Source organism: Eumetopias jubatus, unplaced genomic scaffold (assembly GCF_037043125.1).
Source record: "Eumetopias jubatus isolate StellerSeaLion01/CBP00866 unplaced genomic scaffold, mEumJub1_p1.0 scaffold_9, whole genome shotgun sequence".
NCBI lineage: Eukaryota > Metazoa > Chordata > Mammalia > Carnivora > Otariidae > Eumetopias > Eumetopias jubatus.
The window spans coordinates 40070849-40132592 of record NW_028274815.1 but is presented as its reverse complement, the minus strand read 5'-3'; the positions used below and the strand labels follow the sequence as shown (position 1 = coordinate 40132592).

Below are 61744 nucleotides of genomic sequence, written 5' to 3'. Positions count from 1 at the left end.
ACTCACCTCCATTGGCTCTTCCCCAGCCTCCCCAGTGCCTGATTTACATCCCTGCTCCTTCCTCCTAGGCTTCTGAGAAGCTCCAGGAGAAGGGATTCCGGGAGCCCTGCTTGGAACAAGTGGCCAGTGAAGCTTGTGGCTGGATCCCTTCTTCGTTAGAGGAGGAGGGAATGTTTGTGGGGTGAGGGCAGCAGTTTGGGTGACTGGACCAGCTGTGAGGTCTGGGGACTGAGCTGGACGAGAGGGATTACCCAGGACCAGAGGTGAAAGTGGATACTTCAGATTCAGGCAGAAAAGAGTTGGGTCCTGGGGAAGTCAGTAGGGCAGGCAGCCAAAGAAGCTAAACTGTTCTCCCAAGACCAGGGAATAGGGTCGGAGTCCACAGGCAAAGAGCCCTTAAGAGCAAGTGACACACAGATGAGATCTGTCTTTGGACAGAGCTATGGGACCTTGTTAAGCACATCCCTTGTGTGGAAAGTTCTGGTGGGCTAAGGCTTGGAGTCTGAGATGGGACTCTGAGATGGAATTTGAATTCCAGTTTATCTGTCAACTCACCATATGACTTTGGAAGAGACTCTTGACTTCTCTGAGCCACAGTATCCTTATCTGTGAGATGGGAGAAGGCCCACTCTCTCCACTTCTGAAGTGTGTTGGGAAGACAGGGGGTTGGAGGCCTGGGGGTTCTTTGTGAGCAGTGATGAACACAGGGGCCTGTGGGGGGGGGGAGCAGGAAACTGGGGAGTTACAAACCAGGATCAGGGATCCCAGTAGCAGGGGGGAGGGAAATCTGGGACTGGAGTCTTCCCAGATTTCTGCATCTGTATGGGACGGAAGCACCCCACCTTGACCTTGGGCTATTTCTAGAGCTGGCCAGGCCACTCTCCATGATGGCAGCTGCTGGCTGCCTCCTCATGGGGCTGGCTGCCCGCTTGTCGGCCCTTGCTGGACCCGCTCCATGCTGGGCTGTCACTAGGTTAGCTGTCAGAGCTGAAAGGGAGCGCAGGGCCCCAGCTGGGTCCTCTGGAGAAGCCCTGGTATCTCAGAGGCACTTCAGCTCCTGAGGAGAATAGACCTTGAGAGGAGTTTGAGCCCCTGCCACCTGTGAGAAGCCAGCCGGCAGGGCAAGTCTGAATTGGTCAGTGATATTTACCTTTGCGAAATACGTTACCCTTTGCAATGGCCTTCTTGTTCAGTCATTCCTCCACTCCACAAATAGTTACTGAGGGCTGAGGGCTGAGGGCCCCTAGAGCGAATAAACAAATAAATAAAGGTGAAAAGCGAATACAATTCCCACTTGTGGTAAGAGCTTATCGGGAAAGGAGCAGCTGTAGTGGCAGGGGGCCTCCCAGAGGAGGTGTCGTTCAAGCCGAGGCTTGAAGGAGGAGAGTAGCCAGCTCTGTGACTGGTGCAGGAAAGCGGTCCAGGCAGAGGGAAGAGCATCCATGAAAGTTCTGAGGCAGGAAAGGCTCAGCGCCTTACAGATGGCAAGGAGTCCGGGGGGACTGGACTTAATGAGGAAGGGAGTGTAGGAGATCAGCTCAGACGGATAGGCAGGGCTCAGATCTTATGGCCAGAGGAAGGAGTTTGGATTTTATTCCAGGTACAATGGGAAGCTGCCAGAAGGTTTCAAGGAGGGAGTAATGGGGTCTGGTTTACATTGAAATAAGGTTACTGTGACCGTGTCGAGGAAGGGAAGTGTAGAAGCAGGGGGCTACCTACCGTAGGGCTTTGGTGGGATGATGGGACGACATTAGTGTGTCAGTCAGGATGGGCTAGGCTCTGCCGCAGTAACAAACAGCCCCTAACCTAGATGTTTAATATAGTAAATATTTTGTTCTCCTTCATGCTCAGTTTTTTTGTGGGTCAGCAGAGGGGTTCTGCTTGTCTTAATCATTCGGGGACTCAGGCTGACAGGGTCCCCATTCCAACATGATTTCTATAATCTCCATGGCAGGAGGAAGGGAACTGTATTGGCTTTTAAAATTCCCCACCAGAAGCCACAGATGTCTCTTCCTCTCACCTGTTATTGGCCAAGGAAGTCACATGGGCATGCCTAACCTCAGACGGGGCAGGGAAAGCGCCATCCTACCATGTTCCCAGGAGGAGAAAACCTGGGCCACCAACCAGGCTGAGCCAGTGAAGACGGAGAGTACGTGGGTTTAAGATATGTTTTGGAAGTGAAAGTGACAGGTCTTACCGATGCGTTCTAGATGATTCCCAGGTTTGCGATTTAAGCACCCAGGTGGTTGGCGGTCCCGTTTGCCAAGTGGGAGTGTGAAACAAGTTTTGAGTGGAGGACAGGACGAAATGTTGGGAGTTGACACACTCGGGTGTAGCAATTGAATGACGCAAATTTTCAGGAGCTCAGGAAAGAGGCTTGGGCTGGAGACAAATTTGGGTGTCATCCAGGATAGGTAGTGACTAAGCCCTTGGGACTGGAGGGCGAGGGCGCACCTCAGGAAAAGGTGTGGAGAGATAACAAGGTGCAGGAATTAGCCCTGGGAACTCCAACACCCTGAGGCTGGGGAGAGGATGAGAGAGTGGGGGAGGGAAAGGGAGAAGCTGGAGTGGGGAAGCTGGAGGGGAGAAGCTGGAGAGACCAGAGGGAAGCAGGGGACTGTGCCTCACACACAGCAAGGGAGTGCGGGGTTTCTAACAGAAGGAGAGGTGGCTGAGATGTGCTTTCTGATGAGGCAGAAAAATGCCCCCCACCCCCAGCTTGGACATGAGCAGGTTTGTGGGTTGAGAAATGCATGCAGGGAGGCCGGGAAGTGGACAGGGTATATGTGGACACTCGAGGGAAGTGCAACTTGCTCTAGGCCCAAATGATGTCCCTGGAGCTAGTTTTCTTCCCCATTCCTTGGCTTTCAGCAGATAGGCCTCCCCCAGGAGGCAAGAGGGCAACCTCAGCTTCAGCCCCATTTCCCTCGTGCGAGCTAGGAAGAGAGATTCCTTGGACTTTCAGTGCATTACCATTGCTTGCATTGGGTCATGTTTCTTTCTTTGCCTGAACTAATTCCAGAGCCAGGGACTCGGGGGCTCTGATTGTCCCAGCCTGGTTTGTGCTGTCCGTGGCTCCTAAGAGCAAAGGGTGGGGTCGGTGACCCCAGACATTTCATGAGGAGGTTGATCCCAGAGGAAAATTAAGGCCCACATTCCAGAAGAATGAGCTGATACTGGGTGGTGAAAGTAAGAGATGCTCCCTAAATCAAGTTAAATCTGAATTTCCCGTGTCGAAGTTGGTATTTGCTGTACCACTTACATAGAAACCAAGAGCTGCCAGGGGAAGGAATTGCCAAAACCATGTTGCTTCAGGGCACCCTGCACTTCTGTGCAGAATCATTGCCTGTGCGGAGGGGCTGTGGCCCTTCCAGAGCCTGGGGTACCTGTGAGTCCTGGCACATCCCAGAGAGCAGGCGTCCTGACCCCAGAAGTTGCCAACTCAGTGGACAGTGAAGTACCTCCTGACCCCTGTTCCCAGAGGCAGGGACCCAGGGAATGGACACACTGCCTAAGTCACAGAGTTAACACCTCACAGAATTTAGTTTAAAAAAAAAAATTCCGAAAGGTATGGAAGGATACATGGGGAAATGTCATCTTAGCCCCACCCCAACTCCTATGTGTCATGTCACCTTCCCAGAGTCAGACCTTGTCACCTGTCTCTTATGTGTCATTTCAGAAATTGTCAGTGCGAATGTGGGCATATATGTGTATATTCCCTGCCTCTCTCTCTGTGTCCTTGGTACAGAAATGATTGCATCTTATAGGTACTTTTCGGCAGTACTTGTTTGTTCCTTCTTTTTTTTTTTTAAGGATTTTATTTATTTATTTGAGAGAAAGAGCAAGCGAGCGAGAGAGAGAATGAGCTGGGAGAGAGGCAGAAGGAGAGGAAGAGGCAGACTCCCTGCTGAGCAGGGAGCCCAATGCAGGACTCGATCCCAGGACCTTGGGATCGTGATCTGAGCCAAAGGCAGGCGCTTAATTGATGGAGCCACCCAGGCACCCCTAGTTTGTTCCTTCTTAATATCACTTGGCAATTGGTCATCTCAATATAAATCTAGTCGCCGTATTCTATTTAATGACTGCAGAGTACTTTATTGTATGAATGTACCATAATTTATTTTAGTCTGTTCCCTGTTACATCGGTTGCTTCCAATCTTGTGCTGGTAAAACAATGCTGTAATGATTACTTTAGACCCATGTGCCTTTGTGCACATGTGTGAATATATATGTAGGATAAATTATTTTTAAAAAAGTCAGAGTATGTGCATTTACGATTTTCATATGGTTGTCAATATTCCCCTCAAAACTTTTTTTTTTTTACCAGTTGACATTGTCATCAGTGATATTTAAGACTCCCGCTTCTCTATCCCTCACCGATACTGAAAGTATCTGAATCCTTGTGGCTACTTTAGAGTTTCAGTGCAGCAGTGGAAAAGGCAGAGCAAAGGGGTTCATAGGGCATGTGATTGAAGGGGTTCACAGCAACGGGTGCGTGGAACTTTCCGTGTAGAGCAGGAGAGTTCAAACTCTCTGTGGTTGAAGGATCAGGTTTTTAAAAATTCCAGACATCATATTCCAGTGTTTTTGAAAATGCAATAGAAGCAAATTACTAGAAAAATGAAATTAAAAAAAGACATTCATAGTACAAATGCAGTTTTTAATTATTGGGCCAGCCTTGGTGAATGCACTTTTCTGATGAAAAGTGCATTCACTTTTCATCAGAATTTGGTTTTGCAGATGTTGAGGCCACCATGGGCATCATAATTATTTCCTTGGGTGCAGCTTCTTTGCCAGTACTGGGAGGTGGTGGCGGGCAGGGGATGGGGGAGACAGACTACTGGAGAGAGGGTCTCACGGAGAAAGCGGCTGGCAGAGAGAGGAGGAAGAGTGAGGTGGAGGGTCACCAAGGTTCTGCTCTAATAGCAACTATTACTTCTTTGGGTCTTTACTATGTGCCAGGCACTGTGCTAAGAGATTTTCATGTATTATCTCTTGTAATCGGCACAAAACCCATAGGAGGTAGGATCCATATTATTATCCCCAACTTACAGATAAGGAAACTGAGGCTTAGGTAGGTGAAGGCCCCTGAAGATTAGACCGTAAGTGAAACTGCCAAGCTCTCAGTTGAAAAACATCCATGACCCTGTTCTCCACTGTTCCTGGTGTTATGTTACAAAGTGGCATTCCCCAGACAGCTCCAAAGTGTGGCTCCAATGGGGGGAAAAAGGACCCTCTTCATTCAGGTTGGAGGGGACGGGGCATACAGAAGTTTCCCAGAGGGCAGAAGGTCCTTAGGGACGCTGCTCAGCCGGTGCCCAGGAGGCCACCAGGTGGCAGCAGAGGCCCGCGCTGGAGGGGGTGCCCTGTCCCCAGCTGACTGCTGCCTCCCAGCAGCTGTTCCCAGTCAAAACCTGAACCACTAGGGGCCAAGAATAGCAAGGGGCTGTAATTCACATGGGTCCTCCTTCCCAGGGTTTCGAAAGTCCCTCGCGTCATCCCTCCCATTTCACAATCCTGCTCACAGAGCACTTTTTCCATCTTCCTCAAACAGGTCCAACTGGGCCTGTGAGGAGAAGGGCTTCAGGGGCACACATTTCCTGCAGATGGCATGTTTGATGCTGGGCTGTGTGCTTTGGTTGAGAAAACCCCCCCAAACACCAAAACAGGTCTTGCCCCCAAGGCAGACTGTCATGTAAATAAATAACCAGGGTACACTGTGTACAGAGCAGTAATAGGTATGCATGTGAAATCTGGTGGCAGCACAAAGTCGGGGAGAGAGGGGTGGGATTATAATGTAGCCATTTAGCTAGGAGGGAGCCCAAGGGAGCGTGCCTACCTGCAGGAGTCATCTTCCCCGTGAGCTGAAGTGGAGAAAGAGGCTGAAGGCTCTGGTCTAGAAGGATGTTGGGTCTCTTAGATGCTAAGGGAATATCAAATGTTCCACCAATCATAAACTTCGCATCTCTTAAGTCCTTTGTTCAGGGTGCAGGCTGGGATAGTTGAAGCAGAAACTAACCTGGGCTCAGGAAGATGGTAAGAGAGGGTAGAGGAGTGTGGTTAGGAGGTTATTATGCAGTCCGTTGACAAGGTCCGTGGGCTCCAAGACCCAGCAAAGCCAGTGGGGAAGAGACCCAGCCTTGCGCCCACCTCTTGCTTCCCACAGCAACCACGGTCCTCCATCCCCAAGGATGACAGGAAAGCTGGGACCAGCCCAGATGCCCCCTACCCTAAGCTAATGGCATAGGCTCTCAGGCTTATGGGGGGGTTGGTTTCCAGGTCTCCATCCAGCCCAATCCCTTCCCCCAAAAGAGTCTGAAATGGGCCTTGGCTGGATCTTTGACAATCTGGACTTGTTCTCGGTTGATAAGCTGTGTGTGGTCGCTGAAGCTCTACTCCCCCAAGATTGTCCCAGAAGGGAGTGGGGGTGCGAGGGGAGATGGGCACGCTGGAGGCACTGCCCCCTGCTTGGTTTGCCCCCTGCAGCCCAGCAGCCCTCAGGCGTGCCCTGCCCGCTCCATGGACACAGGTGTGCTGTCCCACGGCCACGAGAATGCCGCATCACATGGGACACCCCTGCTTTGCTAATCTTTAATTTTATTCCCAGGCAACTTCCTTCTTGGCAGGCTGATCCCAGATGGTGGTTTTGGGCAGCCATCCTGGGCACAGCCAAGGGCCAGGGAGAGGGAAGAGCCCCGGGGCTTCTGGGGGCTCGGCATGCAGCGGTCCCACCACAAGCAAAACATTTTGTTGACCTCTCATGCTTTTTTTTTAAAGTTCACATGCCTTTTGCCTTCTACTTTTTAGTGTATTTTGGCAAGTTTTAACATAAAAACAATGTTTTAAACGACTTAGAGTTCAACACAAAGTGAGCTGAATGGCTGGTTTATTTTTTCAGTTCGAAGATGCTGTCAATTGCAAGAGGCACTACGAACTTAAGAACATTAAAAAAATTTTTTTAGAAGTAAGGAACATAGCTGCATTAACAGACATATCAATGCATTCATATTTTTAGAAATGTTTATATGAAAAAAATGCACAACTGAGAATTAGGGAAATTCTCGGTAATTTTCAGCCTCAGAAAAAAAGCTCCAGAGTGCACATTGACTCTCCTGGCAGATGTGTGATGTTTGTCCGGCTTCATGTCCCCCTCATGCGGCAGTGAGGGGCACAGGGTGAGCTCATGCTTGTTCTGAGTTGGCCCCTGGGTTTTCCCAGAGAGAAGTTTTTTTAGTCCCCCGGAATGTTCAGGGGCTAGAGTTGAGTTAAAGCTTTCCTGTTCAATAAGGGCCACTCTCCCTGTAAATAGTCACACATTTAGGAATTTTGACTTCTGAAGTTAGAAATAGTTCTAAAATATCATCTCATCAATGAGCATTTGATGAACACCTAATATGGATCTAGCTCTCTATTTTTACCTTGTCCTCTCCACACCATTAATGGGTTCTCACTCCAATGGCTGATGACAGGGCCTCCGTCCCTGACACCAGTTTTCTAGAACTAGAAATTAAAGAAGTGGGAGAGGGGGAAGAATGAGGGGGAAGAATGAGAATCTATGCCATTGGTGTGTCATGGTTTTTGGCCAACACTTTGTCACGTGTCATCTTGTGTGGTTCTTACAACAACACCGGGAGTATTATTACCATAAATATGCTCACGGGACCAGGGAAGAAACCGAGTCTCTGACTGAAGAAGCTCCTTGCCTGGCACCAGGTGGCTAGTGAGTGGCAGACAGGCCTCCCACCAGGCTCTCTGGTGTTGGGTCCCCGGGTCTCCCTCTTCCTCACATGGCTTCTGTGGTGTGGGAAACACCTGGGCTGCTTTTGTTTCATTTGTTTGTTCCAAGAGAACCAGAATGCTTTTTGAAGGATCTTTTCCCCCCACACTGAGGGCCAAGCCCCAAGTAACTCTAAGACATTGAGGAGAGAGAGGGAGAAAAAGAAAAGAGAGAGTGCTAGAAGGCCCTGGAATGTACGTGGGTATATGACAAAGACCTATTTAAATGCATTTAATTGGCAACTGTTTGGGTCCCAACTGTGTGCCCACCATGGGACAAACAAGTCACCAAAGTGGGCTCCCTATTGCCCTCAGCCACCTCAGTGAGTCCTGAGGGGCAGACCCTGGTGACCACATGTCTGTCAGAGGACCGAGTCACGCCTGAGCTCTGCCAGGATTCAGCCGGCCCTGGAGGCACCCCTTGTCCCTTGCCAGTGGGGGAGATGGGCAGGCAGGCTGGGGAGCCATCTGCTAAGTGGTTAAGGTGCTGCCCGAGCTCCGAGGAGGGCTCTCATGAATCTATCAGTGGAGAAGGGGCAGAGGACGGGGTCAGTGTTGGGGGGGGGCGTTGTGTCCCTGAGGAGGTGACATTTGAGCTGCCCTGAGAAGGATAAAAGAGAGTCACCAGGTGGGTGGAGGGCATTCCTGGCAAGGGAACAGCGTGAGCCAAGCTCAGAGGCTTGGGAATCCATAGCACAGAGAGGATGGTATGGGTATGAAAGTGTGTGTGTGGTGTGTGTGTGTGTGTGTGTGTGTGTGTGAGAGAGAGAGAGAGAGAGAGAGACAGAGACAGAGACAGAGACAGAGACAGGGACAGAGAGAGGCAGGCTTCTGTTTGTGTCCACGGGTCTTTCCTTGGCCTCTGGCTCCAGGGCCACCCTCCCCAGAGCTGTTGGCCCAGCCCTGAACCCTTTGGGCCTCTCCCCCCTCCCTTCTGGGCTCAGAGCGCCTGCACTTCAGCCCCACAAGTACATCCCTGTTCCCGCAGCAGCTCCCCGCCTGGCCTTTGTTCTTCCGAAGCCTGCCCTAAGTCTGGCCTCCAGAAGGACACTTGAGCCCATCCCAGGGCTGGCGGTGGCACGCAGCCCTTGGAGCAGCTGCAAGGATGGCGTTGACTCCAGATGGAAAGTGTTTCGAGAATTCTGACGTGACACCACACCATCACGACGCTGCGCGGACAGTAACTGATCTGGGAGGGGCCAGGTGAAGCTGCTCTGGCCGTGCCCCTTGTCAAGGGCTGGCTCAGATCAAGGAGCTCAGTGTGGAGAGGAGGGTCATCTAGAACCAAAGGGTGGCACAGGGAGAGGCCTTGGATGTGCAGGCCACTGCTGAGAGCAGCCTGGAGGCACACAGACGCCCTGCATCCATCCCCTGTGACTTGAGACCACTGGAGGCCATGCACTCCTGCCACTGGTTGTGGGCAAGGCCTAGCTGGGCATCTCTGGGCTCCCCTACCCCACCGTGGGGCCCAGACCATCTCTCCTCCCACAGGCCAGGCCTCCCCTCCCAGAGGACCGCCAGAAGGCTGCCTGTGGAGTCTTCTCCACTAAGCCCTGCTTAGCCAGGTGAAGAGCTGGGGCTGCCCCAGCCACACGCGGGAGGAGGCTAGGAGAGCACCCTGCCACAGCTGATGTCCGCACCCTGGGCCCAGACCCAGGACTTGTCTTCAAGGCACCATCTGGTGCCTGCCAGGGCTGAGCAGGGACAGAAGGCTGGCACTGAGGCTCAGGGGACAGAGCTGGGAGGGGAAGTCACAGGGGCCCGCACGGCAGGTTTTGAGGGCCCCCTGCTGAGAGAGCACCTCGTTGCCCCTTCTGCCACCATCACCCACTTGTTCGAAGTTAGAAGCTGGGGCTGGGGGATAAAGGAGCTGGAAGTGGTCAGCCCCCATCTCGGGCCGGCTTCCGCGTCCCTGACATCTAAGAGCATTCCCTTCTGGGGAAGCCAGAGGGCACAGCCAGATGGTCTCCAGCCCAGGCAGGCATCCAGTTCCAGGCATCACAGTGGCCACCATGGAATGATGGGACAGAAGCTGGCACTGGGCATGAGGCCGTGGATGGGCTGCCTGGGGTTGGCGCCCTAACTGGCTCTCTGCGCCTCCCAGGGGGCAGGCCATCCTCAGAGCAGAGAGCCGGACAGAGCGGGAGGCTCCCCGGGTGGGAACAAGCCCCACGCCCCTCCGGCTGGGCAGGGCCCTCGGGACAGGGACAGGTCACAGGGACTGGGGAGAGGAGGGCCGCCTGTGCCGGCCGCTTTGGAAGGGGCCAGTGGGTTGGAGAGAAGACAGAAGGGGAAAGGGAGGGGATTTGAAGATCGGGAAGGAAAGCGAGAGAGAAAAATGTGAGAGGGGAGAGGAGGAAGAAGGAGAGGAGAGGTGAAAGGAAGGGTTGGTTGGGCTCCAGGTATCAGAGACCTCAGAATAACAGTGGCTCAAACAAGATGGCGGTCTCTCCCATGTAAAGCTGTAGGCGATGGTCCCGGACGAGGGCTGGAACCCAGGCTCCTTCTCCTTCTACCATTTCCCAAAATACAAGCTGCGGTGTGGAGGGAAGTGGTGGGCGAAGGGCACAGCCCTCACTTTTGGACCCGAGTGGGAGTTGCACACATGGCTTCCTCCACCGTGTCACTGATCAGAATGGAGTCACAGGACTGCCTCTAGCTGCAAGAGAGGCTGAGGAAGGTAGACTTCATTCTGAGCATCCTACGCATCCAGAGCAAAAAGCTCCATGAGAAAGAAGACAATGGGTAATGGGGCAGAGGGAAATAAAGAGGAAGAGAGGCTCTCAGAGGGAGGAGGGAGGGAACAAGAATGAAGGAAAGACTCTTGGGAGCAACTTGTACCTATGGCCAGACCCGACCTCCTAGCACACCTGGACCCACCCCCAGGGCTTTGTCATAGGCAGGCTCCGTGAGGCTGGGAGCTCTTCCCCAGAGATGGATTAACCTGCCAACTGGACCCAGACCTGACGTGGGTTGAGGATACCTCGGCCACAAGGTATCCTCTGGAGAGGGGTCTGCATCTAACAAAAGGAAACAAGATGAAGTGCAGGGTTTTACTTTCCTATTTAGCCAAGAAAAGGTTCCAGAGTGCACTTTGGTCATGAAGAAGGATGTGATGTCATACCGAGGAATATTCTTTCAGGATGTTAAGGAACTTGACCAGTTTTCTTCAAGATACATGAAAGTGCATAAACCTGGGATCATTTCACATATCAATCAGACCCCTCTGCGCCACAAGTAACAGAAAACCCAATCAAAATATTTGATAAGAACGTTTATTATCTCTCAAAACAAGAGGTCCAGAGGAGGGCTTTTCTGGGATTAAGTCAACAGCTCCATGGTGTCTGGGCTCTGGTTCCATTTCCTGGAAATTCTCACAGTTCTTCCTTTTGGTTGTAACATGGTAGCTAGACCCCCAAGCATATTCTTCTAAATCTGCTTTCAGAGGAAGGAAGTATTTTCCTCACCAGGGCCATCTTATCTATGAGGGAATTCTTTCCCAGAACCTCTTCATCAGAATTGTTTGGAATCAGAGTCTTTTCTTGGCTAGACTAGGTTACATCTCTATCCTTTGACCAACCATTGGCAAGGGTGAATATGGTCACCCCTTCCCATGGGATGGCTGGTTTGGGCCAATCATGAGTCCTTGTCGGGGGCCCACCTTCTCTGAGCACGTTGCAGCTGGATGCTAAACAAAGACAAGTTCTGTTATCAGAGAAATAGGGAGCCATGGCTGCTGGTTAGGCTCAGGGCAGATGTTAATAATCAATTAGCGCTCTTTTACTTAGATGGTCATTACCAATCAAACAAAGTTGGCACAGGAGATAAAACCTATGTGTCATCTCGGCCTTAGGTAATGGAAAGTAAGGAAGCCATAATTCAGGGCATCTTTAGTGACCCAGTCATCTTGTCATTGCTTCCTGTGAGGTCTTTAAATACATCTAAAAATACTTTTACGTCCACCCTTCAAAGGGGGCAGGTAACTCCTTCCCTTTGAGTGTGGTCTTGATCTAGTAATTCATTTCCTGTGAACAGAAAATGGCGGAAGTGATGGTGTGTGGATTTTGAATGGTGTTATAAAAGGCAGCGTAGCTATTGCCTCACTCTCTCTCGGATCACTTGTTCTGGGGAAGGCCAGCCACCATCCCATGAGGATGCTCCTGCAGCCCTACGGAGAAGTCCCTGTGGGAAGGGAACTGAGAGCTTCTGCCAACAGCCATGTGAGGAAGTCATTTCGGATGTGGATCTTCCGGCCCCACTCAAGTCTTCATATGACTGAAGTCCCTGTCACCATCTTGACTGCAATCTGAGGAACCGCCCCCCAAGCCAGAACCCCCCAGCTAAGCCACTTTCAAATTCCTGACTCACAGAAGCCATGAGATAATAAATGTTGATTGTTTGAAGCCACCAAGTTTTGGGGTGATTTGTTATGCGGTTAGGGCTAGGACTAGGGTGAAGTAAGTGAGGAACCCGGGGCACAAAATTTGAGGCCCAACCCTGAGAATGAGCCCCTCCTTAAATTTTGTGCCCCACCTTCCTCACTTGCTTCCCACTCGTCCCGACCTTGTGTCTAGCACTACATAAACTTCCATGCCTCTTCCCATTTCCCAACATTCTCCAGCTTGCCCTTGGGGGATCCTTGGGTTTCTGAAGAAGCTGGCTCCATCTCTGGTTCCAAGGGTGGAGTGTGTGACTAAGCCTGTCGGCACATTCCAGTGCCCTTAGGTCTCAGTGACTAGATCAGCTGTGGCCTGTGACCCAGTCCTGTCTAATCAGAGGCGATATCAAGCCTTTTGCGAGGGATGCTGGGACAGATATGATTCCACTCTTGTCATGGAACAAGGTAAGTGTAACTGTGCCGGAGGGCCTCCGGCAGCTTCTTTGGGACCTCTGAGGAGAGCCAGTCTGGGGATAAAGCTCCTAGCAGGATCCAAAAAGACTGGGTCCCTGGTGACATTGTTCAGCTGCTAGGTTAGTGCTTATCTGAAGCCAGCCTCATCTCTGGACTTTCCAGCCCAGTGAGCTAATAAATTCCTTTTAAAAAAATTTAAACCAGTTTGAGTCTGGTTTTCTGTTACAGGCAAAGGAAAGCACAAATGTGATGTTAAACACACAGAGGAGACCCCACATCAGTTACTCATACAGATGCTGCCAAGGATCCAGCTGTTCCGCACTGTGCCGAGTGAGTATCCAGATGTCCTGCGAAAGTGTTCTGGTTTCAGCCAGATGTTGAGTATCTTGTAGATGGAAGGTTAACATGATTTAATGCTAAAAAGCAAACTTCCTTCCCTGCCCCTCCTCCATCCCCCTGGTCTGGTGCCTGCCCACTCAGAGCCCCTTCCAGGTGGCCATGTCCCACCCGAGTCCTCAGGCAGGTGTCCCATTTTGTAGCCTGTGGTACAGCCCCCAGTCCACTTGTCTCCTTCTTCCACAGCTACTTGGGCTGGGGATTGGTATCTAGCCCAGAGAGCCAGTCTAGAGGCTGGACAACCACCCACGTGTGGCCTGACACAAAGGGATGAGCTGGGGCAATTGGTCTTCCTCTGTCTCTCGGCACTAAGACAGTCCTGAAGAAGGAAGGCATTATAGGCAGAACTGTGAAGGAGAGACAGGGCGGCGGGGGGGGGGGGGGGGGGCGGGGGAGAATAATCAGCAAGCAAAAGTTACGTGGGAGCTGAAGAGAGGAGCAGGTGAGGCTACAAGGAAAGAGCTATGCCGGAGTCCAGGGCAAGAATCAGCTGGTTGGGAGTGAGAAGAGGCAGGATGGATTCACAGACAGAACAGACTCTCTGAGCGAGGGAGAGCGTCACTGAGAAGGAGACAGAGCAATTAGTCAGGCTAGGCTAGACTCGGCTGTGGCAACGAACAGTCCCAGATGCCAGCAGCTGACCCAGCAAGAGTTTAATCTTGACCGCACACCACCTGTCCATCGAGGGTCCTCAAGGACGACGCTGCACGCCGGGGGGCCATGAGAACTCAGACCTACAGAAGCTCCACCTCGGCAGTGCTTCCATGGTTGCAGAGGCATGGGAAGGAAATTCAGCCAACTGCTCATCAGCTATTAAGGCTCTGCCCAGAGGTGACACATGACCCTTCCGCTTAAAATTTATGACCGTGCTTAATTTTAAAGGTGGGAGAGTCGTGCCATGCTACCGTGTGCGTGAAAAGACAAGGAACAGGAATGTTCTTGGCCAGCCTTGGTGAGGTCCAAAGAAAGGGCAGCTAGAGAGCTGCTTCCAACTCCAGAGGTCCGGATCTCACGAGGCCCTGCCATACCGTGGTCCAGATTTGTACTCACACAAGATCTTCATCACCCTTATTGCCCCTTGCATGCCTTGCAACGCCCACCGCTCTCCACACACACATTTGCTTATTTCTTGTAACTTAAGACCTCACTCCAGGGACTTCATATTTCCTTTGAATGCTCCTTTCTCAACTGGGGATTCTGTCTCTCAAAAGCCTAAAGCCAGCACAAAACACCATTGTGTCTCTGTTTTATAACAAGGTGGAGATCTCCAGGCCTGCCTGCCTCAGGAATGTTAGAGAAGACTGCTGGAAACTCTATTTGCACACCAACACTTAGTAGGTTCCCCTGGCAGGTAGTAATACAAATCCATAAAGTTTTCTAGCGCTAACTATTAGCTAAGCACTGTGCTAAGAGCTTCATCTGAATTCCTTCATTTAAAATACTTTCAACCTTACTTTGCCGGTGAAGAAACTATGGCATAGAGAGGTGAGCAGCTCCCTTGAGGTCTGATTTTTGTATTTGAGCTCCTCACATTCTAGGACACACCCAAGAGAGATGGTGGGGAGGGTTTTGGGGCTGATGGGCCAGGCCTGGGGAACTGAGATTGATCTTTTTTTTTTTTTAATAAATAAGATTTTATTTATTTATTTGACAGAGAGAGAGACGGCGAGAGAGGGAACACAAGCAGGGGGAGTGGGAGAGGGAGAAGCAGGCTTCCCGCGGAGCATGGAACCCAATGCGGGCTTGATCCCAGGACCCTGGGATCATAACCTGAGCCGAAGGCAGCCGCTTAATGACTGATTCACGCAGGCGCCCGGGACTGAGATTGATCTTTGGGGAAGGAAGAAGGGTAGATGCTTCTCCAGGTGGGTAGAGAGCTTACCTCCAAGGAGGAGAGACAATCTGGGATCTGGGAGAAACACACTTAATGGGGCAGGGTGTGGTATCCTTCAGATGCCCTTTGGCCCAGACTCAAGTCCTTGGAGAAGATTAAGAAACTAACTAACTAAATAAATAAAAAATAAGCCATCTTTGAGCATATAGAGTGATCAGATTGTGGTCTCTAAACATCTTTCCTTACTCAAAGGAACCAAGGCCTCTTGGAGAATTAACTGGCTGTTTCCAGGTCTGGAGCAGGAAATATATAAGAGAAGTCCAGAACGTCTTGTACCAGAAGCCAAGAAAGCTATCAAACACTATTGGGGTTGTGTCAAAAGGACACAGGTGCCAACTTGAAGGAGAACCTACTAGACAGAAGGGGATCATTTGTGCATCAAAATCAAAACTAAACAAATAAACAAAAACCTTGCAATGGATTGCAACACATCAAATACTTTAAAAATCCATAAATTCAAAATGATAATAATAAAAAAAGACATTTGGTGGATGCTTATTGTTTAAAAGCTAACTTTGGGGCCTCCCCAAAATAAAGTGAATTTGAGGCCTTGTTGGAAGGCTTCTCATGTACTTCCAAGACTCTCCCTCTGGCTTTCTCCTGGCCTGAATTTCCACCATTAGAGATTCATTTCTTTGGGTGAAGAACACCCTGAGCTGGCTCTCCAAAGTTCTCTCCAAAGTTGAGCTTCTCGGTAGCCCCATCAGATGGTATCTGTTCCAGCAGGTGGAAAGAAGGGCAGAAATGTATATTTTATTGTACGTCCCAGGTGATTTGGACCCAGGTGATTCCGTCCCCATTTTCTGGGAGACACTGGGCCAGAGCTCCTGAATCTTTCCTAGTAGCCTGTGTGACTTGCTGCTCCAGCAGTGCTGGACTGTCACAGCTGAGTGCTCCCAGCTTCTGCAGACTCTCACAAGCCCCTCTCCCTGGGACCTCTTTACCACTGCCAGGCCCTTCTTTGTGTGGGGAGCTGGCACCATGGAGGAGAGACCCAGCCACATGGTCCCAGTAGGAGCTCTGAGCTGCTTGCTTCTCCCCTCTCCCGCGGCTTCCTGAGCTGTCCTAACATGCCCAGCAACTCATGTGACAACCCACTCACTCCTGGCCCCTGGCACTTGACACCACTTCTTGGGCTCTCCTGGGCCTGGGACTGTGCATCTCAGCGGAGGGATTCCTCTCTCCTCCCTGGTGCCCTCACAGGACACTTGTCCCTGGGCAGGAAGTTCTTTGTAGGCCAGCCGATCAGCTCTGCGTCTCACCTGGATTTAGGGTTGATCTGTTCTCACTCTGGCGTCGGCTAACCACCTCTCGCTGTCCTCTTTCCTACCCAATCACCTCACCAGCCTCTTCCTATCCCCTGGACCTCTCCCAATCCCTCCCTCCCGCTTCACGGCCCTCCCGTGAGCATCTGCATTCCAGGCCTGAGCCCATCCTTCTGCTGGTGCCCCTCAGCCCACCTCTTCTCCAGGGACTGAGCACCTGATTGGGGTTGACCTCCCGAGTGCCATCCCCACACGCTCGGCCCTTGACTAAAGGCCCCGGGTTCGGAGCTCTTAGCTCTCCTCTTCAGACACCTGGCCTTCGCCTGACCCCACGGGCAGGCCTGGGCACCAGCCCTGGCCCACCCTGGCCGGCCTTGTCCCCCTGCCACCCAAGCCTGGGTTATGACATCTTTCCACTGAGCGGCTCTGATTTGAGAAGGCAAACACGGCGGCATCCACAGGCATGTGCACACACCAGCGCGCGCACGCACGCACCCCCTCCTCGTCCCGACACCTCACCCGCTGGCCGTGTTTATTTTCCTTCCTCTAATTTCCCCTTTAGAACAAACACCAGTCCTGTTACACGGACACCCCCCCCCCCCCCCCCCCCCCCGCCGCAGATCTCTAGCCTCCCCACCCGCGCCCTGTCCTCCCTCGCAGCTGTGAATGAGAACAGAGTGAGTCTTTTAGCAGGAGGCAGGGGCCTGAATGAATTGATCACAGCCTCCCAGCCAGCAGGGGAGGGGTTGTGAGCCTGGGCCTTTGCTTCTTAGAAACTCTTTGCACATCCGAAGCTCATATATTTCCATGTGCCTCAGAGCAAATGCCTCCCCACCTCACCCTCCTCCTTTCGAATTTTATTTTAATTCATTTTTGGTCCCATGTATTTTGTTTTCTGTTTTCTACAAGGGAGCCTGAATCAGGGCCTCAGAAAAACAAGACTGAGCTGCCAACTGGAAATGTTTGCTCTGGGGGCGAGTTCGGAGGCTGGCGTCAGGCGGGGCAAGATCCGTGCCAGTGGAATGTGATTTGGGGGGGAAGCTGCAGGTCACTCAATCGCTGGCAACCCGCCCAGGAGCAACTGGATGCTTTCTGGGCTGTGTGTGTGTGTGTATGTGTGTGTGTGTGTGTGTGTGCATGCATGCGTGCGTACGTGTGTGTGTGTGTGTGTGTGTGTGTGTGTGTGTGTAGACTTTTTTCCCTCATGCAAACAGAGCCCTGGAGATGTGGAGACAGAAGCATTAGGAAGAAACTAGACAGGGGGTTGGAAAATCAGGGAACAGGGGAGATTAGGTGGGTGGGGGTGGGAGGCTGGTGCAGGATCTGCACAGCTACTTTATCTAGCACCCACTGTGTTCCCGGCCCGGAGCTGGGGGCCCTCAGGAGCGAGGGGAGATACAGACCACCCCTGCTCCCAGTGACTCATAGGCTCCTCAGGGGGAAACAAGTCTCCCAGTTCAGAACACAGCCAGGCCCATCTGGAAGTTCCCCAGAGCAGGCTGCATGATTGACTGAAGGTATTCAGGGAAGGCTTCCTGGAGGAGGTTTGGTAGGGTCCAAGCCCTGAAGCATGAAGCAGTGCTTTGAAAGGAAAGGAGAGGCGTTCAAGATATTGTTCATGCCAAGCCCTTTGCCTTGACAATCCCCTTCAGTCCTCCCAGCAACCCTATGAGGGTCACTGATCTTTCCAACTGACTTTGCAAGCAAGGAAACTGAGGCCCAGAATAATGAGGGAACTTGGCCAAGCTCCCAGCTCATAAGTGGGGAGCCAGCGTTCAGCTAACGGCTGCCCCACAGTGAAGTCCCACTTCTCCCCGCCGCACTGGGGGTCCTTTTCCATTTGGCCAAGTTCTCCAGGTAAGGGCCAATCAAGTGGGGATCTCAGATACCAAGGTAGATTTCCCAGAGGCAGTGTGACAAGTCCTTGGAGATCAGAGAGGACCCTGCCTGGCTTCACCATTCCCGGGAGGTGGCAGCTGGGCCCCTGGACGGTCCTTCCAGGTTCCATCCCAAGCCAGGCCTTTCCTGCAGCCCGACTCACCTTACGGATGACCCACATCCCCTCCCACACTCCCCAGCATGCTCCCTTCACATGCCAAGTTCTTTCCCACCCCGGGTGTTCACTCTGGGACTGCCCGCCTTGGAGGTCCTTGGAAGCTATGTATGGTACTCTGAGTGGTACATGAAACTCAGGTGAACCAGACAGGATGGATTTCTCCAGGGCAACCAGCATGACCCTAGAGAGTCGGGAGTCAGGAGACTAAGGGCTGCCATGACTTCCCAGAGATATCTAGCAAGTCCTTTCCCTGCTCAGGTCTCCGCTTTCTCAGTTCTACAGTGAGGAGTGGCCTGGATGGACTCTGAGCTGCCACACACTGAAGGAGAGAATCTAAAAATGCAGAGTTGATATGCAGGTGTGGGGTGGGAGGTGAGAGGAGCTTGTCTAAGGTGGCCAGCCCACTGCAGAGAGATTCTCTGGCAGAGGAAGCAGGGTCCAACACGGTCTCAGGAGGGAAGAAGGAAATAAGCCAGGCTCGGTAGGACAGAAGACAGAGCGAGGGAGGTGGAGTCATGCTCATGATGGTTCGACCCAAGCTTGTCGGGTAGAGATCAGATGGACAGTAATCTATCTGATTAGGTTGACTCCAATGGCCACTTGGGGACTTTATTGGCCTGAGATCAAATAGTTGGTTAGTCTCCCCCATTGGTTCTTTTTTACCTAACTGACCACTAGTATTAGTAAGCACTGGCTTGGGGTCACCTGGGCCTGCCAGATCACCTACGTTGGTTGAACTGACTCATCAATTCCACAAGACAACTGATTTTACCAATTGTTTCCAGGAAACAGGTAATTGACTGAATTTCACCAAATCCAATGATTGTTCTGGCTTTTCAGAGACAGTCTTTAGATCCTATATCTTTGATCCTCAGCTACATTTAGGCTACCTGCTACTTAGCAACAACAGCCAGACCCCTGAGAAGGCTGGAGGGGGGAGTTATGAACAATAAGCTTTGGGACTCAGTCTCTCCAACAATAAAATGGGAAGGTTGGACTAGATCAGGAGTGGCAAACACATGGCATGAATACTACCACTCTTCCTCTTTCATCCATGGCAGACATTGCTAATCAATTACAGCACTCATTCCCATGAGACCCAGATGCAGCCTCAGACTCCTTTTCAACACAGGGCTTCGGGCAGCCCCTACCAATCAATCAGATTTGGCATGGATGATAAAAAGCATTTGTCCTCTGGGCACTAGATGATCTCCAAGCTTCCCTCCAGCTGTGCTGATCTAGGATTGCAACTGATTAGGTATCTGAGGGCTCAGCCTGGAGACCACCAGATCGACAGCTGTCCCTGGGGCTTCCCAGGTCTGTGGAGCTGCCCTTGAGCTGCGCCATGGCTGAGCTGGTGCCTTATTAATTTTCCTCACTGCTAATAAATGTGCATTGCGTCAGCTCCTCTCTGCCCCCTCATGTTCTCCGGCTGCCGCCAGCCACGGGAACTTTTTCAGAGAGCTGTAAAAATAGTTTTTTTTTAAGGAGCTTGCACAGAAGCAGCCAAACCTTTTTTGTTTCCTTTCTTTTTTGAGGGAATGGGGGAGATGGGTAGAGAATACTTCACGATGAAGGAATGTGCTCCTTGGGGAATTTTAAGTTGTTTTCCTTTTTTTTTTTTTTAAAAAAAGGAGTTATCCCACTCTGGTTTCACATCTAGCCACAGAGCATGTCTGTGAGGATTGGTAACCGCTCCCAGGAGATCACTGGCTTAAGCCGGGTCTTGTTAGGCTGTTGACAACTTGGTGCTGATGAGCGGAGCCCTAATGAACCGCTTGCTTGCTCCCCGCCTGCCCCTGCCGGCTGATCCAGCTTCGGTGTTCCAGAGGGCTTGATGGCTCATGAGACAGCTTTTCTTGCCTGCAATGGAGGCTAGGCATGCAAGAGAACCCTCTTTCCAACAAGTGAATGTTTTCCTTTTCCCCACTGGTGCTCTGGGTTTTGAAGAGGCTTATGTCCAATGCTAAGATGCTAGGGATGGGAAGTTCTCAGGAGAGGTAGGATTCCAGCTCCTTCTCACTCTTCCCATTTCATAGATGAAGAGACTGAAGCTTGCAGTGGGGAGGAAGGCAGGGGAGGCAGGAGCCAGAGGGGAGGGTACTGCGAGCGGAACCTGGGAAGAGAACGCATCTCTTGCCTCCCAGACCAGCAAGTCAAAGCTGCAGAACTCTGACGAGGCTAGCCCAGAGCTTCTTGAGCCTGAGAAATGTAGGCCATTGTCTGAAAAGACAACACATTGTCACCGAGCCCTATGACACAATTGTACTCTTATGCTTTATGCTTTTAAATCCTTATATAATTATCAACCAAAACAAATCAATAAGTTCATAAACAAAACTGCAAAGGTGGTAAAACATTAATGACATTTAGTACAAGGGATAATGTTGTTTTGCTGAAACAGAACCCATAGAAGAGGAGCAGAGGAGAAGCAACAGAAGACTCTGGGCCTCGCCCATCAGAGGCCGTTAGGGTGACAGAATCTGGGGGACAGTATGAAGCCAGGCTGAGGGAGGAGGACAGGAGAGGGTGAGGCCAAGTCAGATGCTGCTCAGAGGAAGCTGAGAGCCTGGACACGTAGCTCCTTCAGGGCAGCCCTTCCGTCCTCTGGCTAACGGTGTTTCTTCCTTGGGCAGGTCTCCTTGAGGCTCAGATGATCCCCTGGCTTTTAGCAAATTCTCTGAAGTCCAGGCAGTACCACGTGACCATCTCCCCTCTGCCATCTTGCCCACCAACGGGAAGAACTCTTGTTGGGCTTTGCAAGGGAGCGGGTGCTGCTCCTTCCCGCTCCTATCTCCTTTGGGTGAGAACACAGATGATGAACACGATGTGTAGTAGACCATATAGTGTGTTAGCAGCAGGAAAGGGCCAGTGGTTCGGTTGTAAAGGGGTGGTGAGGGGAGGCCTCAGTGACAAAGCGACATGACAGCAAAGGCTTGGAGGAGGCGAGGGAGGAAGCCGTGGGTGTTTGTCAGGGAGGCGGGCTGCTGGGCCAAGTCTCACAGTTCTCCAGTGTGGTTTAAATGTGCCTTCCTCCAGGCAGTCCCCCAGAGCTGTTCTGCTACGCTCAGAATGCCCACAGCTTTTCTTGCCGCATGGAGCACTTTGCACCGTGTCTTGCAGCCCTTGTCAGACTTGAGTTATCTTTCTCTGGGACCAGGAGCCCCTTGAGGTTGGACATCACGCCTCCCCCCTCCAGAATGTCCGTCCCCTCTGAGGGCAGGGGTGTTTGCTCTCTGCACTGTTTATCCCCAGCCTCAGTTGGTGGTCTACAAGTGCATACTGATTTGTCAGAGGTGGACCAAGGAGGGGATGGGAATGGTCTGTCATTTGCACTTAAGCTCCCGATGTGGACACTTCAACTCTTTGCCCCAGTCCCATCGTGAGACTTGAATGGACCCAAGATTTGTCAAATGAGTGGATGACTGTTGATTAAAACCCATTGTCCTCCACTCAATTTATCAGTCCAGAGGCAAAAAGTCAGAGAAAAGAAACTGGATCTGACAGGACCACCAGTTTCCGGTGGTCAGAGCAAACCATTCCTGTGACATGATCAGCTCTGTCTCTGGATCCACTGGTTCTTCTTGCAAAGCAGCTGGTCGAGCAATAGTTGAGCAGGCCAACGTCCAAACTGTGCAGCGGGCCTTCGTTCATTCAGCAAGTACTTTCTGAGTGCCTACTGTGTACCAGGGATTGTTCCAGAGGCTGGGATATAGCAGCAGAAAAGGCAGGCAACAATCCCTGCCCTCATGGTAAGTGCTTGAAAAACTAAAGCAGGGAAGAGGGAGAAACGGGAGGGATACAAACTTTACATGGGTGCTCAGGGACATAGAAACACCGGAAGAGGTGAGGGAATGAGCCATGAGGATACCTGGGGGAAGAGCCTTGCAAAGGGAAGAGCCAGGGCAAAGATTGCTTGGATAGAGGAAGGTAAAGGGAAGATGGGAGATTGAGTCCAAAAGAGCTTCCTGACTGGATGTCTCGTCCCTGTCCTCTGGATCAGTGTCCTGCTGACTAATGGTGGCAGTGTGGCCCCTGTGACTGGGAGCTAGGGAGGGACTTTGGGGCCATCAGGCTGACTGTATCCTACTTTCTGCTCACTCCCCTGGGTGGTCCTATCTAGGGCTGCTGCGAGGACGACTCTGGGTGCTCTAGTCATATGCACCCCCATTTCCTTCTGCCAATCCAGTTTCCACTCTTCCTCCCTTTCTTGAGTGGCTGACAGACACACCCGCTTTGGAACAATCCGGACAGCCAGCAATGAGGACTCCAGATTCAGGAATATAGAATTTCATGTAGCAAGTGTCCAAGGTTCTATCCGTCCAGCTAAGAGGATGTCCTACCAAATTGTCCCCATGACAAGCTGTCCTAATGTCACCCATGGGTGTTGCACGTGCACCAAGGACTTGCTGGCCAGGTTCCACTCAGCAATGCTGGGAGGGCACTGACGCATGGACGCCAAGATCGGAGATCCATATGCCTGAGACCCTCGAATGTCCAGAAGTGGGGCCCTGCCATCTGATCCTGACCTGGAAGGAGCTGGAAGCACACTGGGTTGGTCCAGGGGAGGTCAGTGGCTTCAGCTGAGAGGTGGACAGCAAGAAGCTCACCCAGCCTGGCAGCACAGGCAGGGACAGCCAGGATGCCAAAGAGGCCAGCACTATAGGTAGCCCAGCTACTCAATCCCCCAGATGCTAGTCTCCGAGGTCTCAGGAGGCAGCAAAGCACAATGATTCAAAGCTTGGGAGTTTTGGTCAGTTGCCCTGGGTTCAGAGCCCACTTCTGTTATTTCCTTTCTGTTGGTAAGTTTTTTCCTCCAGGAACAGTTTCCTTATCTGTAGAATGGGTTTACCTCCTTGGGTGATTATAAGGATTTAGAGAAACAGAGCCTATAATCAATCCCTGCATAGAAGTAATGATTGTTGCCTGGCTGCCTAAGCTCCCGAGCTCTTGCCTTCCTTTCCCTTTCTAGCTTCATTCTTGTTCCTTGGACCAGCCATCCAGGGGACGTGGACCCTCCCAAAGGCACCATCGTGCCAGTGCAGGGTAACATCCAACAGTTGATTCAGTGGGGGATGTTTTTAATGTAGGGCATAGGTTTTCTTAGGGTGTCTGTGTTGTGTCATACCAAGCAGAAGGTGAGACCACCTTGAGCCTCAAAAGCCTTTTTATCCTGGCAACTCTGTGAATTCACAAAATCCATAATACTGTCATCACAGGGCTACCACTGCCGGCTTCAAAGTGAGCAAGCTCCTTGCAGGGAGATGAGCGGTACAGGCAGCATCATACCACCAGGGGGCGCTGCCTGCCAGGTCTCTCTCTCTCTCTCTCTCTCTCTCTCTCTCTGTCTCTCTGTCTCTCTGTCTCTCTCTCTCTCTCTCTCTCTCTCTCTCTCTCCCATTTCCCAAGAAGGCTGAGGGAAGGCAGAATCAGGAGCATTAACAGGGACCCTTCACATCACTTGGGCCCTTTACAGTTTGCCTCCTGTTCTTGTACATGCATTCCATCTTAGGACTAAGGGGATAATGCCCAGATAATGAATTAAGTCTCAGAGAAGTGAAGGGGCTGCTCGAGGCCACACAGCTGGTAAGTGGCAAAGCAGAGATCCCTGCTAGGCTTGCATGATGCCAACCCCCGGGGCTCCAGCCTCTGACCAGGGGGGAGGCAGCATGGCGAGGGGGCAGGAGGGTGTCCTGGGAGACGGGATCCAGCTCTGAGTCTTGCTCTACCTCCACCCAGCACAGCTGACCATTCCTATCCATTCCCCTCCCCTCTCCCCACATCGTGGGATTTCAGCAACCTTCTCTCACTGAAGAAGGTGAGGGGCTAAGGCAGCACAAGTGGAGCCCTCAATACTCAGCCAACATATGTGCTTTTCCTGGAGCACAGCCTGGCCTCTTAAGGGATGATTTTCAGTCCTGCCAGAGACTTCCACACTAGCCACACCAACTAGCCACAGACACCCTAGCCTGCAACTGTACCCCGAGTCTGGGGCAGATGCTGGGATGCAAGGAGCCAAGGCAGTGTGCTAACAGGGGAAGCCTAAGGCCACCACTCACTCTACATCATCACTATGCTCAATGCTGTACATGCAGCCTCATGTAATCCCCGGGACGGCCTTAGGATGCACAGTATTATGATCTCCATTTTCCAGGTGAGGACTCTGAGGCTCAGAGAGTACCTCTGCAGTTCTGGGGTTGGAGGGTGGCTGGCTTTCCTCCCATGTCTGCTGCTGACTGACTAGATGCACAAGGAGAGGGCAAGCGTGGATCTTGGCCTCTGCCGAGTTCTGGAGAATGTAAAGGACACGAGGGCTGGCTGTCCTCCAGCAAAGGTCTCCAGAGCACCAACTCTTGGAGACAGGGAGGAAGGAGACTGTGGGCTTCCAGGAGCTCACAAACCTAGGGGGTCAGCCAGGTCCTCAGTGGAGGATAGATTGCAACCAGACTTGGGAGCGAGCATGTGCAGAGGCCAGCAAGAGCGACAGGGGGCTCTGGTGGTCAGCCAACGTTTACAGGAGGAGGGGAGACTGGAACCAGTCATCAAAGGGTGAGGAAGAACGTGCTCTGCAGAGCAGAGATGTGGGAGACCTGTGAGCAAAAGCTAAGGCGTTAGGGTCCTATGGCTGGGTGGGGAGACAGCAGGTGAACAAGGGCTCCTCTCTGGGGCACACCCATGGTCTTATAAGAGAGAGAAGGTGCAGGAAGATGCTGGGTGTCCATGGAGGGGCGTGCCTCAGGGAGCCCATGCATTATGATGATTCCTCCTGGTGGAAAAAATGAGGTTTGGGATTTACTATAGTCAGAAAACTGCATGCCTCCATGAGTGTGAATGTGTACACATGAGTGTATCTTTGAAGCCCTATGTCAAAGTCATTTTATATCTCTGATCTCTTTTTACTTTCCCAACTACCCTGAGAGGTTGGCTGGACAGAAATATCCTCAAGGACGGAGGAGAATACAGAACTCCAGTGGGATGAAATGTCTGGCCTGTGGTCATGGGGCTCAAAAGTTGAAAAGCCAAGGTCTATCCTGGGCTCCTGGCCCTAGCTCTAAGCTCCTGCCCCAAACTTCCGCCTGGACTGCCATCCTATCTCCCAGGACCCTGCGTGCCACAGGCTACCATGCACCCTGCCTCCTCTTGCATTTTCACAGGAGAACCCCCACCAGGTCTGATGGGTCTGGGAGCAGGAGTGAAGGACTGAAACAGAAAGATGAGGACCCACTGGCTGCAGATGCCAGAGCCCAAGTCCAGGGTTGAGGGTCCATCTTTTTCTCCCAAACTGCTTAACGTGCCCGCCACCGCCTTTAGGAGCAACTGCCGCAGAGAAAGGACCGGGAGGGGTGAAGCCCTGTGCTGGTTCTCTGGGGCAGACCTGGGGAGATGGGCCTCAGGTAGGGGCTCCCTAGTTTGACCTCTTCTTTCCAGAGTCTCCAGTGGGATGGCACTGAGGACCGAAGGTCGGGGGAGTGGACTTCTGCTCCCTGCCAGTACCAGTGGGCACGTGCAAAGCTCTCCCTTAGTGCCAGGCCCTGCTCTGAGGGCTGGCGCACATATTCTCAATCTCCACAGCCACCTCCGGAGGAAGGTTCCATTATTACCTCCCTTTTACAGATGAGGAAAGGGAGGCACAGAGAGGTTCAGTGACTTGCTCAAGATCCCTCAGTTTGTAAGTGGTAGAGCTGGGGTTGAACCCAGGACATCTGCCTCTAGGAGCTACTCTGCCCCTGTTATTAGTAACATTCATAGGCAAAGCCACCATTTGACCAGTACCTCCTCTGTGCCCGGGGCTTAGTTCCTTACAGCAAGCCTGGGACTTGGGCACTACGCCCTGCACACTTCTCATCTCATAGATGAGTAAACCTAGGTTTGGCAGGCGGCCTGGGGTGAGGCACCTTCAGAATCCCACAGATGCCAGGTCTACCTAAGTCTGAAGTGTCCACTCTCCCCAGCCTCTATGACTCCCTGTGTGACAGTGGGAAAGCGCATTCCCTTTCAGAGCCTCAGTTTCCCTATAGCCTACTCCTGGCCTCCCTGCTCCAGCAAGTGACGACGGAGCGAGTGGGGTTTGGTGCTGTGGGAGTGAGGGTCTGGGCAGCTCAGAGCCTTTCCCTTCCCCCACCAGGCCCCCTCCCCTTCCCCCTTCGCAGAAGTCCAGAAGTCGCCCTTCGGTTTTGTTTTTTGTTTGTTTTTTTCCTCGATTGGTGAGTTGGGACGGGGAGGTGCTGGGTGCAGAAGGTCGCTGCTGCGTCACTCAGAGGTCAGCGAGGCTGGCTAGAGAAGGCCCAGCTCCGATCTGGGGAAGGACCGAAGGGCCCAGAAGCCACGTGCTCGGGGCAGTTCTGCGGGGAGCGGACTGTCCCCTGGGGAAGAGAGAAGCACCCCGGACTTGAGGAGGGGGCGGGGAGGGAGAGCCAGAGGAGGCAGGTTCTGGACAGAAGGGGTGGGGGTGGGGGGAGGTAGAGAGGACGCGGACAAAGGAGGCGGCCGGCAGCCCAGCTGTTTTGAAAAATGCTTCCTGTTTCTTTAAAGGCGCTCGCAGCTCGGGCGGCCGGGGCTGGGGAGGCGGCGGCGGCGGCGGGGGCTGCCTCCTCTCGGGGCGGCGGCGCTGACTGATCTCGCGAACTGGGCTTCTGTGTAAACTGAGGCTAAACAAACACAGATGGAGCGCAGCGGGCGTTCTCCAGAAATGCTGGCAAGGCGGCAGCGACTTCAGATGACACTCTGAGCGCTCCGGGAACGGACAGCCCGGCGGCTTCGCGGAGCCGGCGGCGCAGCTGCCCCGGGCGAGGGGGAGAAAGGGAGGGAGGAGGGCGGGCGCGAGAAGGGGGAGAGCCCGAGACTCCCAGGCGCTGAGCGCGGCGGCCGCCCGGGCAGAGCCGGCGCGCGGCGTGCAGAGCGAGCGCGGCGGGCGCGCGGCCCGGGCAGCCCCACGCCCCTGCCTCGCGCGCTGCCCGCGCCATGAAGCACATCCCGGTTCTCGAGGACGGGCCGTGGAAGACCGTGTGCGTGAAGGAGCTGAACGGCCTCAAGAAGCTCAAGCGGAAAGGCAAGGAGCCGGCGCGGCGCGCGAACGGCTATAAAACTTTCCGATTGGACTTGGAAGCGCCCGAGCCCCGCGCCACCGCCACCAACGGGCTGCACGACAGGACCCAGAGGCTGCAGCCGGTTGCGGCCCCGGTGGCAGCCCCGGTGGCGCCGGCTGTTCCCTCAGGTGGGGGCGCGGACCCGGCCGGAGAGCGCCGGGGCGCCCGGGCGCCGGAGGTTTCCGACGCGCGGAAACGCGGCTTCGCCCTGGGTGCAGTGGGGCCGGGACTCCCCACGCCGCCGCCGCCGCCACCGCCACCGCCACCGCCGCCTCCGGCGCCCCAGGGCCGAGTACCCGGGGGTCCCGAGGCGCAGCCTTTCCGGGAGCCCGGCCTTCGTCCCCGTATCTTGCTGTGCGCACCGCCTGCACGCCCCACGCCGTCGGCGCCCCCTGCGCCCCCGGAGTCTTCCGTGCGCCCCGCGCCCCCCACGCGTCCCGGGGAAAGTTCTTACTCGTCAATTTCACACGTAATTTACAATAACCACCCGGATTCCTCCGCGTCGCCTAGGAAACGGCCGGGCGAAGCGACCACCGCTGCCTCGGAGATCAAAGCCCTGCAGCAGACCCGGAGGCTCCTAGCGAACGCCAGGGAGCGGACGCGGGTGCACACGATCAGTGCAGCCTTCGAGGCGCTCAGGAAGCAGGTACCGGCTCCCAGCCGCACACCCACACTGCGCCCGGGGATGGTTGCTGGAGTGGGTGGGTGAGTGGCGGGGAGATTTTAGGAAGGATGAGGGTGTATGTGAGGAGCGAGTTGTTCCCGCCCGGTCGGCCCCAGGGTCCAGACAGGTTTGAGCCCTCCTAGAGCAGTACTTTGCCACAGCGTTGATACGGATCTTAGGTTGCAAAGTAGGGGCAAAGGTTCGAGATCTCTGGCCCAGGCACGCCCTGCTTTCCCCCCCAGCCCCCGGGGCGACCCTTCCGCGCGCCTGACTTCAGCCCTCATAGTTCACTTTTATGGCAGCAAGTATTTGTCTTCCCGAGTCCCTTGGGCGCGGTGGGGAGTGGAGAGAGGGAATGTGGGAATCTGTCTCCAGCGAGGAAGCGGAGGCGGGGGACGGGGGGGACCTTTCCTCTTCAGGCATTTAGCGCGGTCTGGGTCTTGGGAGGCCTACGATGCTGCGGAGGGGTGGAACTGGTTTTGCCAGCCCCTCTTCAGACCCTACCTCCTAGGAGGGATGCCTCTACACTCAGGCTGCTTCGGGGCCCTGCACCCAACCCCCTGGTATCCTTAAGGATCTGGGCTACAAGCCTGCGTCTCCTCCCCAGGGGCAGCCTCAGGAACTGGCTGGTGAGAGCCTTCTCAGGGGATACCCTCCGCTGCTGCGCTTCACCTCATGGTGAAGCAGGTAGGTCTACTGAGGGGACTGGTTAGTTGGGGGATCTGTAGAGCCTAGTTCTGGGGTGGATCAGGGGCTTCTCAGTTTGGGGCTGGTGGGTGCTGCCTTCACCAGACAGCGTCCTCTAGGGGGATGGAGAAGAACATTTATCTGAGAATTACCGGTAATAGGGAGGGGCAGTTTTGCAATTACACTTTAAACAAGACTGGGACTGCCCTGCGGTTCTAGACTTCTGGTTTTCTTAGAGAGAAGGGAGATCTAAGAAGAAGGTAGTAAGTGCCCCCTGCCCGCACCCTCACAGGGAACAGGGATGGACTAGGGGTGGATGTGACTGGTTTGGACAGTCAGGTTTTTGCTTACTCTACAGCTGACTTCCTGTGTGACTCCAGGAAAGTTACTCAACCTCTCTGGGCTTTAGCCAACAACAGAGTGTTTTAGAAAACATCATCTTCTTTTTGGATCCCACTCTCTTCTTCCTCCTGTGGGCAGAGTGGACGGTGCATGTGTCCATCCATGGGAAGGGAATTGAGCTCCTGGGAGGAAAGAGGCTCTATGACTTGAGTCAAAGTGTCTTGCTTGGATTTGGGTAAGATGCTTGGTCAGTGATGTGACCAGCCACACCAGCTGGGACCCCGGGCAGTGGGCCCAGTGGAACATTCAGGCTTACCCTTGGGTAGCAGCTCTTTGTCTGAATGGCTACGGAGGGTGGCAACCTATAGAGCATCCTGCAGCCTACCCCCAGGATAGAAGGATGACAGACTGGGCAGAAAGATGCCTGTCCACCTGCTTACCTTGCAACTAGGGAAACCTTGCAACTAGGGAAAGATTGGGGAGGCCACATGCCCAGGACATCACAGCTGGTGAGTAGCAGGGTAGGGCTGGCACCTAGGTCCTTTGACTACCAGTTCAGGGCCCCTTTTGTCTCTCTGGTTGCCTCTTTCATTTCTGAGAAAGTATTCATGGTCTCTGTGTACTCAACTCAACTAAACATCTCATTTACCTGGTGGCTTTTGCTTCCTTCAGTAATATTCCACCTTGCCTGATCTTAACATCCTATCAGGTTGAATTACCCCATTTAATGGAATGGAAAACTGAGGCCTGGAGAAAGAAGGAAGGAGACTGGTCCAAGATCACCTAGTGGGTTAGGGAAGATGACAGCAGTTTCTGGAATGCCTGCCTGGCCAAATGCTTCCCACAGTGCCATCTGTATCTGTCATGTTTATTAACGATCAGAAGCTGGTCTACCCATGACTGAGTCCAAGATGAGATTATTTAAACCCTGTTCTTTCACATCTCTGCTTTCTGTGGGGAAGTTCTACATAACAAGGACAGATGCAGCAACATACCTATGCCTCTACACATGATCATTACAAATGCCCAAGAGCACATACAAATACATGGTCACAGAGGGGCCTGCTCCTGTTAGTTCTGTCCCCGCTCAGACCACTCTGTCCCTTCCCCAGAAAGCTGCCAGGTCAGAGTGGGCATCTGCCTGCTGTCTGGGAAGGAAGGAAACGTAGGTAGGGCACTTGTGATCTCAGAGCCAGGGGCTGAGGCCACCCCCACAAAGGCACCCATCCAATGGAGAAAATCCTCTGTCCCCCACACATAAGAGGTACATGCGTGTAGCTCTGGATCTAGGCTCAAGTTCGACTGTTTGAAATGGGCCCTTGGCAAAGAAGGGAACAGGAGGATGGTTCTGCCGGAAATGAAGGCCTGGCCATCACGGCACCGAGATCAGTTCTGGGATTGTGGCTCTGGTCTGGGGTTTTGTTTCCCTGAGCAGCTAGCTTCCTGGTATGGTTAAAAGAGCACTGGGTGAGGAGTCCAGAGGCCAGGGTTTGAGTCGTGCCTTGTTGCCTGCTTTCTGCGCCACCATGCAAAGTCACTTTCCTTCTCTGGGCTTCAGTTGCTAAAGCTGGAAAATGGAGATAAGGCTTACCCCCCACATAGCTTCTTTGCAAAAAGCAAATGAAGAAAGGAATGGGGGCTGTAGGAGGAGTGAACATTCCTTGAGCATTTATAGAGTCCTCAGTGCCAGGCAAGGCCTTGAGAGATGTGGAAATAAACATTCTGTAATCATTTTAATAACAATCATAGGAACTACCATTTATCAGATGCTTGCTTTGTGGCAAGCACTGTGCTGGGCATGTTATGTGTATTAGTTCATTTAATGAAATAGGTATAAATATTATCCTCCCCCCTCCCCCGTTTCACAGATAAGTGAGGTTCAGAAAGCTTACCTAAGTCGGCCAAGGTTGCGCACATGGGGCCTTGTGGGTTCTGTGCCTCACGGCTCCTCGGAGCACCTCACTAGATGTGGGTGTGCCGTGCCTGCTTGGCTTGGTGTAGTCACAGGCTGCAAAGTGGGTGCCCCTGTCACTGTAGAGCCTGGATTCAAATCAGAGTCAGTGAGTCACTGCAATGCCCAAGCTTTTAAGAGCTCTTCCTCTCAGCCTCTTGAATACCCCTGCTGTCTGCCCTCAGCACCAGCATCCTGAAGCCTTCTGTTTGGTCCAACCCACTCTGCTTCTTAACCGGGAAGGGAAGAGGAGGGAGCTGTTTGGCCAAGGAAGTGCAGGTGGGGGAGAGGCCCTCTGGTCTGGTGAGGGGCTGGGGTGTGTGCGGGGCAGATGGTCAGGCCACAGCACATGCCACCAGCCCAGCTGCGTACGGCCCTCCCAGCCGCCTCATGTGAAGGCCATGTGTGCACAGCTGGGCCTGGCCTGTGTGCAGGGCTGCTCCAGGGCCAGGTGGGAGGGGGTCGAAAGGAAAGCCTGGCCTTGCTGGGGGGGAGGAGGGGGAAAGGGGAGAGGCCAGTGTTCTGGCCTTGGCCTCCTGGCAGCACCCTGGGACATCTGGTGTGTGTGCAGATTTCCTCTCTCCCCTCAAAATTTGAAGCCCCTCAGCCTTGATGGAGGAATGGCAGCCTTGCAGGGCAGAGGCCTGAGATGGCAATGAGGAGCCCTCAAGACCTGCTGAGGTGCCTCTGCAGGAAGAGGGTGCCAAGCAAATTGGGCCTGCACCCCCTTCTCTGCTGCCCCTGGAGTCTCCCAGGGTATCCTCACCAAGGGAACTCACGATGGACGATGAGGGGGCATAGAGATGATGCCCCCAACCCTATCCTTCCCTCAGTCACAGACCCCATAGCATGCCAGGGGGCCATGACCCCACAGCAGCTAGGGCACACCTCAGGGAATGGGGACAGGCCTGCTCTGGGGACTCCATCCATGTGGTTGAGGGGTGATAGTGGCCTCTACTCTGTCCCCTCATGACTGGTTACCAGGGGGGCTCCTTACTGAGCCTCATTGCATTGGGGGAAGTGCCCTACCTGAGCCTATTGTTGCGTGTCTCTATGGTCACCCTTCCCAGGCCTGTCTGGCCCTGGGGCCACGGCTAGTAACTACTAAGACCCCAGTTCTCAGGGTCCAGCCTCAGGTTCTCTGGGCTGGAATCCCAGAGAAGGGATTTTAGAGAACCTATTTCGGTAGAACTCGACAAGGACCTTGAACAGCTCCACACCAAGTGGCTTCACCCCCAGGAAGCCAGCCCTCACTGACATGAGAGATTAGAGAGAAGAATTTCCAGTAGAATCAGACGCTCAGCTGTGGGCCGTGAACGCAGTGCTGTGGGAGCTCTGTGGGTCCAGGATCCCGACGGGCTCCCAGGAGGGCAGCCTGGGCAAGATCTGAAGCGGGGGACAGCTTTGAGCACTTTCCTGCATGGGCTGGTAGCTTCTTGGCATTGTTTCTCTGTAGCAGCTTCCTGTATTTGCCTCCTGCCATCCCCTTCTCAGGTAGTGGGGACGCTGGTGATCATTTTGTTGGTAAGGAAGCTGAGATCCTTTAAGGTCATGGGACTGTCTAAGGTCACAGTGGACGGCCAGGAGTGGAGCCAGGAGAGAGTTTGGCTAGGGTGGGTGGGATGGAATGTTTGGGGGGCATATGGTCACAGTCCCCAGACCTGGCCCTCTGAAGCTTAAAAATCCCTATGGGGTGAGCACAAGGCAGGTTCTTTTACTTTCCTAGAAGTTGGGCAAGCTGTTAGGAATCGAAGGCAAGTGACCGTCCTGTCTCCTTTGCCCTGTGTCCTCTGACTAGGGGAGCGGAGCGCTGCTGAGGGGGTCCTCTGCAGGTGGTGGGGTGGCTGGTCATGCACAAAGGCTAAAGTCCCATGGGATGATCAGTCCAGACCTCTCCATCCCCAGCTCAGAAGGGTGGGCTTCCTCTCCCCCCACCTTTGGTTGTAAAGGCTCATCCAAATCCACAAGCAGTTGCTTCCAGCTAGTTGGAAAGAACCCAGCTAAGGCATCCAATGCTTCTCTGTAGAGTGGGAGAGATCATTTCTACCTCACTGGGCTGTTTAAAGATAAATACAGGCATTGTGTTAAAAATACCCTTAGTAGATCCCAATAAACAGTCAGGGGTGGCCTGGTCCCAACAATCATGTAGGGTACCCAGGTATTGCTGTTCTCACTCTCCAGATGAGGGAATTGAAGGCACCTCCCAAAGTCACTGGCAAGTGCCTGCAGTTCAGACCAGCTCTTTCCACTCTTCCTCCACCTCCCAGAACTAGGACCTGCTGCCAGACTCTTACTTTGTGAGCGCCAGGCCAGAACTGGGCTTCTGGGGCCATGGGGCTGCATCCTGGGGCATGGGCACCAGGAGGATCTGGAATTAACCAGGTGAGCCCAGGAGCACCTCCCACCCAGGGGAGGGGGAGGAGAAGGAGTGAGCTGCCCAAAAGGTGCCCTTGGCGTCCTACATATGGCCACCTGTGCTGGGGGGAGCCTGGGGAGCTCAGTGGCCGTGAACCTTCCTTGGGTACTCGACAGACAAGCTCCTGGCTTAGCTTCAGGTCTTAGCTCAGTATCTACCTCTCTGTATCTTCATGTGCAGAATGGGATAAGAGTCTTTATTTTGGGGAAGGTTTAAATGGGACAGATTACCTGTGAATAGCTACCATAGTGTCAGATACACCACTAGAGCCGGATAGATGGTTTCCTTGTCAGATCTGGATTTGGATAGAAGCAATGGGACAGAGTGACAAAACTGGCCCAGAACCTGGACTGGAGCCCCTAGGTTGGCCTTGGCCTCATCTGTTATTCTGTAATCCTGCAATGACCTGGATCCCCACACGCAGATCCTTCCCGAGATCCCTGGTCCCCACTGGCAGGAAAGCCCATCTGTTCAGGGGCCAAGGGCTCAATGAGCCGGGTAACTCCCCACGTGGCCCCTGGGTGAACACACCACTAGGGACCTGTGTCACAGAGCTGCACCCAGTGCCCAGGGGCCTCTGGCAGGTAGGCACTCCCTCCTGGGAGCAGAGAAGGCAGAGGTGCTGGGCTGGCTCTTGAGACACCCCCCTCCCCTGTGCCAGGACTCCCGGGAACCTTTTCTGTTCCACAGACCTTGTTTATTTGTTCAGGCTGATAAGCAGGATTCTCTGGACCCTGGTCGGGAACAGGCAAAGTGCATTGTTCTGCTGGCTTTTCTTGGATGGATTTGGAGCCACAGTGAGGACTGGGGGAGGCGGGGGACTGCACAGGAGTCTCTGCATTCTCTCTGTCACCAACTTGCCCCTCCTTTGGTTTCCTAGTCTGGTGAGGGTCAACTCCTTGGCTGCTGGAAGATTTTAAAAGGGGACAGCAAACCTTGCCTCTGGTGTGGGTGCCATTTCAGGATCCCCACTGGTGGGGGGGGCGTGATGAGCAGGCATCATGTCCTGGCTCCAGGGCATGTATCCTGCTTCTCACCCGCTCTGGAGCCCCTCTTTGGAGACGTTCTGCAGCCCCAATCATAAGGACTCGCTGACTTGTATCAGGCCTTACTCTGTGCAGTGTGCCTGTCGCGGTGAGGGCATCGTGTTAGCATATGAAGAGGAAGCTAGCACTTGGAAAGGTGAGGTCCATTGCCCCGTTGCCTCGGGTCTGCTAGCCTGGGAGAGCTAGAGCAGGAGGTGAGCCCAGATGACCGAAAGGTATGTGTGCTTAAGCTCTACACTGAATAGCTAAATCTTCATCCTCCGAGAGAAGAAAGGGTTTTGAACACATTTCTAAACATTCTGGAGCCCCCTGGTGAACATGGAGGTAGATCATTCATTCTCTCATTGAACAAACCCTTTGGAGGGCCTATTAGGGGCAAGACCTGTGCTAGGCCCTGTAGACGTGGGCCTCCCCCCCATCAGCTCACAGGGAGACTGGCCATTAAATGAGTCACAATAATCAGCAGTTAAGGACAGTTGGGGGGCTATTAGAGCGCTGTTAAGGGCAAGTGTCCACTCCAGCACTCCTCCCCTGTCCCCTGGTTTAGGGTTGGGAGGGGAAGTTCAGAGAGAGTTCCCGGACAAAATGAGAACAAAGTGGATGATGCATTTAGGGCCCCATCTGAGGTGACTGTCTTATTCATGCTTTCTCAGTCTCTGCACCAGTGACATTTCGGGCTGGGCAGTTCCTTGCAGTGGGGGCTTTAGAGGACCCTGTGCATTGCAGGGTGTTTAGCAGCATCCCTGGCCTCTATCCAGCAGGGGCCAGTACCGTCCTCCCTCCCCTGCTCCCCAACACTGACAGTTAAGAATGTCTGCAGATATTGCCAACAGTCCCCCGAGGGACAGAATCATCTGCAGTTGAGAACCATTGGCCCCAACAGGGCCTGGTATATGGGGGATACTCACCAAATACTTGTTGAGTGGACCTGCTGGGGCGACCCACTCTGCAGGACGGGGTTAATGGGTACCAGAGTCGGTGGTAGGGGTGGATGCTGGGTCTAGATCTGGAATGCCAGAGAGAGGAGAAGGAAACTGGAGCCCTGGGGGCTGGGTGAGCGGTACATCAGAGGAGTGGTATAGGCTGTGTCGGTTTGCCCCCATCAGATGGACATTGTGGGGTCATTTCCACATCTCAGCTCAGAGCTCAGCCGTTGTCTTCATTGTTTTTTCTCAAATGCATAGTACAAACATTGGCAGACGGTGTTCGAAAGTTGGACGCTCTGTCTCTTCACCCCGTACAAACCCGTGTGCAATTAGTGAGCATCTACTTGGCGATGAGTCACTGACAAGCATGTCAAGTCTGGTTGGGACTGTAAATATTTATGATGCACCTGTTGCATGCCCAGCAGCACTGCAGGTCCAGAGGGCATAAGGAAAAAGAGAAAAGAAAAAGAAAGCCCTCCCAGCTAAGCCCTGGCACGTTCCTTCTTGTATGTTCCCAGAGTCCTGGGTACCTAACTCTTTTATGACATCTCTCTTGAGTGTGAGTTCTCTGAAGTCAGGAATCAAGTTTTTATTCGTAGTTGGACCCTGCGTGTCCAGCAAAACAAGGGTCGCTGAATGAGTGAGTGAATGGAGTATCAGAGCTGAAAAATCTTAGAGACTCCCTTCTTAGGGAGGGTGGGGGACAGAGCTCTGTCACGGTGGGAACTCACACGCTTCATTCCTCTTGTCTTGTGGGCGTGAGCTGAGCCTCAGTTTCTTCCCCTACACAGTGGGAACGTGGATGTCTCCCGGAGTTTGTGAGTGGACGAGTTGAGATGCGTGTGGGAAAACAGTGGGTGCTTAGAACAGAAAATAGAATACTGGTCAAGGGATTCGACAGGCCACCTCTGCTCCCCGGCGGTCCCCTCTTGGGTAGCGGGACATCATTGTGAGTGGCCCCATTTGCCTGGCCAGGGTGCCCTGCTGGGCTGTGCTCAGTGCAGAGCCCCCGGCAGCCCCTCCTGATGCCTTCTCAACCCCCAGGTGCCGTGTTACTCCTATGGGCAGAAGCTGTCCAAACTGGCCATCCTGAGGATCGCCTGTAACTACATCCTGTCCCTGGCGCGGCTGGCTGACCTCGACTACAGTGCCGACCACAGCAACCTCAGCTTCTCCGAGTGTGTGCAGCGCTGCACCCGCACCCTGCAGGCTGAGGGACGCGCCAAGAAACGCAAGGTACGTGCCAGCCATGCGGGCAACAGTCTCTGGAGGGGGTCGGGAGAGGTGGGAACAGAAATAGGGGCATCCCACTCTCACCCAGGCTTCTGAAGGGGCCAGCAAAGTCAGCCTCCTAGAGGTTTGCTGGGAGTCGCTCCCTGGGATTATGGGGGTGACCCTATTCCTGGTCATGGGGCTGGCAGGTACCTTGCACAGGCACCCTGGGCCTCTGGGCCTGGGTTTGCTCCCTTCATGTGGAAGATGGTGTATCTGAAGCTCTTTTTGGTTTTTTGTGCTCTGGTGCTGATGTGCCCAGGTGGCCCCTGATAGATGTTGTATCAGAATGAGCCAGAACGAGATCCTCTGAGCAGGGTCACAGACCAGGAGAGCCCTTCAGCATGTTTGGGAGTGACTTGGCCTGTGCATTACCTGAGGCCGTGCATTAAGGCTAGTGAGGTTCGTCATTCATTCATTCATTCTGGAGAGATTTGTTGATTGCCAACCATGTACCACGCATATTGGGCAGGGATATAAAGGTGACAAACGTGGTCCCAGTCCCCATGAAGCTCCCAGGATGGCCAGAGTGGCCCTTCTGCCAGTGGATATGGGTGGTACAGTATGGCAAGGTGGTCTCGGAGGTCTGTGCTAAGGGCGGTGGAAGGCCAGGCAGAGGAAGGACAACTTACCTCTCCTGCCCAAGGGAGTTAGAGAGGGCATCTTAGTCTGGTCCCTCGATCTGGGACGAGAAGAACAACCAGGTCACCAGGAAGATGAGACAGGGCACAGCATCTGAGACAGAGGAACCAGGCTGTAGCAAGCTTGACGGGTTTGGAGAAAGATGTGCAGGAGGAAGCATGGTGAGCACAGCTATGTTCCCCGAATGGCCTGTGCCCCCAGCCTTCCCGCTTGGGGGTCAGCGCCGGGCAGCACTGAGCACGGCTTATGGCAGCCCTCTGGATCTCTGTTCCTATGAGGGGAAGAGACATAGAAGGCGGGACCCAGCCTGTGTCCGTGAGGTGGGTGGAGGCTGGGAGAGATGCCTGGCCCCCTGGGCATCCAGGGAGGGAGAGGGTCGGGGATCCAGGTGACTGGCATCCTCCATCCTTCCTGGCCTGCCTCTCCCTCTCATCCCTGACATTCCTCCCCCCAGCCCCCCTCCCCCCGCCCCCAGCAGGCTCCTCTCTGGGTCCTCCAGGTTTCCCAGAGGCCTCTGGGCCCTGAGCCAGGGAGGCCCCCCATGGACTCTCCTGCCTCCGCCGGGGAGGGCCCCGCACGTCCTCCCCGCCAGCCAGTCACGGCCGCTGCCACGGTAATTGGACGTTGCATTCCTGGGAATGATTTAACGTGGACCAATTAGATGAAATCCTCATCAAGCGGGTGAGAGAGGAAGCGCCACTGGCTACTGGCAGGGCGGCTTTCCTCTGGAAAGTGACACGGGTAAATTAAGGGCCTGATTGATGGCTCCATGCAGGGCTCTGTGACAAAGGAGGTTTATAAACTCTGGGTGAACTTCCCATGGCATTCGGGCGGCCCGGAGGTGTGGATGGGCAGGGTGGGCAGGCGCCGTTTGCTCCCAATCCACCCCTCAGCCCCTCACCTCCCCTCGCACGTCCCCCCTCATGCGCTGAAACAGGAACGCTGACCCTTCCCTTCCCTGTTCCTTGATTGGAGCAGATAGAGTCCTGGGCTGGGGAGCACGGAAGGGGAGTGGGGTGAAGAAGATGCCCAGCAGAGATGAGCTTTTGGCTCCCCCTGAAATCCCTTCAGGTCTAAGACACCTTAGAGACCATCTGGTCCAACTCCCCATTGCCCCGATTAGGAGACTGAGGTGGCAGATTGTGGTTCCGGGCATCCAAGTCCCTCCCCATCACCTACCAGCTGTGTCATCTTGGACCCATTTCTCCACCTCTTCGAGCCTCGGTTCTGTTGCTGATAAGTGGGCGTGGTAGGAACGTCATCAGTGATTTCTCTGGCCCTTTCCGGCCACCGTGCCCAAGTGGAGGTCTTGCCTCTCCTCGGAAGAGCAGGGGGTATCCTGCGTCCCCTCCTGCTGGGTGGCTGTCCCAGGGGCTGTGCCTGCAGTCAGCACTGCCAGGAGGACGTAGATGGACGGGGTCTACGACGACTTGTCCAGTCCCAGTGTTCTGCCCTGGCAGGCTGGGGGTTCATGGGGCCACCCTGTTTCTGGGGCTTACGCTTTCCTGCACGTCTGTCACCGTGCAGGTTGGTGAGTCCTGAGGTGTCCTCAGGGAGGGCCCAGTGACCTGCCCAATGGCCCTGAGTGGCTGGGGCGGGCCACCATTCTGTTAACCGGAACCAGGGGGGCTGGTGTCCCTGGACATTCACTTGATGATTCATTCATTCAATGTTTATTGCGCATGTGCAGTGAGCTCCACACTGGGGCTTGGCCCTCCATAGTCCCTGTAGACAGAGTGGATGGATTGAGGGCTCAGATCGAGCCTCTGTCCCCCCTCCCCTGTGGCCACTGAGGGTTTGGGGATGGGAGTGAGCCAGGCTTACATCCTAAGGAGAGAGAGGGAAAGCAAAGAAGGGAAGAAACTAGAGAACGCGTGCCAATGTAAGTAAGTGGCTCAAAGGAAGTCCTCTGTAAATGGGAGCTGTGACGGGGGTGACCCTCACCAGCGCGACTGATAGCAATTTCAGTTTTCCCCTCGATGGCGCCCTCACAGTGAATGTGTCCTCAAGAGGCCGGGTGACCCTTTCTCAGGACACCTCAGTGAGAGATTGTGCGCAGCGTCCTCTGAGATCCCTTGTAGTTCTAATGAGCTGCCTTGACGCCCCCCGCCCCCCAGCCCCAGACCTATGTTAAGAATGGGATTTAAAGAGAATTCAGCCCCCCCACCTCCTGCCAGGCCTCAGGTGCCCCCTTTTGCCCATCTCAGCCCTTCCCTGCCAGGGCTGGAGACCTGCATCCCTTGACCCGTGGGTCCTCTGTCTCTGGGCCTCATAGGACAAAACTTTGAGGGTTCAGAGCCTCGTTTGGAAGCCAGGGTCATGCAGAGAGGCCTGTGTCGGAGGCTGCCCAGCCCAGGGATGGGGGTGGGGGTTGGGGTGGGGGGGTTGTCGTGGGGGGAGGGGTGGATGGGCCCTAGAGAGCTCAGTTCTGACTCTGTAGTTGGAGATAGTGCACGCTAAGCACCTGGCTCTGGGCCATGTTTCTGCAGCTCCTGTTTTTAAAGCAGCAACTCCTGGGAGCTTCGGAGGGGGAGGAGGAGGAGGAGGAGGAGGAGAAGAAAGAGGAAGAACAGCAGGACTGTTTCACACCTGGGCTGGGGTGGGGGGGGGGCGGGCAGCGAGGCCGGGAGGGAGGCTAACCAGACCTGCAGAATAAGAAAGGACCAATTTCCCACAATCCAGGGTGCCCCTTTCCAGCGACTTTAACCTCTGGAGGAATAATCAGAGTAAGCTAACGGCTACTAACATTGACGGCATAATTTCAACCCTGGTGCTAAATGGCCAGCAAGTCTGTGCCCTCAGGGTTGCTTGCAGGCCATTTGGGGATGGGGAGAGAAAAAATGTCATGATGCACTGAGTTCAGGGCTATTCCGGAAGCCTGGGCGGAGATTAGGGGATTAGGGCCCCCTGGAGCTGTGCCAGCTGTGGGGAGGCTGGAGGGAGGCTGGCTCTGCAAGGCTGGGAAGTTGCTCCTTACCCTGTGGGTGCTCTGTCCTGGAGGAAGCGCTGAGGCTGGTGCGGCTCTGTCAGACTTACGTCTTCCCTCTTTTCCTGCTGCTTTCTAGACAGGGGAGGCTTTTCTTGGTGATGGCAGGTCCCATCTCATGTGCAGACTTCGTAGCTTTGGTGCTGGGGACAAGCTGAGGTGGTACATTGGTTGTGGGTTGTGGGTCACTGGAGCCAAGGGTGTTTCGAGGGGCCCCTTACTGTCTGAGCAGCTGAGCCCAGGCCTTGGACAGGACCTCGTGGCTCCTGCTGTGTATGTGGACCGTGCCCAAGCCCCAGAGCTCATGAGGCAGAGTCTCAAGAGCTCCTGCTCTGGCTGGATCCAGCCGCCTGTGTGCAGGGCCTCCTGTGTCCCCAGAGTGTCCACCGAGGGGCACTGCCCTGGCTCTGTCCCTACCTGTATGTACATAGTCACCCCCCACTGGGGCCTCAGGGTCTACTTCTGTAAGGTAAGTTGTCACCAGAAGTGATTTCTAAGGCGTTTTGGGGTCAGGCTTTCTGAGTTGAGGTCCCTCAGCTCCTTTTTCTGTCTGAATGACTAAACGCCTCACTCTTACTTTCCCTGTGCCCTGCGTGGGCATTTCACACAGATCTAAAAGTTGCTCCCAGAGACTGCTGGGACCCCCGTGCAGTGCATCCCAAGAACGCTGATAATACCTAAGGTTCTTAGAGCCTGGATTACATGCCGGGCATGGTGCTTAGGTCTTGTGATGGATCGCCTTGTGACTCTTCCCGCCAACCCTGCGAGGTGGGTACCGGTGCTGTCCCATTGCCCAGATAACAAAGCTGAGGTTCAGAGCCTGAGGAACTTGACCAAGCTCCCTTAGCCAGTGAGAGAGGTGTGCCGTGGCCCCTGCCCTTCCCTGTCCTGCCTCCCACATGGAAGTGGGTGTGCGAGAGGAGCTTCTCTTTCCATATCCTCCCGGCCAAGTTACTGAGTTAAATACCATTTGCCTTCAAAGCCCATAGAGTCCATCTATGCTGGGAAGAAAAGGGGGGTGGGTGGGTGGGAAACCACCATCAAATTCCCTTCTAGTCATAAAAATGGATGCAATATATTTTTTCTGGCATTCCAATTACATAGACGTTTGTCGCCAACTGTTTGGTCTAACACGGAGTGTTCTCTCAGCTGCCGTTTCTCCTCTCACATTTGACATCATTAGTCCACAGGTCTGGCAGGCACTGGGCTGGAGGGATCACTGGCTGGGGAGCCTCACAGGTGAGCTGGGAGCCAGCTTCCCCCCGCCCCCGGAAGGCAGAACTCGGCCCTCTGATGTTCCCCTGGTGGTCCTGGTGGGGGGCGGGTAGAGGCAAGGTGCTGCTTTCCTCTCTCCTCTCACACTCTCTCCACCCCCTCTTGTCCCCTTCTCCAAATTGCGCCCCTCCTGACATGCACTCACAGACCCCTCCCTTCTCCCCAACATGGAGCTTTGGGCATAGCAAGAAAGAACCAACCACTCATGATCAGAGAGCCACAGAGACATGGGAAGAGCCCTCTGATGCTCTAACTGATCACCCTTGGGGACGCAGAGACACTTCAGAGAACCCTTTCCCCCCGGAGCACCTCTTTGAGCCAGGGTGCTCCTCTGGAAATCCCTGAAGAGGCTCAGTGACCCTCGGTTCAGAATGCTGGAGGAAGGATGTCTGTGTAGGTGGGAGTTAAGTTGAACCCTACCGTTCTTTTCAGTTCTCTGTGGTGCTGGCATTTAACTTTAAGGCATATGAAAGCATAACAAGGAGACCCTCAGCGAGACTGTGAAGTAGGAGAAGTATAGAGCTTTGGGGCCGGAAACCTGGGTTTGAGTTTTGACACTGGCACTTTCTAGCTGTGTGACCTTGGGCATGTCACTTAACCTCTCTGATTCCCACCCCCCATCCTCTCATCTGTAAAGTGAGAACCACATGCCTTCCTTGCCACCTTGCTGGAAGGATTAAACAGGGTCCCATTTGAGAAAAGGCCGGCGCATTCTCAGTGAGTGCCAAAGAGGAAATGTCAGGAATTTACAGCAGTAAGATAACAACTTCCTGTGGAACCCCACGAAGGACTATCTCAGGAAGGGGCAGTGCCCGGGGTGGATGAATGACTGATCAACCAAAAGGCAGATAAGGATGAATAGCTTTGAATGGGGGACCCGTCCCTCGCTAGCACTTCAACCAAAGCCCTGGTCCTGTACCGGTAAGGGGAGGTGAGCGTGCAGCCAACCCAGAAATTCCTGGGCTTTTGAAGTTCATGGATTCATACCACAAAACATGCCTCATGTTTGGTTGTGCACAGTCATAAGGCTGATAAACTGTCGCCAACAGCCGTGTCGACGGTGTGCTAAGTGTCCATGGTCTCCCCGACACTGCACATACGTTATCTGTACCTCATATTACACTAACCCTGCAAGTGAGGACCACTTCCCCTGTTGCACAGAGGGGAAACTGAGGCGGGGGGGTGGCACATGAGCAGGGCCACGTGGCTAACAAGTGGTGGAGTCGGTTCGAGCCTGTGTCTCTTTGGTTCCAAGCCCCATGCTCTTCAACTCTGAAGGCCTGCCGGGCCCTCAAACTCGCCTGCTGCCCCGCGGGGTGGCCCTCACCTGGAGGCCCCTCCGCAAATAGGCAAATAGCTGGGTGCTGCGCCTCGCCCGGAGCGGCCGCTCTTACGTAAGCAGCCGGGCTGCAGCACGTGGAGGCTCCATTCAGCTGCAGGGAGCCAATAGCCCGCCGGGGGCGGTGCTGGGGGTGGCGCCGGCTGGGGTGGGCCGGGGGTGTAGTCAGCCCCCAGCACCCGCAGCGCTGCCCCGCCGGCCAGGCCTGACACCGGGTTACGTCGCCTGGCGGCCTCTGGCTGCAGCTGGGAGCACGCCTGGTTCCCATTCGGGCCGCTGTGGTTTTGATTAGCTGTTCTGCGGGGCGGGCCTGGCGGCGAGTCCATGGGAGCTCCGCGGGAACAGAGGGCCCCCCGCCCGGCCGCCGCGGCCCCCCCTCCTGGCAGCCCCAGACTCCAGATGTTCCGAGCGCTCGCTGGGAAGGCCTGCTGGCGCCACGGAGGGCAGAGGGCAGGGAAAGCACGCGAGCTGGAAGCCCAAGCACTCAGTCACCGCAGGCCCTGGCAGCCCGCCCAGCCCGCTGCTGGCACATTCCCCAGCTCTCCCCTGGCCATCTGTTCCCAAAAAACCCTTTCAGAGCCTCATCATCACTCAGGATACAACAGCGCGAGCAGCTGGTTTGGAGGCAGAAGGGAAAACCGTGCAAAAGGTCCTTTGTGAGAGAGGAAACTCACTTATGAATAACAGGGCTGGACGCCGTAAAAGTTGGCGGCTGGGAGCCTTGTTTCTCAGGCGCCGCTGTTTTCTCTGGACTTTTTATCTCCAGTTTTTATTTTGTTTCCCCTCGTTTTCTTTTTATGTTGCTTCTTCCTCCTCTTACACCACTTACAACTTTTCTTCCTCCTCTAAGGTGCCCGAAGACCACCTAATTAGTTCTCCTGGATGCTGCCAGACCCTCTTCCTTCTCGAAACTGTTGAAATTGGGGATCATTGGAAGGGACTGTTTTCATAAAACCTGGGCTGGAGGGGACAGACGGGAAGGAAGGGGCCTGAGAGGGACACTGTGGGCAGGGCCCAGCCGTCAGTGTTCGGGTCTTGGACGAGAGGCAGAGAGATGCCAGAGATAATGCGGAGCGCCCCCCCCCCCCCAATCAGCTCCTCAGAGCAACACAGAGGTGCTTGGGGGAACACAGTGGCGTTAATAAACACCCTCGTGCTTGGGCCCCTCGGCTGATTGCACTATGACATGAAGCTTTTTTAAGAACTGGCTGTCTCTGCCAGGAGCTTCTGGGAGATGTCTGCCTGGAATCTGGGCACCTCCTGGAGCAGTCACCGGGTGGCCTGCCCGGAGCCCGCGGGGTGCTGGGGCAGGGCTGGCAGTGGGGACACCAGCGGGGAGGAAGGGAGATAGCAAGGTATGGCCCACCTTCCTCATACCCCCTGGAGCCTGGATGTGGAGCTGAGAGTCAGGCAGGGGGCTGCCAGGTGGAGGTGGGGAAAGGGATGCCTCCCAAGTGTTAAAGGCTGGTGATTAAATGGCGGGGGCATGTCAAGGCCAGGGGACCGGGAGTCTCCACTTTCCTTTCTCAATTCCCTGCACCCCTTTTCCACTGCCCCCCCACCCATCCAACAGACCCAGAAGCTCTGGAGCCCCTCACCACAGCAGTGGGGAAAGCCTGACATCCTGCTTGGGGGTGGGGGCTGGCTTCTTCCAAGCCAAGGACTCTGGGCATTGGAGGGCCATCTGTGTGTCTCATCTACCTTGTACCCAGGCCCCTGCACTTCATTCCTTTGCCCTCCTTTCCTCTCTCCTTCCCTCCCCATTTTAGTTGGAGAGAGGCAGCTCCGGAAAGGCCAAATATTTATGTTTATTGCAATTTCAGGGCCATTAATCTCACCGTCTGAAGGGCTATGAGCGGGCTGAGATCTACCCTCCCTGCTTGGTCTCAGTGGGCAGGTGTCTGGGTCTGGACTCTGAAGCTCGCCTCCACTCTGCCCTGGGGCTCTGTGACTGGGTGGCCTTGCTCAAGTGTCCTATCTGGAAGATGCCCAGCCTGCCTCCTGGACCTGCTCAGGGATGGATGCACAAAGTATGTGAAATTGTCTTGTCAACTCTCTCCTCCCTCCCATGTCTTCTGCCTGAGAAACTGGTCTTCGTAGGGCCAAAGGTGAGGAGAGCCTGGGCAAGGAGGAGTGACCACTGGCCCCAGGCCCCTGGTTGTAATGTGGAGTCAGCCCAGTGACCAGAAATTGCTTTCCAGCCCTGAGGCTTTCAGAGGACAAGGGAGGCAGGAGGACAGGCCTGCCCACCGCCCAGACTTGAGCCCCTGTACCCAGCACAGCCGGAGGCCTGGAGACCTCGGTTCCTCGCCTGCCCTTGAGCCCATTATCTCCTTTCCACCCGCCGTAGCAGACCAGAAAGCTGGTTCTAGGGGAAAATATTAATCCCTGCCTTCCTTGAGCTCCTAGTAAAAATATTTCTGGAGGGAGAAGTAGGAAGCCATTCCTTCCTTCAAGACCCTCCTGCTCTCCACCCAGAATTCACAGCCCACTGGGACCTGGCCCAGCTGCCCAGCCGCTCCAACTCAGTCGGCCCCCACCTGAGCTCCTCCTAGCAGCTCAGCCACAAGCCGGGTCTGACTGCCTCGATCCCTGCTCAGGACCCTCAGGGGCTCCCCCCAGGCCAAGAGTAGAGGCCACACCCCTCCCCCAAGTGACCTGGCTCCAGCCGGTCACTCCCCGTGTCCCAATTTACACTCTAGCAACAAGGAACTCCTCGCCCAAAGGGGCTATTTTTGGTCTCTGTGCTCATGTTGTCCCTTCTGCCTGGAATGCCCTTCTCCCCTGTCTGTCTGGCTAACTCCTGCTCATTCTAGAAGGCTCAGTTCCTCCTGGAAGCCCTCCCTGACCCCTACCCAGCCTCCTCCTCAGGGCCTCACAGCGTGGCCATGCTGCAGCCTTTACCACAGGGGTGTGTATAGTCTACTTCAGGAACGTGTCCTGTGATACACTGTGAAGTAGTGATATAAGAGGGTCTATTGTGTGATCTACTGGAGCTTGTGTTATGTCATTACATGATATTTTTAGCTGGTACGTTACATGATATATTACGTGATATTGTAACCCCTGCCCTACATTTAGTCATACAGTGTTTGTGTAGTGTGCTTCTCTAGCCAGACTGGGTGGCCTTTCACTTTTGTGTCCCAGCTTCTGGCACATAGTAGGCCCCCAAATAATGATGCACTGTTCCTTCAACTAAAATCCACATAGCGGGCAGGGGCTGAATCTTCCTATGCTGAAGGCAGAGACTTGAGGGAAGGATAAACTAGGGGCTTCAGGACACAACCAGAGAAATGCCCCTGTGTTCCCTCAGGCCCCTGTTTGGGGAGCTTGTGTCCTTATTCTCTTGAATCAGTGAGGAAAGCTTTGCAATCAGATCACAGGACCCCCTCAAGCTGCAACTTAAACTAAATAGGGGCTCCTGTTTCTCAGGAAAGCTGAAGGGAGGTGGCTGCTTCCTGGGCTCCAAGGCTTCTTTTGGTCTTTGCCTCATGGCTGCATAGTGGCTGCCACAGCACTGAGCACTTCATTCTTATGCTGCATCCAAAGGCAGGACAGGAACTTTGCTGGAAAGAGCATTTCCCCTCATCAGTTCAGTCGCCCTGCCCAGACATTCCCTAGCTGCCCTGGAAGAAGGGGTGCCCCCCTGTAACTGAGAAAGGCACTAGGATCTCTCAGCTGGGAGTGCAGCAGGCTTAAATAGCCACGTGGCTCCTCCCTGGAGGATTGACCCTGTTTTGTGACAGGGTGGTTTTCTTCTCAGTGGGCCTAACCAGGGTCACCACCTTAACCACACACACTTCACCATGGCTCCGCAAAGTCAGAGCCAGTAGCTCCATTTTCAGCTGCCGGCACTGAGGTTAAAAGAACCTGGGGGGCCAGGCCAGGCCACTAGTGACCTTGTACCTCTCTGCACTATGCCTTAGAGTTTGCAGAGCCCTCTCGTGCCCCTTACTCGCTTGACTCCTACAGCAGCTGCCCAGGATGCACATTTCTAACCATGGCAACTGGATGGGGAGGCTGGGACCCAGAGGGGAAGTCACCCAGCTCAGACAGCTGGGCAGGCCGGGTGGGGTGAGGCATGCTCCTCAGCCCCAGACACAGGTGCTTCTGAATCTAGATCATCTCTGTCCTCTGCTGCCCCCAGGGTGGGAATGTGAACTGCAGAAGGTGTCTGCCAGTGCGAGACCCCAGGGGCTGGGACATGTGGGTCTGAATGTCAGCCCAGCCACCCCTCTGCACCCAGTGACTTAGAGAAGGGATACCAGACTCGGCTGCCCACCTAGGACTTGATTCCATTGCCAGGCAGAGGACACCCTGTCTGTCCCTCTGCTGTCGTGTGTGTGTGTTTGTGTGTGTGTGTACGCACAGGTGTCCTGGTGAGTCTGTAGGCACCATCTGTCAGGGCCGTGTGGGGGGTCTCCTACATGGTGGGTTGAGTTCCTGTCCAGGGCGTAGAAGGTGTGGCTGAGAACCACCCGCCCACTGCACGACCCTGACGCTCCCCTGCCCCTGCATCCCCACCACACACAGCACGTGCCTGGGCAGCCAGTGTGGTTATTTGCGAAAGGTTGACCCACTTCGGCCCACTCTCGGCATAGACACACAGCGATTCTTACTTGTTCAGTCTCTTTAGTTACCTAAGCAGAAAAAGATGAAGAAAGCATGAGGGCCCTGCACATTTATTTAAGAATAAATACTTTAGAGTGTTTACTATGTACCAGGCATTGTTCTGGGTGCTGGTCACTTCAGAGAACAAAACAAACAAAGGCCCCACCCCTTGGAGTGCAGAGTTCAGGGACACAAAGGCCATGCATAAAAGCTCATGCGAGAGCCCCAGGGCATCTTCTCCAGAGTCCACTACCCTTAATCTCTGCCCAGTTCTTACAAGCTTGACTCCTTGGTGTCTCAGACTAGAGCAGCTGAACAGAAATAGCCCATTGAAGTGGGAGGCCAGCTCCTGGAGCAGGTGCAGGGACAGCACCTGGAGTCACAGCCGGTGCCCTGATGGTGTGGGAAGAAACAGAAAAGCAAAAAGAGGAATGCCAGACACTTTGGAGGGCCAAGAGACTCGTGCCATGTAGTGTCGGGGGGGAGGGGGCCCCAGAAGCCTCAAGGATCTGGGGAGTCTCCTGTGGCCTGATGTTTCTGGGCTTGACCTTGGGTTGTCAAGAGGAAGCTAAAGTACATCCAGTAACGTCTGACTGAGAATGCGGGGAAGTGCATCAGTTATCGGGAAGGGACCTGTCCAAGCTGTTTGGCACAGAAAACACGAGGCTTCCTTTCTCTGGGGAACTCTGCTCCCGGGGAAGGGCTGGTTCTAGGATGTCAGTGCGGGGAGGGCAGGGCTCCTTGTCTCTTTGGCTCATTGCAGAATCCCCAGTGCTTCAAAGGGAGCGGGCACGGTGTAAACACGCAGTGGATAGTTGCTGAATGAACTGAGGGGTGGAGGGCTTTCCAGTTGCTGTCCACAGCGTCTAACAGGCAGCTCCTCTGCGCCCAGTACAGACTGGGACCCTGGCAGGCTGAGGTGCAGATGCAGTCCTGCCTCGGCGAGCTAATGGGGCAAATGGCAGGGAGACACACACACACGCACACGCGCGCGCGCACACACACACACACACACACACGTGCGCTCTGACATGGGGCTGCCCAATGCCCAGTGCTTTGCATTGCCACTGTTGTGCTCCTGAATCCTCCCTACAACCTTGTGCAGTAGATCACGGTTATTACCATTTTACAGGTGAAGAAACGGAGGCACAGAGAGGTGAAGTAACTTGCTCAAAGTCACACAGCTGGTAGAATGGGGAAGTCAGGATTCAAACAGAGGCCGTGTGATGTGCTCCTACGACAGGGCTTATTTCCTGTGAGTAGGTGTGTGTGTGCACGTGCATGTGGGTAAACTATTCAGTTCTCTTCCAGTCTTGGCCTTTCCCTGGTGCAGCTGGAAGCTACTTTTGGGTCGTCGCTGATGGACAGGCAGGGTGGCAGTGGGTAAGGAGCCCTGATCAGAGATACCCCACCCTGGCCTGGATCCCACGGTGCCTCCAGAATCTAGCTGTGAGGGGCCTAGGGTGAGAAGGGGCAGGGGAGGTGTTTTTCTCACCTTAAAACTGCATTTGCACAGTTTTTGTGGAAATCACTTGATTTTGGGGGGCTGTCTGGGGGCCTCATGACCACCTATTATTTCCCCCACTTGGTCCTGAAATAGCCACAGCTAGGCTTCTTCCTGGGGTCTCCTGGAGACACCCTGCGGTCTTTGCAAAGGCTTGCTGGCCAGCACTGGGCAAGAACTGGCTTGTCTGCTTGGTGTGCCGTCACCCCAGCTGTCAGTTGCGGTGAGGACTGGGGAGGGAGGCACCGAGGATGCAGAGGAGTGGTGGGGAACGATCCCCAGCTGGGGAAGAAGCAGGCCTGACGGGGATCTGTCGACACGATGGTTAGGTGTGAGTGTATGTGTGTAGTGTGTGTGGGAGTGAGGGGTGAGAGTCATGGGTGAGGGCCGACCGGGGAGCTGCCAAGGGAGCAGGGCCGTCCTCATCTGGCTGGGCCACCTGTCTGCCCAGCTGTCCACTCCCCTCCTGTCTGAGTGCCTCCTCTGGTTGTGGGGGCAAGGTCATGGGCTCCTTGGGCTCCTGGGGTCTGGAAGAGCAGTGGGTAGCCAAGTGGAATTGGCTGGACAACATCGCAGAATGGGAAGCAGATGGGAAGCTTGCAGCAGCTGGGCCTCAGGCCCTCTCTCGGGCCAGCTCGACCCTCACAGTGCCCTGTGCTCTGCGTGGGGTGGGGGCCAAGAAAGACAGATAGGCTGATGGATGGGAGAGATAAACAAAGGAGAGGCCAAGAGAGAGTTGGCACAGAGACATGCAGGCGAAGCATGGAGAGAGAAACTGAGAGACTGGCAGCCAGAGAGAGTGGCCTGTAGCCCAAGAAGGCGTCAGCATGGCGGGGGCTGTGGGTCTCCCTGGCCATCCCTTGCAGGCTCAGTGAGCTCCTTATGGGCTCTGGCCCTGGCTCTGGGAGTGGCAGGCCTCCCAGTGCCAGCCACCTTTCCCTTAGGCTCAAGGGACAAAGACTGAGATTTTCTTAGAACCCAGGAAGGTGGCGGCTGGGTGGATGGCTTGGGGACTTGCCAGACCTGCTTGCCAGTGAAGAAGCTGAACTCTCCAGAGGTCAAGGGGTCTGCCTTGCTGCCCTGCATCCTGGCAGGGTGACCTAGGGAAGCCAGGAAACTGTGCCAGCCTCCATTTCCTCATCTGCAAAATGGGAGCAGTGATGGCCACCTCCCCAGGAGTGTGTAAGACAGCACACGCACAGGAGTGCAGCGTGGCACCCGGCACAAGGCCACCCTCAGTAAATAAATAGCAGCCCTAAGCACTGATTCACTCACTTCTGTCCTTAGGCCTAGGAGGATAGGGGTACCGAGGATGACAATGCCTCTTCCTTCCTTCAGGAGTTCATGGTGGAGGTGCTTGGGGTGAGCGAGGGGATGGTGGCCATCATACCACCAGTAATTCATGGCACGGAGGGATGTAGGAGTCCATATATGGTGCCTTGGGAGCACAGAGGAGAAGCACATTTTTCCCACCCTGCAGTGGAGGTGGGGGCTGGCGGGTTAAGAGACTGGACTCCAGTTAGCTCTGATTATCCCGGACTGGGGAGACAGCAGGGACCCGGCCACAAAACCCCGCCCTTTTGGAGGTTATAGTCCAGCTGGTAAGGCTTTAGGACAGCGTGGGGTATGTGGACAGTGCCCTCTCAGTGCTCGCCTGGCTCACCTGGGACCCGGCTCCGCCTCTAGCAGCTTAGCACAGGAGTGGGCCCCAGGGCTACCTGCTTCCAGCCTCAACACTGTCTGATACGGTAGGTCTTTCTTATGTCATGGACTGACTCGGGTTGAAATGGATCCACTGGCCTTGGGAAACAAGGGCCTTAGACTTCTGGACCCACTCATGCTCCCGGCCTGGGGGGCTGGCGCCCGCTGGGTAAGATAGCCTCTTAGCAGCATAGGCAGCTATCTGCACACTGTAACCTGGAGCTCCTGGCAAGCTCGGCCGCTCCTTGAGGAGCCAACACAACAGCGACCGGGCAGGTCGACGGTGCGGACCAGCCGCAGTGGTTTGCGGCCTCACCCTGGAGTCACGGTATCAGCTGCCCCAGGCTGGGACTCTGACCTCGTGCCTGTCACAGGGCTGGCACCCAGTAGGGACTCAGTATGTCTTTGTTGAATAAATGAATTCTCCCAATTCATGGTCCCCAGGAGGCTTCTCCCTGCTCACCAGGGGCTCTGGCCCCAACTCTGCAACTCTTAGATGGCTGGGACCTCAGAGGGCCCTCCCAGCCCGGACACAGTGGGATCCTTGATTCACACCATGTTCCCGCCCTCGGAACATAGCAGCCAACTCCAACTGCTCATAAATTTCCTGCCTGTCACCCCTGGCGCCCAGGCCAGGCGAGGCGGGAGGCTCTGGGGGTGGGCTGGTCCATACCTGCTTCCAGTTCCCTGGGAAGTTGGGAGGCCAGAAGCCCAGGCCTGTGCCTGTGCCCAGAATAACCTCAGCAGTACCTGGCCCACGGAGAAGATGGGAAAACGCATGCACCAGAGGCAAAGGTGGATGGGCAGGAGCGTTAGGATGCAGGCACCAGCTCACAGTGCAGTTGGCACAACCCAATTCCACTTTCTTAGAATTCTGTGTCGGTGTCAAGGATATGTAAATAATAAACATTTTTTTAAATATATAAATAAATAACCCAAACAAACCAACAAAATATACTCTAGAGCTGTGTCTAAGTCTGAGAAAAGTAAAGGAACAACAGTCACCCCACTTTCCCAGTGGGGAGATTGAGGTGACTGAAATTTTTCCCTTCTCTTCACTCTTCTGTACTTTCTACACTTTCTGTAATTAACATGTACTACCTACGTAATTTTTTAAAAACTTAACTGCTTGACTGAGATGACATCAGTTCACCCACTGGAAGTGTACAGCTGAGTGGTTTCTGGTATTTTCGCAGCTACGTGCAACCATCACCGCAGTGCATTTTAGAACTTTCTTCTCAGGCGAGAAAGACACCCCGTATGCTTTAGTTCTTCCTTCCTACCCCACAGTCCTCCCTGACCCCTGCCCCCTGCCCCCAGGGAGCCGCTAGTCTGTGGGTTTCCCCGCTCTGGACACTTCATGTGAATGGAATCCTAGGACGCATGGCCTTTTGTGACTGGCTTCTTTTCACTTAGCACACTGCTTTTGGGGTCCATCCGTGTTCTAGCATGTATTAGTACCTCCGTCCTTGTTCTGGCTGAATAACATTCCATTGTATGGATACACCATACTTTGGTTATCCAGTCATGGGGTGATGGACATGCCTTATGTAATTTTAGAAATTGTGTCTTTTTTTTTTTTTAAATCCACCAAAAACAAATTGGTCAATATGACAGTTGGTTCAACGTGACTATTTCTGATTACTTGAGACTTTTCAGACTGTGATGCCATCTTTATATTTTTGGATACCCGTTCGTCAAAGGGAGGACCCAGCTTTTTGCAGGGATGTGAACCAGCACCTTCCCGTGCCTGCACGGTGTGCCAGGTCCTGCCAGGGGCATGGCTCCATTGTCTCATTGACTCTTGGCAACTGGCCTGGAAGGCAGGTACTATTACTGTGTCCTCTTTCAAGATGGGGAAATTGAGGCATGGAGCTATGAGCCCGCCTGCCCAGGGCCCTGTGGCCTGCTGACTTAGGGGCCACAGTGGACCTCACAGTTCTGCATTTGCAACCAAACACAAAGGCCCTTCCCAGCCCACATGTTGGTGCACTGAGAAGTGAAAGATAAAATAATACCTAATAGTGTGGGTCTTGAAAATACATCTCCCATGTCCTCCCTGCTTGTCTTTTTTTTTTTTTTTAAGACTTTATTTATTTATTTGACACACAGAGAGAGAGAGCACAAGCAGGGGGAGCAGCCGGCAGAGGGAGAGGGAGAAGCAGGCTCCCCGCCGAGCAGGGAGCCCGATGTGGGACTCGATCCTAGGACCCTGGGATCATGACCTGAGCTGAAGGCAGACACTTAACTGACTGAGCCACCCAGGCGCCCTCCCTGCTTGTCTTTCATAGTTTTGCTTTAAAACAACATTTGAAATCTGACTGTTCTTTTTAGAGAAACAAACAAACAAACTGTCAGGATTTCCATTCCATTGGATCTTTTTCTGCATCTGCAAGAATATATCCAAATTGCTAAAATAGAAAAAAAGGATAATTCGAAAATAGTGAAAAATGGTTAAGTAGGTAGAGTGGACTGAAAATGAATATGAAAATCATAAACTGAAAATGAATTTAAAAGGTAAAACACCTGAGAAGGCAGATCGAGTCATTTTTTCAAATGCCCCTAAAGTGGTAAAATTGTGCTATAGTACACAGAAGTGATCGAGAGAGGAAGCCAGTCCTCGTAAAGCCAGAGAAAAACTTGGTAAGCCGAGGAGGTATAATTAGAAATAAAAAAAATGGGAAGTGAACGAAAGTGAAAAAGGTGCAGCACTGTTCCAGGTTTCATAACAATTACCCAAAGTTTCCCTGAAGCATAGGCATATTTACAAAAATGCTAAGTTACATTTGAAACAGGGAACATATTCTGTGGTATATAAAAGCTATAGTAAATAAAATGCCTGTGACTGGAAATATTTATTCACTTGTTCAACAAATATTTATCGAGGTGCTCCTATGCATCCGGATGGTTCTAGGCTCCAGGGCTTCATCAGCAAACAAAACAGACCATGTCCCTGTCCTCGTGGAGCTGATGTTCTGGCCACAAATGAATGAACAGATCAAAAGATGATTTTTAAATGTGATAAACTCAACCACTTTGCCACCCTGACCAAATCCCCTCCATCGAACTCAACACATCAGAACCACGGAAAGGGACCTGAGAGGCCATCTTGTCTAGTCACGTTCAAAGTTTATTTTCACGGCAGACTCTGTTTAAAGGGTATCTTCTGGGGCGCCTGGGTGGTTCAGATGGTTAAGCGTCTGCTTTCAGCTCAGGTCATGACCCCATGGTCCTGGGATCGAGCCCTGCATCGGGCTCTTTGCTCGGCAGGGAGCCTGCTTCTCCCTCTCCCTCTACTGCTTCCCCTGCTTGTGCTCTCTTGTTCTCTCTGTCAAATAAATTAATAAAATCTTTAAAAAACACACACACACACACAAATAAAGGGCATCCTCTATGGTAAGCGGCTGGGACTTAGGGGGCTCTTTAGAGCAGTGAGCCAAGAGCCTTTCCCAGCTGTACCCAGAGCCTTGGCCCACAGAGGAAAGACCACCCACAAAAGGCCAGGGCTGGATGGGAGTCGAGAGGCCCTTCTCACATGCTTCTCACATGTGGTGACACAGGATGTTGCCCCCAGTTCCATGAGAAGGGGTCTGTGGTATGGTTGTCACAGTGGGGAGTATTTGTCAGCCATCTCCTCTGTATTTGTAATTACCTGCCTGTAATTAATACACACACACACACACACACACACACACACACACACACACACACACACACACACACACACACACACCCTGCCTCTTCTGAAGGGGCATCCATGGGTTTGTCTCCTATCCCTCAAGCATAGCTGGTCTATGGAAGAAATGTGACTGAGACTGGACCAACCTGCAGCCCCCACTGGGCATTTGGGTTCAGATGCTGAGGCAGAAAAGAAGCAGATACTTGAAGTCCAGGGAAGGGCCACAGGTTGCCTCAAGGTGCAGTTGTGATCACAGAATCAAAAGAATTCATCAGATAGTGGGTAAATAAAGCCAGGCAAAATTTCTTTACTGCAGGACTTTTCAGAGCCTTTAATATGCTTTAATATATGCAGTGACTTTCCAAGATGGGGCCAAGGTCTGTGGTGTTTCCCAGACTCGTGGGCTATACCTCACCTGTCTAGTATTCTACAGCGGACCCTTTGGGGAGAGTGCATGTCCGTGTATATGTACTTATGGTACATATACACACATTCCTTCACTGTATAAGTGAAGGAATTAAAGCACAGAGAGGGAGGGTAAGTTCCCCAAGGTTAATCTCAGAGGAGGTCCTGGCACCTAAAACCTCCTAGTATTCTTCCACCCATGCCTCATTTGACATAAGACTTCCTTGGATGGTTGGTGCATGTGCTGGGATTCCTGCACCGAGGTGGGCGGTGGGAGCCCAGGTCCAGGGTAGACACCAGGGCAAGGGTGGGATGGAGCACTGAAGGTCAGGCTTTGCGAGAGGAACCGGCTCCGTTGCTCTTGGTTGCTCTTGGGTGGTAGTCATGGCTTCCCCAGGGTCCGAGAGCCAGTAGAGGGGTTGGGACAGGCGCCGTGACGGAGTGGCCAGTAGGACAGCTCGGGCGGCTGGCCGGGCCAGCTTTCTGCGCCTGCCCCCAGACCGCAGGCGGGCGGACCGAGAGGGCCCGCCCAGGCAGCCAGCGCCCGGCTGACGCAGGCTGTAAATCACCCCTGGACCACAGACCCCATGCCCTCCCCATGGGTTTCCTTCCCGCCTCTTAATCCTCCTCCTCAGACTCGTCCCGGGAAGCAGATTCCTGCCGGGGCCAGCCCGCGCTCTGCAGGGCGGGCTCAGAGGAGGTGAGCCTGGATGCGGCGCATCAGGATGCTCCTTCCTCCCGCGTTCCTTCCTCCCTCCTCAGCCTCCGTTAGCTGGGCGAACCCCCCTCCTCCTCGGACCCCCACCTCCAGCCCTGCCGCCGGCCAAGCCCAGCGCCCCGGGCCTGCGAGGCTCCCCGGGGCCTGCAGTTGGCAGGCCCTCCAGAACCGTGGTTTGGCGGCGTCCTGGCTCCCCAAGCCTGCAGTTGAGCCAGAGCGGCTTCTCTGTGGTAGAATAAACACTGTCGATCCGGATTCAGATCCTGCTGTGGCCAGCTTCCTGCGCCTCCTCCAAACGGTGGCAACAGCTCACCTCTGAGATGGGGGATATGCGAGCAAGCCCCCTGGCGTGGTGGAGGTGCCCCGCAGAGGTTTTGCTTCAAAAACATGCAACTTAGCTGTTTGTTCGGGGTGGTCGCAGGAGTCACAGAGAAGCTGTATTTGGAGCTGCTTCAGTAGGAGCGGGCTGCACCAGGTTAAGGCACTGCCATTATTCTGGCCTGTTCTGGGAGGTCGTGTCCTCACAGACCCTCCCCCACAGCTCCTAAAGTCCCAGCAGCCCCTGTGACCCTGCCCCATCTCCTGCCCCTTCCTGGTAGCAAGTCACACCCTGTGGTCACTGTTCTCAGGAGCAACTGCGAGCCCAGCTGCCAGAGCGAAGGTTCCAGAGGTCAGCACGGTGAGGCCCTTAGAGATGGTCTAACCTCCATGGTTTCCAAACCGTGCTCCTTAGCACCCTGGGTTCCCAGAGATGTCCCAAGCTTCACATTGGGGGGCATGCACCGTGCGACCCCCTTGCCCTGTGTCCCCCCACCCTGCTGCTGCAAATACACCAGACCATGATTCTCTGTTTTCTGTGTAGGGCTCCCCAGGTCAAACTTCATTTCTACTGCTTAAAAGAGAGTTTGGCAATTATTGACCTGGTCCAGCTGTGTCATTTTATAGATGAGAACGCTGAGGCCCAGAGAAGTTAAGTGACTTGTCTCAGGGACCCCCAGGTGGCAGGTAGATGGGCAGCACCTTGAGTTGGCCCCTTGACTCCAGGTATGGTGCTCTTGTCTGAACAACTGAGGGAAAAGGAGCTGCGGATGACCATTCCCATGGGGTGTGACCCGGAGGATGGTGTGATCAGCACTAGGTATCCCTGAGCTCCCCCTAGCCCCTGCAGCCCTGCCCATTTCCCCAAACTGGCAAAATGAGCAGTGGCTCTCGAATGCAGACTGGGGAGTCAGGGGAGAGGGTGGGCTCTGGGGGCGGCCAGTCCTGGGGTTCAGATGCTGGCTCCGTCCCTTACTGAGCCCATCAAGATGCAGTTCCCTGCCTGGGCCATACCAGTCCCTCCTGGGGCAGCAGCAAGGAGTAAATGAGAGGAGGTGCTGAGGGTGCCAGCACATGGGACCGTTGGCCTTTAGGATACAGGAGTCAGGAGAGTAGGGTTTCTTCTGACCGTTGGTTGTTTCTTTCAGGAGTGACTGGCCCCAGGCTAGGCCAAGGATGCTGCTGTGGGCCCTCTTTCTGGTCAAGCCCGAGGAGAAGGTGAGCTCTCCAAATCCAGCCTTGTCTTCTTCTCCAAGATGCCACCAGATGCTCAGACCACTGCCTCTCAGGGTGAGGCAGGGGCACATCGGCCTCCCTCTCACCCTCCTGTCCCCCCTCAGCCACTCTGGTGACTCCGCACTTTGCCCTCTGCCTGGTGGGGAGGGGAGAGCAAAGCCTCCCCCTTGCCCAGGGCTGCAGAAATTCATTGCCAAAGATTCCACAGAGACACTGAACAAATTGTGGCGATAACAGCCCACAGTGAGAAGCCACACCATTGCTCTATGACTTTTGCTCCTCCTATTGCCAAAGCCATCCCAAGCCAAAGACGAGTCAGCAATCCCACTGGAAACTCATGGAAGGGATGGACATTTGGTGACCATGGAAGTGCTCAACCCTCTGACCTGGAACTCTCTTTCTTTCTACATTGGGCCCTGAGCTGGCTGGGTACAAGATAAACTTTCTGGGGGCGGCGAGAGAGGGCTGGGGGTGCTTGTGTGGAGTGGGATATGAGATCCTGGCCCTCTTCTTGCCCTCCCACTGGCTGCCCAGGCCTCTGACCCTGATTCTCAGTGTTCCTTGGGTCCAGGCTCCTTGGGCCCTGAGTGTCGAGGCAAGGGAGGAAGGGGGTGGAAAGAAGCAATATTGACCATCCTGTACCCTACCCCAGGGACTAGCCCCACCAGGGTCACCTAAAGGGTCTTTGTTCCCCAGCCAGCCCAGCCAGCCACTCCTTGCCTGTGGCCCACCCTCCTGGCTGGGAAAACAAGATGGCTCCCTGCATGAAGGCCAGTAGTCTGTTCCCAGTTATGCAGAGGGGCAGAGGGGAAGAAGGGACCAGGGGAATGGGTCAGTAAGTCGGGGAAGGTGCGGCGGTGGGGGGCATGTTCAAAGCCAAGGCCTGTTCCTTCCTTGTGCTCAAAAGGCCAAAGCTGTTCACATCTGTGCTCAACCATCTGCTTCAAATTGAAGTAAAAGCCCCAACATGTAAAGAAAACACTTGCTTGTGTTGAATGGACTCTGTGGGTAACCAGGACTTTGGCTGGTCAGTCGAGGGCGAGTTGTGCGGGAGGGGAGAGGCTGGTCTCGGCCTAGAGGTCGAGGACCCTTCAGGAAGTGGGCAGTGTGTGAGTGTGTGCGTCTGTGTGTGCAAGGGGATAGGGGGCCCTCACCATGACCTCAGCCTGGACTAGTGACCAGGAGGCCTGGTCAGAAACGTGAGGAGCTCTTTCCACTTCAGACCTCACTCACTTCATTCAGCCCAGGGATGCCCTCTCTTGTCTGCTCCTCAGGCCCCCGGGCTGGGGCCGGAGTGTCTGCAGGCCCAGACAGGAGCCTCCTTCCCTTGCACGAGTGTTTCCCAGGCACAACCCTTTGCCAAGGACCAGGTTGTTGGGCGGGCCTGGATCTGGGACAGAAGCAGGGGATCTGGATGGCTCAGAGCACTCCTCAGAGCAAAGGTGCCCTGGAAGCCAGCCAGACAGAGTGGGCTTGGGATAAGGGCAACAAGGGGACGCTTAAGAAAAGTTGGTCACCTGGGGGCACGTGGGTGGCTCAGTTGGTGAAACAGCTGGCTCTTGGTTTCTGCTCAGGTCGTGATCTCAGGGCCCTGGAATTGAGCCCCGAGTTGGGCTCCATGCTCAGCAGGGAGTCTGCTTGAGGATTCTCTCTCTCTCTCTCTCTCTCTCTCTCTCTCTCTTCCCCCCCTGCCCTTCCCACTGCTCGCACACACACACTCTCTCTTTAAATAAATCTAAAAAGAATAGAAAGGTTGGTCACCTAGAACACCAGGCACAGGTCACAACCCCACTCACTTGTCTCTCTGAATTTCTGAGTAATACCTGTGGCACTTCCTAGGGAAACAGGAGATGTGGACCAATGAGCCTCAAACTTATTGACATAAGAGGACCCTTTCTGTTATTAAAAGGTGGGGAGGTACCCCCAACCTGCTGCCAGGGGATCAGACCTATGGCCTTCCCACCCAGAAACAACACATGGCCTCCACTCCCCACCCCTCTCTTGTTCCTGGCCTTCATTACGTACTTCCCTTTCATTCTGAAGCATCTATGGATCATCAGCTGCATATCAGACATCAAGCTAGTTGTTGGCAATAGAGAGATGGATCTCACACAGCACCTGTCTTCACAGAAGTCATGGTTCTGTACAGACAAGCAAATAATTATGATGCAGTCAGATGTCTAAGATGTTGTTGGGAACTTCAGGAAAGAAAAAAACTAATTCTCCCTAGGCAGGTGTCAGGAAGAGCTTTCCTCCAAAGGGGCCATGGGAGTTGGGTCTGGAAGGATGAATAGAAGTTTTCTGTGCAGAGGAATGAGAGAACGGCTTTCTATGCATAGGAACAGTCAGCCCTGGCAGGACATTGGAATCACCTAAGGAGATGATTAAATATTGTTATGAGGTATTTATGCCAAAGTCCCATCCCCAGAAATTCTGATGTATTGGTCTGGGAGTGTTCCCTAGGCATTGGGATTTTTAAAAACTCCCTGATTCCAATGTGCCAGCAAGGCTGAGAGCTACTGGTTTAAGTGGGCTCAGCTCTTGGACATAAAAGCAGTTTAGAATCACTGATAGGGGATGCAGACTGGGCCAAAAATGCGGCTGGCTGGATGTGTGTGTGTTTATGGCTCTGTGTGCACATGCACACACACGTATGTATAGGACTGATTAAAAGCCTACGCTTTTCTTTCTTTTTCCAGCTTCCCCACCAGCACAGCAGTTTGTGTTTTTGCACGCACACACACAAACATACACTCCTTCTTGTGTCCACACGCACACCCATATACGCACTTGCATATATTCCCAGGGAAGGGAAATCGGTTTAAGATAGGTTCAGATTTTCTCGACAGTCTTTTAGATGGTTTTACGTAAGCAACCATTCAAGAAGACCCTCGCCCAAATAAAAATTATGAAGAGCCACCCTCTTCATGTCCCAGTCCAGCTGAGGGTTTTGGTCATGGAGCCCCTGCAGGCTTGTTTGTGGCACACCCTCCTGCTTTGTTGTTTGCTCTGGGTCCCGCGACCCCACATGCCCATGATGGCTCATCAGTCACCAGCCGCAGAGGGACCCAGGGCACCTGCGCGAGTGTGCCCACACACATGTCTGCGCGTGTACCTCTGTGTGTGTGCCTGGTTCGTGCAGCCCGCGTGCTCCCTGCTCTCCGCAGGACAAAAACTCCAGAGCACGGCTCCAGGACTCAGAGCTTGCTACTCCACTGAGCTTCACAAGGCTCTTCAAAAATTCGGTGCATGGAGGCTGCACTGCTTCCTGGTTCCGGCCTCGGACCATCCCAGAAGAGAGGCTTAAGTTCTGGGGAGGGCGGTCCACAAGCCCCTGGGCCCCCGTCTGGGCTCACAGCTTGGCCAGGGCCCCGGGTGGACTCCATACTCCCTTGGGTCCCTGTGGCCCTCCACTCCGGCCTGAGACCTCCTCCTCCCCTCCCTCCACCACCCCAAGTCCTCCAAGGCCCTGGGCTGTCCTTTCCCCTTTACCGCACCCTCGCCCCTCTCCCCTTCCTCACCAGCCAGTGAGGAGGAGGGGCAGGACCCAGGGCTGGGGAACTGGGTGACTGTGTGTGGGGACTGAGACAGCAGCTGGAGGAACAGAGGCCCTTTGTGCCCACGGTCTGGGGCAGTGATGTGGGCGCCGCTCGTTAGGCTGAGGCCAGCGCTGTGCTGTGGTCAGCCATGGAGGCCAGCTAGGGGGGCTGGGCTCGGCACTTGCCTCCCTCTTGCCATGCTGTTTTCTGAGTGACAAAGTCCTCTCCAGTGGCCCAGTGACAGAACAAGACTTGGACATCTCTGTTTCCTCGAAGGGGATTTGTACTGCCATTTTCACTCTGACCTCTTACTGTCGCCCCTCCTGCTCAGCTGTGGTCTGTCTCCAGGCTCCAGGGGGACAGGGAGGCATGGAGGGAGCCCTCCCTGGGGAGCATGGGGAGGGGCCGAGGGGAAGGGCAGCTGGCTTCATCCTCCGCTACCCACCCCCATCTTGGTTCTCACCTTGGCACTGGTCTCCCCTCTGAGATCCCGGGCCCCAGACAAGCTCTGTCGGCCTTCCTGAAGCCAGGCACCTGCAAGGAACTTGGATTTACCCACAACGACCTGGTTTTACAGATATTAAGGCACATGTCTAACCTCCAGATGGTGCTATGAATTCCTAGAGGGCAAAGATTGGGTCTAATTCATTTCCAAATCCTCGAAAAGGCCTTGCAAAATGTATATATTGGTTTCTCTGTTAAATGAATAAAAAGTGGAAAATATGGTGATTCACGCATTTCTTTTTCTCCTTCCACAAATAACTACCAAGCAGCTAATTTGTTCAAGACCCTGAGAGAATGGGACACAGGCCTTTTCCAAAACCTTCAAGAGGCTCCGAGGGAGAAGGTCTAGAGTGGAGTGGAGCCTGGGCTTGGGGCTGTTTTGCTCTTTCTGCAGCTGAGCCTTCGGGACCTGAACACCTGCAGAGGACTGCCTCGGAGTGCAGGGGCCTGGCACAGAGCTGGTGGACAGCTCTTGACCGTGTGTGGATGAATGAATGAACGCTGCCATACCCCGCGCCGCCCGCACGGCAGACATCACCCATCAGTGTGGCTCTTCTTCTCCCGGGCTGGAGCTCCTGACAAGGCTCGGGGCAGTCACTATTAATCAGTTGAAGACACGCTCCCCCTTTACCCTCCTGGAGCGAGTTTCAGTGGGAAC

General features: G+C 54.2%; 1 protein-coding gene across 1 annotated transcript; it reads left to right on the top strand.

The window, feature by feature from the left end:
• The first annotated feature begins 27200 nt into the window (after positions 1-27200).
• On the top strand, positions 27201-57856 carry ATOH8 (atonal bHLH transcription factor 8). Its single transcript, XM_028122461.2, has 3 exons — positions 27201-27971; positions 36402-36593; positions 56956-57856. The coding sequence occupies exons 1-3, from the start codon at positions 27201-27203 to the stop codon at positions 56959-56961; spliced, it is 969 nt and encodes a 322-aa protein (XP_027978262.1). The 3' UTR covers positions 56962-57856.
• Positions 57857-61744: the final 3888 nt, after the last annotated feature.

What these genes read in the sequence shown, in the direction of transcription:
- ATOH8 (XM_028122461.2), top strand. Translation starts at nt 27,201, where the DNA reads ATGAAGCACATCCCGGTTCTCGAGGACGGGCCGTGGAAGACCGTGTGC. An exon ending in TCGAGGCGCTCAGGAAGCAG is followed by an intron (nt 27,972 to 36,401) that starts GTACCGGCTCCC and finishes CTCAACCCCCAG; the next exon opens with GTGCCGTGTTACTCCTATGG.